Genomic DNA, 72,089 nt, shown 5'->3' with positions numbered 1-72,089 from the left:
CAACATGAGGGTGTATAATTACTGACAGAATATACATTTTTGGGTGAACTAACCCTTAAATATAAGTAGTGTGGGGGTGCCAAACTAGCACTGTGGTCCAGTCTCTTCATGCTGTGGTCCAGTCTCTTCATGCCCCGTCTATAAAGTGAACAGATTGACTGATGTTACTAATGGTGATTTATTGTTTCATAAACATTTAATAATAACATTGTGACTACTCAATAAATGTTAACCCTTAAGTTATTTAGGCTGTGCTTTGAGTCCTATAAATATTAAACCACACAAGATTAAAATGTAGCTTACAAATGTTATACAATGGAAAGGTTCAATAACACATTGTAAAGGATTAGCTACACCTGAAAATGAAAACTATCATTGAGGGGAAAATAAGATAACGTGCATCAAAATTCTGTACCTGCTAAACTTTTCTAATTTGTACTAATTTGCCATACTATATGGAAGTAGGAATATAATACTTTCATTGTATGACAATAGCAGCATTGAGAAAGGTCTTCTGAAGCTAACGTTATTATAATAAAATTATAAAAATGTATAAACCAGGGGTCAGTTGCATAAACATAACCACTATGTTAAGACTGTGTCTTAAGAACTAGTATGATCAACTAGAAGTTAATTAGGGGTAATAATCAGTCTTACTGTTCGGTGTCAAATTAGACCAATCTATTATGTTACTGACTTTAAAAAGTTATTAACAGTTTTAAAGAATAAAATTGGATGACTAACTTGTAAGACTAGTCTTAACAGTTTATGCAACTGGCCACAGGGCTTAGCATTAACCCTGGTCTTGTAAGTTACTTGTCCTTTGGACAAATAAATCGTTCATACACTTGTAAAAAAAAAAAAAGTAGCTTGTCCAGGAATATATCTTTTTTTTTTAAGTAAGGTTATTAATCTGTGTGTAACGTATGTGTGTGTGTGCGGCTGTATGCTTAAATTAAAAGAGCACATTAATAATATAAAACGGTGATTCAACTGACTTGAAACTTGACTTGAAACGGTTGCATGTTAATACTAGGGATAAATGGCATTATAAAACCCCAATTTGCCCTCCACAGGGTTCCTGCAGGTTTCAGTTAGTCAAATTTAAGACTTTTTTAAGACATTTTAAGACCATAAAGATTGAAATTTAAGACCTACACGACGCATTGCCAAAAAATATTCAAATCAAAGAATTCATTTTATTTCAATGAATTCAGTAATTGAAAAAGCATTAACTTAATTTACAGATAAAGCAATCACATTAGTAACCTTCCAGACCCAACAACGCGTGTCAGAGAAAAGAACAGAATCAGATATAATTTTTTTATAGAAAATTGTACTTTGCATATTATAGGCCTACTGTAAAAACACATAATTATTAGTTGATTTTAGTTGATCATAACTAGAGATGAAATGGCATGAACATTTCATTTAATTATTATAGTGCCAAAAATTATCACTGTTATCACAGAATCCTGTTCAAAAAGTACTAATACTACACAATGAAATCAATTCACCAAGTTTTATGTCGAAAAACAGCAAATAACAAATAAAATTAGCATCAATACGCACTAACATAAACATTAAAATAATACGATTAAAAATGATAGCCAGATTTTATGTGTCTTGCAACATGTTATATACTAACATGTACAAGTTCAAATAAAGTTGACAAAAAAAGGTTTTTATAAAAAGATAAACCTCACATATTTCAGACTTTAATTTATCTTGTTTGACTCATTCTTTTTATAAAAAATGATTTAGTGACATTTACAATACACTTTAGCTTATCTTTTATTATTAATAGTAAAATTCGGTCCGATTTTCCCGTGGCGTCTGTCGTTGCTATGCAACTCCACAATGACAAAAAAGTTTTAGTGGCTAATGGATTTCCACCGCCGAAAAACGCTTGCTGTAGCTCTGTTACAAGATTTATTTACGGAGAAGAGAAAAACACCCGTAGTGTTTGGGTGCACCCGCATCCTTCATGTCTTTTTTCCTGTTGCTGCGCCTGGAAAAAAGCGAGTGCGTCGCTTCAGTTATAAGCGCGCTTACCGCGCGCCTACATTTGAATGAACTTGAGCGCGAAAAAGACGCGATATGTGAACTGCCTCTTGGCGAGCGACTTCGATACTTTTTTGCTACTTTGTAATAACTTTCTGCGGCCAGCGTTTCTGGAAATGAACGAGGGTAAAAAAAATTTAAGACCTGACTAAATGAAATTTAAGACCGCGGATGAAAATCTGGCTGTTTTTAAGACGTTTTAAGGCCTTAAATTTAAAGTTCAGAATTTAAGACATTTTAAGACTTTTTAAGGACCCGCGGGAACCCTGCCTCCAGGTGGGCATTCCGTCACGTGAAAACTATGAATTAACGGTCCAGTGAATACTTTTAAGTTAATTACTTTTAAGATAATTTAGTTTAACGTTACTTCCATTCACATTGAAAAAATGCCAGCAAAACCTTTACAAAACCTCTGATTAAAAGCCTAAAGCCTAAACTTAGCAGCTAAAGTCTAATCAACCTAACCTTAACTTACCTTGACGTTAGCCTAAAAGTTGAGATTCTAACGGACTTTTCCCGAAGACACTAAAACCATTTCTATAAAGTAAATATTCAACGGAAGCGTATCATTTACATGAAAGAATGTGTCAGAAACATTTTTATGTACAATTTGTTTAATTTTGTCACTAAACTTACCTGAAATTAGCGAAGAGACAACAGTGAGAGACGGAGTTGCTGCTTGTCGTCAGCATAGACTGTGGTGTGGTCGTCAGTTGAGCTCCCCGCCCGTTTCCATGGTAACTCCAGTTCAAATCTGGTTCAAATCCAACTCGAGTGCGCGCGCTAATTAAAAGACGTAGAAGTCACGCTCACGCAGCATTTAATATAAAAGAAGAATTGATGGAGGGAATTATTTGATAATCATATAAAATATCCTGAAATGTGAGGTTAACATTATTAAGTGTATGGCTAGTGGCCATCACCAAACTGTAAACGGAATGAGTATATGAAGTATGAGTGTAAAACAATGTTTACAAAATCATTTATATAATAGGTTAATAAGCTATATATAGTTATATATTATAATATAATGTAATATATTATATAGCTTTATAAATGGTTAACGTGGTGTAGAAATAAAATTGCAAAAACATTTATTAAAAACTAAACATGATAAAAGGCATGAATATATTTTGTGAAATATACACAATATGTACACATATTTAAAGATGTAACATGAGGAACAATTTAAAAGGTTTATGTTCAATGTATTTTTGAAATAATATATTTTCAAAATGTATTTCAATATATTTAACAGTGCTTCACATATTTGAATAGCATATCTATCTATCTGTACATCTATCCAAATTATAGGAAGGTCTGTCTGTCTGTCTGTTAACAACATTTTCAAACTTGACAGGTTTTTTGCTACGGGCACAAGTAAGTGCAGTCAGTGTAAAGTTTGACGTTGTTTGGATTAGAAATGCAAAAGATATTGTTAAATATATCGGTAAAAGAAGGTAATTGTCTAAAAATTAACATTCTGGCATAAACACTCTGTCAGCTACACTGTTTACTTCTGAATATTGTATTTTATTCACAGCTTTTCTCAGAGTTCACTGTAGCCTGCTCCCTGAATCGTATATAGTCAAATTTTACTTGGTGCTTTCTTCCATGCATAAATAAAAATGTCACTGAACTTTTGCTGTGTAATTGTAACAATGAGCACTCAAACACACCAAAACAACAATTATTAAAAACACACACAAAAACTGATTTTGCACGGGCACTTTCCCATCATTTGTAGTAGCTATTCACACACTGTTTGCTCAAGGGTAGCGTTTCCTCTGAGTTCACTGTGTAGCCAGCTCCCTGAATCATCACGCTTACTCATTAGTGGATGTTAACTGAATCTGTAAGTCAGCTATGCTGTTAACTTCTGAATATTTTATTTCATTCTGGTGCTTAACATTATCACTACTGTGTAATAGTAGCATGCTATTAACCAACAAAACATATCCTATTCAATGCATTCACAATCTCTTTCATGGGCATCATTTGTAGTAGCCTATTCACAAACTGTTTTTACTCAAGCGTAGCGTTTTCTCTGAGTTCACTGTGTAGTCTGCTCCCTGCATCATGTAGTTCAATTTTTTACCTTTATTTATGTCATTATTTCAGGATCAGTACTTGCTTTCTACCATTCACAAATAAAAATGTCACTGAACTTTTGCTGTGTAATTGTAACATCAATGAGCACTCAAACACACCAAAACAACAATTACTAAAAACACTCAAAATATGATAGCCTATGATAGCCTAAATATAACATTCAGAAAATACTAATAACATTATAAGGACGTTCTGAGAATGTTGTTCTAAGAACGTTTTCTATCAACGTTATGAGAACTTTCATCAATCACAAATAACGTCATAAAGACGTTCCAAGAACCTTGTTCTAAGAACGTTTTCTATCAACGTTATGAGAACTTTCATCAATCACAAATAATGTCAAAAAGATGTTCCAAGAACTTTGTTCTAAGAACGTTTTCTATCAACATTATGAGAATGTTCATCCATCACAAATAACGTCATAAAGACGTTCCAAGAACCTTGTTCTAAGAGCGTTTTCTATCAACGTTATGAGAACTTTCATCAATCACAAATAATGTCAAAAAGACGTTCCAAGAACCTTGTTCTAAGAACGTTTTCTATCAACATTATGAGAATGTTCATCCATCACAATATAACGTCAAAAAGACGTTCCAAGAACCTTGTTCTAAGAACGTTTTCTATCAACGTTATGAGAACTTTCATCAATCACAAATAATGTCAAAAAAACGTTCCAAGAACCTTGTTCTAAGAACGTTTTCTATCAACATTATGAGAACGTTCATCCATCACAACATAACGTCAAAAAGACGTTCCAAGAACCTTGTTCTAAGAATGTTTTCTAACAACGTTATGAGAACGTTCATCAATCACAAATAACGTCAAAAAGACGTTCCAAGAACCTTGTTCTAAGAATGTTTTCTAACAACGTTATGAGAACGTTCATCAATCACAAATAACGTCAAAAAGACGTTCCAAGAACCTTGTTCTAAGAACGTTTTCTATCAACATTATGAGAACTTTCATCAATCACAAATAACGTCAAAAAGATGTTCCAAGAACCTTGTTCTAAGAACGTTTTCTATCAACATTATGAGAACGTTCATCCATCACAACATAACGTCATAAAGACGTTCCAAGAACCTTGTTCTAAGAACGTTTCCTATCAACATTATGAGAACTTTCATCAATCACAAATAACGTCAAAAAGACGTTCCAAGAACCTAGTTCTAAGAATGTTTTCTATCAACATTATGAGAACTTTCATCAATCACAAATAACGTCAAAAAGACGTTCCAAGAACCTTGTTCTAAGAACGTTTTCTATCAACATTATGAGAACTTTCATCAATCACAAATAACGTCAAAAAGATGTTCCAAGAACCTTGTTCTAAGAACGTTTTCTATCAACATTATGAGAACTTTCATCCATCACAACATAACGTCATAAAGACGTTCCAAGAACCTTGTTCTAAGAACGTTTCCTATCAACATTATGAGAACTTTCATCAATCACAAATAACGTCAAAAAGACGTTCCAAGAACCTTGTTCTAAGAACGTTTTCTATCAACATTATGAGAACTTTCATCAATCACAAATAACGTCAAAAAGACGTTCCAAGAACCTTGTTCTAAGAACGTTTTCTATCAACGTTATGAGAACTTTCATCCATCACAAATAACGTCAAAAAGACGTTCCAAGAACCTTGTTCTAAGAACGTTTTCTATCAACGTTATGAGAACTTTCATCAATCACAAATAACGTCATAAAGACGTTCCAAGAACCTTGTTCTAAGAACGTTTTCTATCAACGTTATGAGAACTTTCATCCATCACAAATAACGTCAAAAAGACGTTCCAAGAACCTTGTTCTAAGAATGTTTTCTATCAACATTATGATAATGTTCATCCATCACAACATAACGTCTTAAAGACGTTCCAAGAACCTTGTTCTAAGAACGTTTTCTATCAACGTTATGAGAACGTTCATCCATCACAACATAATGTCATAAAGACGTTCCAAAAACCTTGTTCTAAGAACGTTTTCTATCAACATTATGAGAACTTTCATCAATCATAAATAACGTCATAAAGACGTTCCAAGAACCTTGTTCTAAGAATGTTTTCTATCAACGTTATGAGAACGTTCATCCATCACAACATAATGTCATAAAGATGTTCCAAGAACCTTGTTCTAATAACGTTTTCTATCAACGTTATGAGAACGATCATCAATCATAAATAACGTCATAAAGACGTTCCAAGAACCTTGTTCTAAGAACGTTTTCTATCAACGTTATGAGAACGTTCATCAATCACAAATAACGTCAAAAAGACATTCCAAGAACCTTGTTCTAAGAACGTTTTCTATCAACGTTATGAGAACTTTCATCAATCATAAATAACGTCATAAAGACGTTCCAAGAACCTTGTTCTAAGAACGTTTTCTATCAACGTTATGAGAACGTTCATCAATCACAAATAACGTCAAAAAGACATTCCAAGAACCTTGTTCTAAGAACGTTTTCTATCAACGTTATGAGAACTTTCATCAATCATAAATAACGTCATAAAGACGTTCCAAGAACCTTGTTCTAAGAACGTTTTCTATCAACGTTATGAGAACTTTCATCAATCATAAATAACGTCATAAAGACGTTCCAAGAACCTTGTTCTAAGAACGTTTTCTATCAACATTATGAGAACGTTCATCCATCACAACATAACGTCATAAAGACGTTCCAAGAACCTTGTTCTAAGAACATTTTCTATCAACATTATGAGAACGTTCATCAATCACAAAAAACGTCAAAAAGACGTTCCAAGAACCTTGTTCTAAGAACGTTTTCTATCAACGTTATGAGAACGTTAATCAAATCAAAAATAACATCAAAAAGACGTTCCAAGAACCTTGTTCTAAGAACGTTTTCTATCAACGTTATGAGAACGTTCATCAATCACAAATAACGTCATAAAGACGTTCCAAGAACCTTGTTCTAAGAACGTTTTCTATCAACGTTATGAGAACGTTCATCAATCACAAATAACGTCAAAAAGACATTCCAAGAACCTTGTTCTAAGAACGTTTTCTATCAACATTATGAGAACGTTCATCAATCACAAATAACGTCAAAAAGACATTCCAAGAACCTTGTTCTAAGAACGTTTTCTATCAACGTTATGAGAACTTTCATCAATCATAAATAACGTCATAAAGACGTTCCAAGAACCTTGTTCTAAGAACGTTTTCTATCAACATTATGAGAACGTTCATCCATCACAACATAACGTCATAAAGACGTTCCAAGAACCTTGTTCTAAGAACGTTTTCTATCAACGTTATGAGAACGTTCATCAATCACAAATAACGTCAAAAAGACATTCCAAGAACCTTGTTCTAAGAACGTTTTCTATCAACATTATGAGAACGTTCATCAATCACAAATAACGTCAAAAAGACATTCCAAGAACCTTGTTCTAAGAACGTTTTCTATCAACGTTATGAGAACTTTCATCAATCATAAATAACGTCATAAAGACGTTCCAAGAACCTTGTTCTAAGAACGTTTTCTATCAACATTATGAGAACGTTCATCCATCACAACATAACGTCATAAAGACGTTCCAAGAACCTTGTTCTAAGAACATTTTCTATCAACATTATGAGAACGTTCATCAATCACAAATAACGTCAAAAAGACGTTCCAAGAACCTTGTTCTAAGAACGTTTTCTATCAACGTTATGAGAATGTTAATCAAGTCAAAAATAACGTCAAAAAGACGTTCCAAAAACCTTGTTCTAAGAACGTTTTCTATCAACGTTATGAGAACGTTCATCAATCACAAATAACGTCATAAAGACGTTCCAAGAACCTTGTTCTAAGAACGTTTTCTATCAACGTTATGAGAACGTTCATCAATCACAAATAACGTCATAAAGACGTTCCAAGAACATTGTTCTAAGAACGTTTTTTACTCAACGTTACAAGAACGTTAATAACGTTGTATGAACGTTCCGAAAACATTATTTTACTAACGTTTTGTGCTAACATTTACACAACTTTTAAAGAACGTTAGTGAAAGTTGTGGGAACGTTCCCTGTTAGCTGGGGTGTCAGCTCCTCAGCTGGGGTGAGGGAAGGTGGAGGCGGACCCCCACCTGTTTTACGGGCCTCAGCCTTCTTTCTATTGGCTACATAGAAAACTAAATTAGGCTACATTAAATACTAAATTGCATTGCTGGAGAATGTTTTTGTGTTTCATTTTGACTTAGCTCACACTTCTTCTGGCTCCAGAAGGATTACACCTGATAAAACAAGAAGCCAACATACTAGCCAATTATGTGCATTACTACTGTAATATTAAGAAATGTATGGAGGCCAATAAGTAAATACTTGTCTATTTTTACTACATGCCCCAAAGAATTTTTGCGTCACTATGAAAGGAGAAAATAGCCCATTTATAATTTTATAAACTCATGCATTTACTCAGTCCGTTATTTTTTGCCAAGCCAACTCTCTTTCTTTTGCTGATGCAGCAGTATTGCTTTTTTTTTCTTTTTTTTTTTATAATGGGCTTATAGTCTTCATAAGCAAGCATTAAAACCTCCAACTCAGTTTCACCGAAATATGTAGCTCGCTTTTTTTTCTCCCTGGGTTTCCATGGTGACTCCTGAAATCGGTGATCCATTGAAAATGTCTTTATGTACTCGCCGTGTGCACGCATTAACTCTGGGTTACCAATAGGAGGTTGATTAAACTAACTCTTCTCAGGTGTTTTGGAACCGACATACTCATGGTATGCGGGTTTGGGGTAAATCAACCCAGAGGTTATGATTTACCAAATGGTAAGTTAACCAAGCTTTCTGGAATACCCCCCTGGTGTTTATGGCCATGTAAATAAATATAGCATGTGTTATACATAAAGATTAATCAGTATTTTGGCAAATGATGTGGGTATGTTCGAATGTACTTTTACAACAATTGTTTAGAACACGTAAAACTGCGCCGTGTTATCACAACAATGAATTCGACAGATACAGTAACATCTATGATAACCAATTTAGTATTAAACCTTACTTTTCTTGTGGTTAATTCATTTTAATGAAATAAAAGTGTGATGAGGTTCAAGAGTCAGGAAGGAAGAAGACGGGGTCGGCGTGACTGGGACTCGTACTTTATTAAAATAAAGCAAAAAAACAAAAGTCGCAAACAACGCGCATTCACCGTGGCAACCGCGACGGCACAAAACAGTTCAAAAATGAGAGCTCGGATCCACCGGTTTTCTTTCTCTGCGTCCAATTTTCTCTCCAGTCTCTCTCTCGTTCCAGCGCGCGGCTTAAAAGCGGTCTCTCCACGCGGATCACAGCAATAAGACACAGGTGTTCGTCATTTGCACTTGACCTACTTGCGTCCCACGCTCGTCTCTTCTCTCTCCCATTACAGACCGCGCTGAACCACGTCCCCCTCGCCACAAAAAGCATGTCATTATAAAAAAAGAACTTAGCCTCATCCATGAACATGATTTTTCGATTCCCGTCTGACTGATTTACATCCACGGTGGAGTTTAAAACGACAGGTCCCATCATTCCACGCTCCTTCACATCGTCATCAAGCTACGCCGTTGTTGTTGTTTGGAATGTAGCGCCCTCTAGAGGCCAAAAATTCTTGCATATTGTAGCTTTAATAAAGGTAGCACATCCTCCCCCAGATCCTTTATTTCTATCTTGATGAACAGCCACATACCCCTGTATCACAAAATCCAGATTTGGTCTAAGTCAGGTCTCCTAAATACAAATAACATTTGGTTTCTGAACCATTTAATCAATAAAGCTTTTAAACTCTTGCCCGTTTGCTAACCGGCTTTGGGCATGGAGGGCCTCTCCCTCAAACTGTAACAAAACTGATTGACTATCCTCTTTAATTTTCTCTCTTGTGGTTTGAAGTCTCTGTGCACTCATCAAAGTCCCACCCCTTAAATCAGCCTTTTTCAGCAATTGCCTTTTTTAATGCCGATGTCAATCTAACCGGATTTACACCTTCCACTCCACCTTCCTCCCGAAACTTGATAACTATTTATATACTCTTCATCATCTTGGTCATCTAATGTATATCACTCTCCTCACCACTCAAATCTGAGTTACTACTTGTACCTAGTGTGCTAGCCTTCCTTTTCTTCTTCTCTTTTTTACGACTTTAAAAACAACTTTTTTACTTAGCATGCCTTGTAATACTTGGTACTGGCCGTGGTGGGGGGTTAGCGACAGTGTTTAAAAACAATCATCTTTGTCGCTGTCTATCAACTGGGACTCGCAGAAGTTTTGAAGCTCAGCTGTTTCAACTTTCTCTGGTAAATCCGGTGGTTTTTGTTATTATATATCGGCCACCCCATGCAATTAAGGATTTTATCAATGAATTTGCGGAATTTATGGGTGAAATTGTCACTAGTTATGATAGAATTTTAATTCTTGGGGGCTTTAATATCCATGTGTGCTGTGACTCCAAGCCTCTTTCAAAAGACTTTCTTAGCCTACTCGACTCTTTTGACTTTGTGCAATGGGTGTCTGGACCAACTCATGTTCAGGGACATACTTTGAACTTGATTTTATCTCGTGGTCTATCAGTGTTGAACATCAAAATTGGTGAGGCTGGCTTATTCAAGATTCAAGATTTTATTTGTCACATACACAGTTATATACAGAATATACAACCAGTAGTGAAATGTAAATAGGGTGAACTCCAAGATAGTGCAATGTTATAAAACACTAAAAATATTAACAATTTAAGCAATATAAGATAAAATTCTAATAATAATAATAATTAATAAAAAAAATAAAATAAAAAAATAATAATAATAATAAAAATAAAAATCTGTAAGCTAACTGAGAATATTTACAGAAATGTACAGACAATAGTAACGAGGTAGTTACATAGCAGCAGTGTAAAGTGCAGGGATGCAGATTTGTAGCTGCGTTACAATAAGAGCAGTCAGTGCTGAGTGCAGGTATTAATGTCCAGAGTGCGGGTATTGATGTCCAGGGTACAGATAATGCTAGGAGGCCGAGTTTAGGAGCCTGATGGCCTGAGGGAAGAAGCTTCTCCTAAGTCTCTCTGTTTTAGACCTCACACTGCGGTAGCGCTTACCTGATGGCAGCAAGTTGAAGAGACAGTTATGTGGGTGGTTGAAGTCCTTAATAATTTTGTTGGCTCTGCTCTTGCAGCGTTTGTGGTAAATGTCTTGCAGGGGGGGAAGAGAAGACCCAGAGATGCGCTCAGCTAAGCGCACAACTCTCTGAAGTGATTTGCAGTCGTGACTTGAGCTATTCCCATACCACACTGTGATACACTGAGTTAAAACACTTTCTATAGCCCCTGAATAGAAAGTTTTTAGGATCGTTGGTGATACCCTGAATTTTCTCAGCTGTCGCAGATGGTATAGTCTTTGCCTGGCTTTCTTCACCTGTGTGTGAATGTGAGAGGTCCAAGTAAGATCCTCAGAGATGTTCACACCGAGGTACTTGTAGCTGCTCACCTTCTCCACAGGTGTCCCACTGATCATAAGAGGAGTAAAGGCCTGCTGTCTCTTTCTGAAGTCCACAATCAGCTCTTTGGTTTTGGTCACATTCAGAGAGAGACAGTTGTCCTGGCACCAAGATGTTAATTTCTCAACCTCTTCCATATATGCGGTCTCGTTGTTGTTGGAGATAAGGCCCAGAACCACTGTATCGTCAGCGAATTTGACAATAGAAGTGGAGCTGTGAGAAGCCACGCAATCATGTGTGTAGAGAGAGTAAAGTAGGGGACTCAGAACGCAGCCCTGTGGCGCTCCTACGCTCAGGGTGATGGAGTCGGAGGTGGACCGGCCTACTTTCACTACCTGGGGTCTGTATGAAAGAAAGTCCTGAATCCCACTTGCAGAGTGAAGGATTCAGACCCAGATTTAGGAGTTTGGAAGTTAATTTGCTGGGAATTATAGTGTTAAAGGCTGAGCTGTAGTCGATGAAAAGCAGCCTTACATAGTTCCCATTTTTGCTGTCGATGTGGGTGAGGGAGGAATGTAGGACGTGAGAGATGGCGTCCTTCGTAGATCTGTTTGGCCGATAGGCAAACTGAAGAGGGTCCAGTGTATCAGGTATGAAGGAGCAGATGTTGTTTTTAACCAGTCTCTCAAATACCTTCATGACTGTGGATGTGAGGGCAACTGGACGATAGTCATTCAGGTCATATCTGACCATCTGCCCATATTGTTTTCTGTGCCATTTGATGGAAATACTGATGGACGTTCTCCACCGTATTTTCACAGATTGTTCACGTGATGAATTTTTCTTCAAGTATGTACAATAAAGTGCTGTTCTGGATACAAACCTTTCCACATGTCACTTAGATGCTGATGAACATCTAAGTATTTTCAATACTACTTGCCTACTAGAAAAAATTCTATCGCACCTCTAAAAGCGAAAAAACACAAGCATAATTCAATACATAATTGGCATAATGATATCACTCGTTCTCTCAGACAGACCTGTCGAAGGGCAGAACGTAAATGGAAAAAAGACAGATTACAAGATTCATATGAAACTTCAACGAGTTGCTAAGGTTGCAAAGAGTAGATACCTTTCAGAGATAATCTTACGGAATAGCCATAAGACAAATATTCTATTTTCCGCTATCGAGTCTGTTCTCCATCCAAGTGTTAATGTTTTCCCTGAAGCATCTGTTTCTCTATGTGAGGACTTTGCAACATATTTTAATGATAAGATCTCCAAAATTACATCTACAATGCATATTTCGGCGTATAAACTGTCTGATGTTCCATTCTCTTCTTCCACTTGGTCTGTCTTTGAGTCTGTTAACCTGAATACTCTGATCGAGACCATGTCTCGTCTGAAACCCACTATGTGTCCCAACCTTGTCATTCCATCACGTTTCTTTGGGCAAGTTATTGAGACTGTTGGTTCTGACCTGTTGTCTGTATATCGGGACTGTACCTTTTGTCTTTAAACTCGCCACAGTGCGGCCTCATTAAAAAAAAAAGGTTTGGACTCCACATTGTAGGCTAACTTTCGTCCAATTTCAAATTTACCTTTTCTCTCTAAAATTCTAGAGAAAGTTGTCGTAAATCAATTTCTGCCTTATCTGACTATCAATTCTGTTCACGAAAAATTTCAATCTTGTTTCAAATCCTGTCACAGAGGATCTTTTAAGAGGATTAAATTCTATCATGTTAACCACTGACTCTGGGCAGTCTATGGCACTGGTTCTGTTAGACCTCAGTTCTGCCTTTGATTTAGGCCCCGTTTACACGATGGGAAGTCACGAGTCAGCTCTTTTAAGAGGATTAAATTCTATCATGTTAACCACTGACTCTGGGCAGTCTATGGCACTGGTTCTGTTAGACCTCAGTTCTGCCTTTGATTTAGGCCCCGTTTACACGATGGGAAAACACAGATATTTCCCTGCGTTTTGGCCTGTCATTTACACGAAAACGCCGTTTTTATCCCAGAAAACGATTATTTCTAAAAACTCCGGCCAAAGTGGAGATTTCTGAAAACGCCGGTTATGTGTTGCCGTGTCAACTGGGAGAAACGGGGTTTTAGGTTCTCAAACGTCACATTATGCGCCAGAAAATGCTTACGTCATGTGAGCGCCCTATGTTTAGAGTTTGTTTGGCTACTATTTGATCATGGATGCTGTTAAGGTGATACTCATTTTTACTTTTGTGCAAACGGTTTTGGCCTGTTTGCATTTGCTTCGCTGTCTGTCCACACAAACGAATCTCGCGCCATGTCTGTTGTTTTGAAAGGAACTGGAAGTCGCTCGTGCTATTCGTTGTTGTCGATTTTGAGGATTCTGATTGGCTTGCATGGCTTTACCCTTCTCCCTACACTGCCGCCCATAGGTTTGGCATAATTATTAAGTTGCTCGACGGCGTATTTATGCGGGTTGATGTAAACGACAACTTTTTTGAAAACGATGTTGTGTGCACGATGTTATTTTTGAAAACGGAGGGGGAGAAATATTCGTTTCTCTAAATACCCGGCTATGTGTAAATGTGGCCTTAGTCAACCATGATACACTTACATCACGTCTTGAAATGTGTGTTGGTCTTTTTGGCACAGTATTACAGTGGTTTCGGTCATATCTGACAGGAGGTATATGTTGTCAATATTGGACACCATTTCTCCTCTGAAATAATCTTAAATTATGGTGTTCCCCAGGGTTCAATTCTTGGTCCTGTACTGTTTTCCCTTTATATGCTTCCACTAGGGTCTATTTTTAACAAGTACGGGGTCTCTTTTCATTTATATGCAGATGACACCCAAATGTATATCCCTTTGACTCGCCCGGACTCTTCATCCATTATCACATTCACCTGTGTCTCATTATCTAGTTTAGCTCACCCCATATAAGCCTGGTTTTCTCACTCATTATCTGCAAAGTCTTGTATGTGTCTCACTGCATTTCTGAGCGTGTTTGTATCCTGTTTCTCCCGTCTCCTGGTTTTCTTGATTCTCTGCCTGTTCCCTCGGATTTCTCTCTTTGCCTCAGCTAGTGATGGCCAGATCGAGGCCTCATGAAGCAATGAAACAGTTGAACCAAATGTGCCATATTGTTTCGAGGCTTCGAATCAATCCGACACCCGTCTCAACGGTGACACCTAGTGGTCACTTGCAGGTGTTGATCTGAAACAACCTTGACGAGCCATTAAAAAAATGTGTTGTTTTTTTATTATTATAATTTTCTAATAAGTGAACCTATAGGCTCCTCACTGTGCATACTGTTATTTTGGTCTTGCAAAATGAATATTAATAAAAGAAATCAAGCCACAATGTCTCACTTTTTTAGAGATTTTTATTCAAAAATATTAATTTCTCTGCTGTGGAAGGACTTAGACTACTTCTTTTTTTACAGATAATTTCTCCAGCCTTTGAAAAAATCCTCTCACAAGGGACACTTGTTGCTGGCATGCAAATATATATATATATATATATATATATATATATATATATATATATATATATATATATATTGTTTTGGTGATTTTCCTTTTATTGTGACAGGACAGTAGAGAGATGACAAAAAAAAACGAGGCGGGAAAGGTCCACGTGCCGGGAAAGGTCCACGTGCCGGGACTCGAACTCGGGACGCCCGAGTGCAAAGACGCTACATGTCGGCGCACTGACCATTGGCACCGACGGCAGAGATATTTTCTTTAGCTAGGACATACAAATGAGGAAAGATTACTGCTATCTCTTTCCAGTTTCATTTCAATTCCAGTTAAATTTAAATGCAAGCCTAAATAGCCTTTAACTAATCAAATCGCACTATGTCACTATATCACCAAAAATCCGCAATCTCAAAATCAAACTCCTCTCACAAAAACCCACGAGGTCAATATGCGTTGATTTCACTTTTATACAGATGTGCGACTGTGTGGTCTGTTCCCGACCGTGTCAATCAAACGCTGATTCGGCGGACCACACCTGATGAAACACTTAGTGAAACACTTCGAGGCTTCGTTTGGCTATAGTCACGTGACATAGGTGTTTTGAATCACGCTTCGGATCAGTGTTTCGAAACATCTGCGCTTCGGGATCTCGCAAAGCTTCGGAACGACTGTTTCGCGTCAGCCATCCTTAGCCTCAGCCCTAATCTGTTTTTGTTTATTTGTGTATGGCCCTTGCCTGGATTTGGATTACGATTGTGGATAACCCTTTAAATAAATACTGCCTTTGGATCCTCAACCTTCGTGTCTCAGAGCAGTTTGTGACATCTGGCTTGATAATAATCTTAAATTCGATAAGCAGATAAGTACTGTGGTTAAGTCGTGTTTTATCATCTTCGTCTTCTGTCAAAGGGGAAGCCCTTTCTTTCCCTAAAGAAAATCGAAACGGTTATGCATGCTTTCGTAACATCTTAACTGGATTACTGTAATTGTTTTTAAATCGTGCTTTATAAATAAACCGTGTATTGTACTGTTGTAAAATCATGCTTTTTTTCATCTTCCCCAAATATTGTATTGTAATGAACAACCAAGCGGTTTATTTTTTTGAGTGTAGATGAATTATTAGAAATTAGAAGTTAAAGATTAAAGTTAAAACTCAAATAGTTTAATTGTTTCTAAAACGAATATTTGAGCAAACATTTGCACCTGGATAATTGAGAGTGATTGTAAGTGTGATGATCATCTGCTAAATGAGCAACAGCGACCACAATTCACTCCTTCAGTCAGTGAAGCTCCCACAGCCGTTCATGAGAGTTTAAATGCTGGGAATATTCCCATCTTCCCACAGGAGAAGAAGAAGCAGCATCAGGAGGAATTACTCCAGGAGAACTGTTGTAGAAATGGAGTTTGAGGAAGAACCCTGCAGAGTAAAAGATGAAGAAACAGAGAAACAAATTGCTTGGTGCTTTCCTTCATTCTCTTTAATGACTGAAGAGGAACATTAAGATGAAAACTGACAGATGTAACAATACATCTAAAACTAGATACTAATATTTAACTACTATTTCTTTTTGTTTCCATTTGTCCTTCTTGTGCTGAATTATGGGAATTTAATATGTTGATATGAATATATAATATGAATGAAGACAAACACCAGAAAACTCATAATTTCTCAAATGAAGATGGAAACAGTCGTTTCACAGACTGAAAAGAGTTTCACACAGAAACGACCCAGAAAAACTGGAGTCAAAGGATCTTTCACCTGCTCTGAGTGTGGAAAGAGTTTCAGACATAAAAGAAACCTTAATGTGCACATGAGAGTTCACACGGGAGAATATCCGTTCACATGCACACAGTGTGGAAAGAGTTACACATCCAAAAGCGCTCTCAGAGATCATCTGCGCTCTCACACTGGAGTGAAGTCATTCAGCTGTGATCAGTGTGATAAAACAACAAGCTTAAGATCACATCTTGAAGTTCATGCTGGTGTGAAGCCTCACTTTTGTTCTTTTTGTGGAAAGAGTTTTTTACAACTACAACATTTAAAAAACCATGAGCGTGTACATACTGGTGAGAGTACACATACCTTATATGTGCTTTGACTGGGAAGACCTACACTAGATCTGGCGAATTAAAAATACACCAGAGAATTCATACTGGAGAGAATCCGTACAAGTGCTCACACTGTGGAAAGAGTTTCTCTTGGCCAGGAAACCTGACAAGGCATGAGAGGGTTCATACTGGAGAGAAGCCACAGCAGGTGGACAATATAAACTTAGAAATTTGTCAACCAGTAGAGATTTTAGACTATAATCTTTATTCCTGTTACGTGTGACATTGCAGTCACAAAAGCCTTGCTTTAAATAAAGGTTCTTTATTGGCATCTGTGGTTCCATGAAGAACCTTAAACATCCACGGAAACTTTTTGTTGCACAAAAGGTCATTTATAGTGGAAAGCATTCTTTAGATTATTAAAATGTTCTTCATACTAAGAAAAAAAAAAGAACAATGAAAATTATGGAAAATAATGATTCAATACAAATAGAGTTCAATGTTACTGTAAAGCAGCTCTAAAAAGACAATAGTGTCATTGATCAGCTGAAGTCAGTTCAGTGTTCAAAAGTGATTTAACATTGATCGAACAATATTCTTTTTGTTCATTTCAATGTTGATTCAACATCATAATGTAACGTTGATTTAGTGACATTGCTGTTGATTTTTCATTGAAATCTCATTGTTTCAACATTATTGCGGTTGCAAAATTTAAATGACATCACTTTGCAATGTTAATTCAATGCAATAGCATTGAGCAGTTAAATATAGCCTACTTGTTTTGCAGCCGCTATCTAGTTACATTTACATTTACATTTATTCATTTACATTTATTCATTTAGCTGACGCTTTTATCCAAAGCGACTTACAATTGCTATATATGTCAGAGGTCACACGCCTCTGGAGCAACTAGGGGTTAAGTGTCTTGCCCAGGGACACATTGGTGTCTCACAGTGGATTCGAATCCGGGTCTCTCACACCAAAGGCATGTGTCTCATCCATTGCGCCACACCACCCCCTTAAAATAGCCAATTAGGTTTAATTTAAGCTCTTAAATTAAATGCTAATTTTTATTTTATTTTATTTTATTTTTTTATCCCAAAAAAGTAATGAAGGTTAGTTAACTTGTCACATTTTAAGCAGATTTTGTGTACTAGTTGAATCCATGTTGATTTAATTCATTGTGTTTATCAGACTGTATGGGACATTAATTTTATTTTTATTGGGAGAAATCTAAATCTGACAATTAACTTTTACTTGCATTGCATTGAGCTGCTCGGACAGAACTGGAGTTTTTAAGGTAAATCTTCATATCTCTTAATAACTCTCACATTTTTTTTTAATCAAATAATACTTCTACCATCTAACTTTAAAATTAAGTCAACATTTATATTAAACAACTGTTGAAGGAGTCCAGAAGGTAAATACAAATGCAAACTCCTTAACAGGTATTTAAGGTTTGAATCTTTATCCCAAATCAAATACTTGGTGAGATGATTTTTTGGGGTATAATCTCAAAAAAAGAACAGATCTTATCTTGATTGTCTTGTATCTAATCTATGAAGGTGAGATAGTGTAATAGAGATTCGTTTCCGCCAGTAGAGGCGCTGGTGCAACCGAAGCACTGAAACACACCCGAGTGTATGAGAAGAAGAAGAGAAGTGAGTGAGGGAAGGGATTCAAGGGAACATAAACATGAGAAGTGGAACACAGCCGTTCATTCTGCTCTAAATCTGGTGTGTTTCAGACGGTGAGTATATTCGTTTTATCATTTATTAGGAGAAATCTAAATCTAGACGACAAAACGAGTCAGTTTATTTAGAGAATCACTCAGACATTAATCGAAATGAACCGACTGGTGTTGTAGATTACGCTCGTAAAACGTAAACTCGTCACTGACTGACTGACTGGTTTTTCACATTATTATTATTATATATATATTTTTTTAATATTATGAGTTGTTTTAATTTTATGCTATGAACAAATGCAACCTGTTTTTAATGATGAATCTAATGTCAACATAAACATTAGCTAGAGGAGTTAGAAGTTAAAGTTAGTAAAACAAATAATAAAAAAACTCAAATAATTGAATTCTTTCTAAACAGTTAAAGAAACTAAAGCTGAAACAAACAAAACCTGGATAATTGAGAGCGATTGTAAGTGTGACGAGCTACAGCGACCACAATAGACCTTATTCACGGCAGCGCCATCTTTGATTGTGAACGGGGATGAAAGCGGAGCTGTGAGGGATGGACATGCATCTCTTCAGTGGGTGTGTGGATTGCTCAGATGACGAAACACTGCACAAATATAAGACATTTCAGTGGAGAAAAAACTCCAGACAATATGAGCTGTGGAAATTGATCAATGATCTAGGAGCTTTATACCGCTTTTTACAGCGTATGCCATTGAAAACAGAGCAAGTCTCTCCCTCACCTGTCATGGCCCCGCTCTGAATAAGGTCTATTCACATAAACAGAACGTTAGTTTTTGGGTTGTAGAAACCAAACGTTCCCCTAACGTTATTCTAACATTTCCCTACCTCATGTTTATTCTTACATATATGTAGCTACTACATCTTTAATAATAAATAGAACCATATTATATGGACTCATTTATTGTTTAAATAATACAAAATAATCTGAGCACATATCAACCATCATAATGGAAGATAAAATAAAATAAAATTTGTCCATTAAAGATTGACTGACTAAATTTCACAGGGTACCCAGATTTTACATTTCTTCTGCACCAAATAACTACGGCTTCATCACAGGTTTGTAAAATATGACATTTATTCATAGACATTATTTGACTTAAACTTTATTTTTTATTTTAGTACATTTGTTTCTTACCACTGAATTGAGCGAGACATCTTTTGGACTTTAAAGGGGTGGTATAATGCCATTTTCAAAATGCAAGCAAACAGACAGACACAGAGAATACTGCCTTTATTAGAGAAGAATATGTTCAGCCCCCTCTCTCCGAAAAAAATGGTATTCGGACCAGACCTAAAGAAAACGTTGTGAATTCTTTGGGCTTGCTTGCTGGTTTCAGCACATTTTTACAGGAATAGAGCGCAACCACAACAGTAGTTACACGTTCTGACTTAGCACATAACTTTAATAATAATAATACGTTTATTTTATATAGCGCCTTTCATAAAACTCAAGGTCACTTTACAATAAAGTACAAATAAACATGACATAGAAAGGACAGAAATAAACTGAGATGGATAACACAATAGATAGAGGTACATAAAAATAAGTTCACTTATCCATTTGTGTCATTTTGTGCAGATATAAGTTCTAATATAATGTTTATGTTGTATAAATATCACTCATTTCATTATTGTCATTGTCAGAGCATAGGCTATTCCATTTTATTTGCCCATGGCACATGCATTTTGATTCTTTATACGCAAGTAATATTGTCTAATGACTTGCTTGCATTATTTAGGCATTGGTTTTAGTGGTCGACCGATATGGGATTTTTAATGGCCGATGCCGATGCCGATATTGAGAAAGCAATCTGGCCGATTGGCCGATATGAGGCCGATACAATACATGTGAATACAGTAAATGAGAGACAAAGAATATTGGTGAAACTAAATGAACATTTATTGTACATAATATTTATGCAATATTCTTTTTGCAATAAAAAATATTTACTAAGAAATTAAAATGTAAACAAAAAGGTAAGGTAACACTTCAATAAATAAAGTTTTAGTGCAGCTTCTTGTCTGCTTAAATATTTAGTCATTTTTTCAGTCACATAAATAATTACTGCTGCTTACTGCAGGTTACAAATAACATTTATCATTAATGAACCAATCTAAACAATATTCATAAATGAATGACAAAAAAGTATGTGCAATTACATACATTTTATGTACAATACATAGTTAAATATAAATCTCACATAGTTTATTTACAATATTTACTTTAAAGAGGTTGTTTTACTTCAAGTATATTTAAATAATAATGATTTATGTCTGTTTAGTTTTGCTTGTTTGTTTCTTTAAAACGTTGCAAGCCGTCACATGTATTTGCATGACATACATGGACATATGAAAATGTATACTACACACGATATTACGCCAATCATGGATAAATAAATACAGTAGATAGTGAATAACATTTTCAAGGATTTATTTTCAAACGTAATATTATTACATAGTGTTCTCCTCTCATCCACCTCACGCGACCACTAATCTGTAGTGCACGCGACGGTCGTGACCAAGCTTTTCCGTGCACGCGAGTCCGTTGGAAAACAGCATCTAGTTTAAACGTAACCCGAGAACAACGCGCGTATCTGAGGAACAGCCAGTCACAGGATTTTTGACTGTTTGTGAGGTGAAATGTTTTCAGTTTTGTTTGAATTCGTTTATATCACATCTGTGACCCCCACTGGAGCTACCGCTGGGAGATCTGACATATCACGGTAGGCTACTGTTTGAATAGACTCTGCTGCACGCCGGACGCCTGGTTCACACCGGATGCGGAAGCGGCGCGGAACGGAAAATCACGCGTGGTCCGGCGCCTGCCTGTTAACACTAGACGCGTATTCTCCGCGGCGGTCGACAAGCGCTTCTGCTCAGTTGTTGTTTATTCAGAGCTATTTACATCATGGGTAAGTAAATAACCTCATAAAATGAATACACCATGTTTCTGTAACCAAGAAGTTTGTACACTTCTTGTATTAATACTTTTTGTTAATACTCGCGGTATTTTAATTTGAAAATTGCTTATATTTTGACAATTGACCGGATGTCTCGTGTTTCTTGGTGTGACTTCCTGCCGGAATGGATGCGGATCACTCGCGGCTCGCGCAAAAAATAGACCAGACGCCGAAACTGGCGCTTCACGGCGCGGGCCGGCCGCGACGCGCCGCGCCGCACCGCGTCTGGTGTGAACGACACCATAGGTTAACATGCGCGCCGAAAGGAAGCGGCCTCCGTTCCGTGCCGCTTCCGCGTCGCTTCCGCGTCCTGTGTGAACCAGGGGGGAGTGTTTTTGTGTGTAACACAATGTAGCGTCAGGTTAGAAAGCGAATGCTGATTGGTCATTTACTGTGTCTGTCAGACGTCTGCTTCACTTCTGAGTGGCTTGTCTTATGATGCTGGGCGGAGCAGAGCGAGTGTATTCAGTTCATTCATGCTCGCTCTGTTCGCATCAGTGGAAAAAATGCGCTAATGCACAGTCACAAACTGTTTTGAAATATATCTGCCAAACGGAAAGATTTATCGGCACATGCCGATATCTAAAAAATTCCAAATATCACTAATTGTTTTATTTAGGTCACACTCTCACACCACATGGACTTTTGTTGTCAGTCAGTACCATTTCCCCATAGTCTGCTGTCATGGACACTGACTGTTTCATCTGTGCACCAATCAATCATCTCATTATCACCAATCAATCATCTCATTATCACCAATCAATCATCTCATTATCACCTCTACTACTGAAGTCCTGTTTTGTTTGAGTTTCACTGTTGGGTCTCGGTTGTGTTACCTGCCTATTCATGTTTAGATTTACGCTGCTCTGATTATTAAAGGAGAACTCTGCAACTCTAGCGAACTCTAGTCACTTCTTCGCTGATTTTCCCTTTTGTTGTCGCATGTTTTCCCCACGAGCTCCCCCTACAGCTGTGGGGGGGCGTATATTTCACAACACAGTCGTAAAAAAACTCACTTGCGGCGGCCTCCTCCCCCTCTCTACCGCTGCTCATGTGCGTTTGTTTTGATCGGAGCAAGCCAACTGTATCGTGTGGAGCTATGTCTACCGAGGTGGGTAATCTGGTAATACATCATACATGCGTGTGTGTTTATGTCGAATTGCCGTAAAGCAATTTGTGTTTCGCACTCGCTCTCGTTCTAGTTCTCGCTTCTCACGAGACTTCCAATTTCTATCTTGCCGGGACGGTAGTCCCCAAGTTGCAAGGTTGGTTTTCCGCCTGGGAACGCTGGGGGGAGCGGGAAAAGTCACCAATATCACCAGAACAGGTTGTTTAACCATCCAAATGATTTCTAGACAGTTTTATTAAGTTAAAAAAGTTACCAAGTTCTCCTTTAAAGACTGCCTTTTGAACTACATCCACGTCATCGTGTGTGTTGCACAACCCCAGCGTGAGTCTGACCAGGGGTGTGAGCCCGCGACACCAGCGGCCGAGGGAAACAGAGGACTGGCTAATAGACTTCAGTGAGGAGGTATCGACTCCCACCCAGTACCTGATTCATCATTGCTGTTTAAAGACAGCACGAAAACCTTATAGACTGCAATTTTTCTGTTAAACCTTCATCGCTGCTTCCAGACAGCATTAAGGACTAGCCTATATAGACGGCGATTTATTCATATCATTGATTTGCATTGACTGTGTCATACTTAACGTTTTTCTATCGAGTTGTGTGGCACCGCAAAGTTAAAGGTGCTCAGTGATTAAAGTGGGATTTGGCAGGTGGGGGAACCCTCAAATTTTGTGGAGGTGCAACAGGTTAAAATGACTCCCCGTGGGACAGCATATTGAGTATCGTGGTATAGCAATACTTTTTGGGAGACAAGAGTGTCACTGTGGCACCAAGTATCACAATACTTATTTACTTGATATTTTAATGGTTTTATTTTGGTTCATCTACATCTACACTGATATGATGACGATACCATGTTAAAACTGCTGAACACCACAATATGGAACACAACCTTGTTTCTCACAATGTAAATTGAAACATAAAAATGGGAAGTCCAAAACTGACTCGAATTTAACACACCAAAATGGCTGAAGACAACTATAACAGAAATAAATCACAACCTAGATAGGCCTATTGCAGAGTCAATGTCAAAGTCAAGTTTTGCTGTATCATAAAACATAAGAAACAATAACAACAACAAAACAACAATGTATGATGGTCCAAATATTGTTGCTATTCTCACATCCAGTCAAAATAGTGACTGGTACTGTGATTTGCACTGGTCTCCTTGTGGACAGGCTGTGTGATCAGCTGCTCTTTTTGAGCATACTGCATATTTCTGTGGATTCCACTGATTCACAGGAGGAGGCCCAACCAAAGAAATGAACATCAGTGCTGACACCCTTTGGATTTTTAGTTGAGCTCTTAGAGGTGTTATTGTGATGTTCATTTCAGAGAATCCCCTTTCACAGTCAGCACTGCTAACAGCAAGTGATTTGACTGCCTGTTGCAGTTTTAGGAATTACAGGAATTTCTGGATGCCCTTTGAAATCTCTGAATCTCTGTCTGACACCAGAAAAGCTGATGTCAAAAAGGTCACAGAGCTCTCTTATCTCATCCTCTCTGTAAAACACGGGCAACGGTGATGGCCAGGCTTCTGGCACAAGAACATTGATTTTGTCAAAAAGTGACATCTCACTTTCAGTCACCATTCTTGAGCGCACACTTTCAGCCAGCTTCATAACATTTGAGGATCACCTGGTTTCACCCTAGGGTCCTTTTGCCCATAAAATGTTCCAGTCTCCACTGCTTCAGCTGCCTGTCTGCAGTATGATCCAGGGTTGTGTTGTCTGGCTAAAAAAGTATCAACTTCTCTCTCTTAACCAGGTGCACAGCTCGAGATAACGATATGGCCCGTGACTGCAAACTTTCAGATAAATCTTTAAGCTCCTCCAAAGCATCAAGCATGAGACCCATGTTCTTTATAGAGTCCCCTGATGAGAGCTTTGTTGCAAGACCCTGAAACATGCATCTCTCATTTGCACTGTGTTCAGCATCATGACTGGCTTTGCAGAAGTGAGTGTAAAGCGCCTCATGCGTTGTCCACACTGCCTTCGCTGCTCTGTGTGATGAGGCCACCCATCTCACACTCAGGACTCTGCCAATCCTTTTAACCACAATTCCTAATTCTGAGACGGCAGAACCGAGCTCCCTTTGATTCTTGGGGGATTTGTCCATGAAACAAAAAAATTATCGCAGCCTTTGCAATTTCATTATCGCACTAAGCCAGTGGTTCCCAATTCCAGTCCTCGTGACCCACTGCTCTGCACATTTTGTAGGTCTCTCTTATCTGACACACTCAGTTCAGTTCATGGAGTCTCTCCTAATGAGCTGATGATCTGGTTCAGGTGTGTTAAATAAGGGAGACATACAAAATGTGCAGAGCAGTGGGTCACGAGGACTGGAATTGGGAACCACTGCACTAAGCCATGTGTTTTCCAATTAGGAAACAAGTATTCATGGACATTTTTGTCTCTTTCAATAGTGCCAAGCTGGAGTGCGAGCCAACTACCTTGCAGTTAACCTTACGTTCGTCACAAGGTTATGATAGTTTTGCATTTTTAAATTAGTTTTTATTTTAATATCGTTTTCAATTTTCAGTTTAGTTTTAGTTAGTTTCATCAATGGTCTTTTTAGTTTTAGTTTAATTTTTATTTTGCAAACACATTTCTATTTAGTTTTTATTTTATTTAGTTTCAGTTTTAGTTTTAGTAATTATAGTTTAGCAGAGCTAACAAAACACTTCCAGTGTAGACCAAAGTAACCAAGACCAAGTAGACCAAGTAGAACATTGGATGTTGTTGCACCTATTAGATTAAAAAAAGGTCAGAGAGAAAAAATTAAAGCACCGTGGTACAACAATACTACGCATGTTCTAAAGAGAGAAACCCGTATTTTAGAGCGTAAATGGAAACAAACTAATTTAGAGGTCTTTAGAATCGCGTGGAAAGACAGTATGTCACGTTATAAAAAGGCCCTAAAAGCAGCCAGGGCTGAGCATCTCCGCAAACTAATAGAAAATAACCAAAATAATCCAAGGTTTTTATTTAACACCGTGGCTAGACTAACAAATAAACAGACATCACCCGAACAAAATATCCCGTTACAGTTTAGTAGTAATGATTTTATGAAGTTCTTCACTGAGAAAATAGAAAACATCAGAACCACAATTGTAAACGTTCAATCTTCAGTTGCGCCTTATAATTCAGCCTTAATTATCACCCCGCAAGAACAATTACAGTGCTTTACAACTATAGAACAAATAGAGTTAAATAAACTTATCACTTCCTCTAAAACAACAACATGTTTATTAGATCCGATACCAACTAAACTACTGAAAGAAGTGTTACCTGTAGTGGAAGAGCCTCTCCTTAATATTATTAACTCGTCTTTATCTTTAGGTCATGTTCCAAGAACATTTAAACTGGCAGTTATAAAACCTCTCATTAAGAAACCACAATTAGATCATAATAACCTAGCAAATTATAGACCCATTTCAAATCTTCCATTTATGTCTAAAATATTAGAAAAAGTGGTGTCCGCTCAATTGTGTTCTTTCTTGCAAGAAAATGATATCTATGAAAAGTTTCAGTCAGGATTCAGGCCGCATCATAGCACTGAAACTGCGCTCGTTAAAATCACAAATGATTTACTTTTAGCTTCTGACCAAGGCTGTATCTCAATACTAGTTTTACTTGATCTTAGTGCTGCGTTCGATACTATAGATCACACAATACTCTTAGATCGACTACAAAATTATACTGGTGTTCAAGGACAAGCATTAAGCTGGTTTAGATCATACTTATCTGACCGCTACCATTTTGTCTATTTAAATGGAGAAAAATCGATCATAACTCCAGTAAACTATGGAGTGCCGCAGGGATCTGTGTTAGGCCCTCTATTATTCTCAGTATATATGATGCCACTTGGAAATATTATAAGGAAACATGGAATTAGTTTCCATTGTTATGCTGATGACACTCAAATATATATTTCATCACGGCCAGATGAAAACGCTAAATTATCCAAATTGACAGAGTGTGTTAAAGATATAAAAGATTGGATGACGCGTAATTTTCTTTTATTAAATCCAGACAAAACAGAGGTACTACTTATCGGTTCAAAAAACCGCCCACAAAACCTCTCACAATACAACTTTAATATAGTAGGATGTCCTGTTACTTTATCCTCTACAGTAAAAGACCTGGGTGTTATACTCGATTGCAACCTGTCTTTCAAAAATCATATTTCATATGTTACAAAAACCGCCTTTTTCCACCTTAGAAACATTGCTAAGCTACGTAATATGCTATCAGTTTCTGATGCAGAAAAGTTAGTTCATGCATTCATGACCTCGAGACTAGATTACTGTAATGCTTTATTAGCCGGTTGTCCTGCATCCTCAATTAACAAGCTACAGTTAGTCCAAAATGCCGCCGCTAGAGTTCTTACTAGATCAAGAAAATATGATCATATAACACCGATTTTATCATCACTGCATTGGTTACCTATAAAGTTCCGTATTAATTACAAGGTATTGCTACTGACTTATAAAGCCCTAAACGGCTTAGCTCCAGTATATTTAACGGATCTTCTATCGCCCTATAATCCATCGCGCTCTTTAAGATCACTAAATTCGAGGCGTTTGGTCATACCTAGGATATCCAGAACCACCAAAGGAGGGAGAGCATTTTCACATTTAGCTCCAAAACTCTGGAATAGCCTTCCTGATACTGTTCGTTGCTCAGACTCGCTCTCCCAGTTTAAAACTAGATTAAAGTCGCATCTCTTCAGCCAGGCATTCATATAATATTTTTAATCTTACAGTTCAAATTACAATCCGGCCTCTAGTTAATAAACGCCAGAGGAGAACTGGCCCCCGACTGAGCCTGGGTTCTCCCAAGGTTTTTTTTTCTCCATTGGGTCACCTGATGGAGTTTTAGGACACTATTAGGTCACTTGATGGAGTTTTTCGGTTTCTTGCCACTGTTGCCTTTGGCTTGCTCAGTTGGGGATATTCTGGGGATATCTAATTTGATTTTATCAATAAATTCCACTAGAAACAAACCTTGTTGTATTATTTTAATTTAATACTGTGAAGCTGCTTTGATACAATCTGTATTGTGAAAAGCGCTATACAAATATACTTGACTTGACTTGACTTGACCAAAGCGAGACGCTTAATTTCAGCAAAGTTTAATGTTTGCCGTGATTACAGGTAACTCTTGTGCAGACATCTTAATAATAAAAATACAATAATGGTTTGAGATTAATCCAATTAAATGGAACTTAAAAGTATACAAGAAAAAACTATGACAAATTCATACAAACTAATTCATATTAAAGATGAAATCATGTGTGCCTGGTATTCCCTACATTGTGGGGAAATGTCTCCACATGGATGATAATATTATTAGCTGTTAATGTTTTGTAAAAACAGATAATAACAGCACCTTTCAGCCTGTCAACCTTCATGAAAATATGACATCTCAAACATACAGTAGTAGGAGGCTACATTAAATTGTTTTTGTGCTTGACGGACTTGGTTTGCTGTTGCACCCGCACATGAAACGGCATTCTAAAAATGCTCCGCTCAAGTTTAAAGTTCAACTTCTGTCTCATAACCTTGTGTTATTCCCACTGCCACAGACGCATCCTTTATGAACAACCGCGTAGGACTTGCGATGTGTTCTAGGTTACGGTCCTTCATTGAGCGGTTAATCGCCTCAGCAACTTCACGCATTCACAGGCATTTCCCTAAACAGCCACAGGTCAGATTTTCCCGCCACAGTAAAGAGCTTATTAATAAAATAATAATTTGCAAAAATAAATAGTTTTTGTTATTTCGGTAACTGTTGTTAGTTTCGTTTAGTTTTTCATTTATTATGAATTTTTTAAAAATTTATTTCAGTTTACGAAAATGTTTAAGTGCAATAGTTTGTGTTATTTTAAATTTTTATTTACGAAAATATCCTATGTAAATTCGTCATTGACTAAAAGATGAACAGAGCCATACCGCCCTGCAAATAGTCTCTCCAGGGAGTTCCTTGTGACGTCAAGCCACAGATTGTGCATCCATCTGCAGTGCTATCCTGTGGATCCACCTCCGGCCTCTGATCTCTTCGCTCCATTCTGACCTGTTGGCTCCGCCTTGGCTCCTCCCACCTTCGGCTCCACCGGAGACCCTTGGCCTTGCGGCTTCACCGTTTCCACATCCCACTGGCTCCTCCTTTGTCAGTCGTCACTCTACTTCCACCACTGACTTACGGACCATCCGCTGCGCTCCGTCCCTCCACCCCTACGGCTGCAGCGGGTTCGGTATCGCCTCTGTCCTCCGTCACACTGGCTCCGTCTCAGCCCTTGGGCATTCTGGCTGCGCCTCAAACACTCGTCGCCACGGCATCGCATTTTTCCTGCCACTCCGTTGTTACCATGGTCACCAACATTGAGTTCATTTGTTTCAGCAAGACCTGTCACGATTGTGAAAATTAGCTGACGATTGTCTAAAAAATGATTGCGGTTATGCCGATTAATTGCCAGTTTTAGGGCTTTGACGATTAATTGTCTGTTTTAGGGCTTTGTCATATATATATATATATTTTTTGTGCTTCATTCATTAAATAATTTTGATGAATTTATTCCTTTGTAAGTTATCATTTTGCAGTGTAAGATTACAGTTAACACCTTTAAATATTAAATAAATGTATTCAATAGCTAGGATTTTTTTTAATTAAACCTAATGAGTGTATAAATCAGCAGCAAAAAGTAATTCTTGAAAAAATCTGCACAGTAAATGTATAAAATCTAAACATGTTGATAAAAACAAATTACTATTAGTACTCTTATAAAATTCATTCATGTATTCATAGATTTAACAATTGTATATTTATATATGAATGTAAAGAATTATATATATCAAAGATCAAATAATTGAATTGTGTCAGTATTTAAGTTCCTTCTTTTCCTCTGTTTGTTGTCCAGTCACTCTTACATTTAGTATGTGTTGCTTTACCTGTTTGCCTGTTATTTAGATTCTCATGATTAAACCAAGCGTGCCGCACAAGCCCTGAAAAGTGAAGCCAAAACGTCTCAATCGCCCCCCCGGTGACTGGTCCTAGTATAGGTCATAAGCCCCGCCTCCCCGTGTTATTCAACGGGACGTGAGACCAACTAAACAATTAAATTACACTTCAAATATCTTTTTTCCAAAGGTGGTTTCTTTAATTTGCTGTCGTTTTTATCACGCTGTTGTAAGTTCAAGTGTCTGTTTTAAAAATAAGTTGGTTTTAAGTTAGATACGTGATACGGTGGTGTAACGTCATGATTGACAGCTGTGATTGACAGGTTCTCTGAGCGAAGTAGTCACTGAAGCACCAACGGACATTTTTTTCGGGATCTTCGGAGGACTGAGGAGATTGTATTTACTTTATTTTAACAAGTCTCTTGTCGTACTGCAATCAATTTTTTAAAAAGTGTGCAGAAAGCACTCTCCCTGAGTGCATTCTGCGAGAGTGAGGGCGGGGCGTTGATTTCTCGGCTTTACTTCCTGCTCACGACTGCGCAGGTCTGGTCCCGAGATCGCTACTGCGCAGACTCAAGTTCCAATATGTCAGCGCCATATCGGGACTCTGGCGGCTTCAGTTCTCATCAATGGAAGAGAGCGAAGGGGCGTCGTCCATCTTTTTTTACAGTCTATGGATTAAAACTTCGGGTTGGAACTCTCAACTTCATCTTCATCTGTTTGCCTGCAACCACCCGTGACAATTTAACTGTAAGGCAATAGACTTTTTAAAAAAAAACATTTTATTTAAGAAAAGTTGGCCAGGAGTGTTAAATTAACTTTAAAACTTAAACTGGTTCAAACTAGGCTACTGTACTGTATGTTTGATTCATGTTGAATTGCTTGGGACATGGCTTTTATTTTTTGTTTTTGTGATCAGACTCACAAAAAGGATATACAAATTTGGATTTAGATTTAATGGCCAATATATCGATTATCGGCTTTCAAATATAAAGAATTATCGGTATCGGCCAAATTTTCTAATTGGTGCATCCCTAGTTGGCATTTTATTACATTTTTATATCTGAGAGTGTTAAAGAAGAAAAAGAAGAAACTTTTAGATTTCAATCCTCATATGCGATGGACATCGATGCAAGGACGTTGGGCCCCTGTCACAGAACCAAGGAGTAGTGGGCCCCTCACCAAACACCCAAGACTGCTTTGTTTTCACTACGATTTACAACCTTTATTTATAAGTTAATAATGCATTAAAACATTAGAATATAGCCTTTTCAATTAAGAAATCATTGCTTTAAAAAGATCAAGTGAAAATTTAGTATGACCAAAAAATGAACAAAATAACATTAGCCTACATATCATTTTTGTTGCTATGGTTATCACTATGTCAATCACTCTGTTTCAGAAGAGACTAAGTGAACGGTAATTCAGTGGATTCACACCCTTATTCATACACGGTTGTCACTCCTGAAACAGTGTGTAGTGTGTTAGCAGCATGAAAAACTTAAAATGCAATAGTGAATGGGATAGGCCTATTTACAGATAGCTTGCAAAGTGTGCTTCCTTTATAATCACTGAACCTGTCAATCACTTCAGTTCAGTTTTGCACTCTTTCGAAAACTCCTGTTATAATCAGATAAGCACAATGAATCTCTTATTTATATTGAGTCTTCACTGTTTGTTATAATGAAAGGATTAGTGTGCGTTCAGACCTCAGTGAGCTCACACTGAAAGAAAACTATGGCAATTTGGGTGGAGGGGATCCTGACTAAAATAATCATGTCTTATTGGCCACTGCATTCATGTGCTCAACAGACTTCTCTAAGATTGGCTAGAATGTTCAGCGCTAGAACATTCTAGCCAATTTACGTTGCAAATGTTATGTTTTACACTCTGTTCAGAGCACAAACAAGAATACGCACAGGACCGTTGAATGCAGGTAAAATCAGCGGGTATCTAATTAAGTGCCCCCCCCCCACTAAAACCCCTGTCAGATGCCCCTGGACATCGGTTATGTTCATCTTTGGTAGCTCCTTTGAAGGGATCTTGAGTAAAATAGCTTTATATTTAATAAAACACTACAAAGGATCGGAAGCAGTAACGATGCAACCTGTTCAACAGAACATGGAAGTTTGTTTTGCATAACCCCCATTTTCATCTTCCTACAGGTGAAGAAGGAATTACTCCAGGAGAAACAACTGACATAATATTTTAAAGATGGAGTTTGAGGAAGAACCCTGCAGAATGAGAGATGAAGATTCAGAGGAACAAACAGGTTGGTGCTCCCTCTTGAAGTGGAACACTGTGTCTTGGATTGACGCTATGGGGAAAGTCATCAGTGTAACCAGTGTCTGAAGCATGTGTGAACACACTCCAATTTCATTGGCTGACAAAAGTCATTAGCGGAAGTATAAGAGGTTGCCAGTAATACACGTCATCAACTCCTTTGTCTTCCACTTGTTTGTATGCACGTGTAAGACAAACACTCCGGTGGAGTGCATCCGACTCACGAGGAAGCTGGATATCCTCATCATGATGCATTTGTGGTAAGGAGCTTTGTTCTTCTTTGATTCCTCCCGAGGGATGGTAATCTAGCGTTTGCATAAGCATGTTCGGCGCTTGAGGAAGTTGGAGGCAGTAATAGCAATGCACTGATGATAGCAGACTCTGTTCTCACTTGACTCTCGATAGTGAGATAATCTAACGTTTGAATGGAGCACGTTCAGCTCTCAAGTTTAATGCATTCTTTGTAATGCAGTTGCTGTGAGAAGCTCCACCCATGGTTATTAGGGTTCCTAATCTCATTGATTTATGTGGAATGTCTAATTCTAAGGAATTAGATGCAGAGAGTGTTGAGGTGGATGTTATTAATAAATCTGCTCCCTCTGCTGTCCACACACAGGATTAGGTTGTACTATCTCCTGAGGTAGAATTAGCCATCAGTACCACAAAGCACATGGCCAATGAAATTGGGCGTTGGTTGCTATATTTTCCACGGAGATGCATTTGTGATGAGAACAACCATGGCCGATTTGACACAAGATTAAAGCAGCAAAACGGGAATCGGAAACCGCTCTTCTATCGTCTGTTTCAGATGCACGCTGAGCAGTGCTTGATTGCGACATCCCCCCATCATTTAATGGTAAGGTAAATAACATTATGCCAAAAGTTATAGGACGTAATGAGGTTACAGTGATGAGTGATTGACATTTCAGCACTTCAGCGTGTGCTCGCACGTTCGTGTTTAGTGCATGTTTGAGAAAATAAAATAATGGAGCAGCGGCCAAATCAGTTAGCAGGACACCAGGATTTTTCCTGACTGACTGTGGGGGCTGCAGGCTGTGCACACGTCAATGCCATTTACGTTCGGGTCCAGTCGGGTTTGAAAATAAATCCTGTCTGGTTAGGCTCGGGTCTAATTTTACCAGGTCAGTCTTGGGTCAGGTAAAAAAAAAAGAAAAAAAAAAAAAGATGTTTATGCACGTCTGGTTCGGGTAAGAAGAGATTCGGGTCGGGTACAGATTTTAGGAACTGAGAAAACCTCTACCCTGAAGTATGTTTTCCCAGGGCTGAGTTATATTTTCCCCTATGTTAGTGTTTAAAGTAAAATTGTACGCTGCCCTATGGACAGTCCTATTGCTTGGGAGGTCCTCCATTAGGGTTGATGCAGGGATAATGGAGTATTATGGCCAAGGTTGCTGTCAAAAATTTTCTCCCATTGGCAATCATTCCCTAAGAGCTGTGTCAAGTGGAAAGAGGCTCTCACAATAGCGATACCCACTATGCTTGAGCATATTCTCACCTAGTGAGGCAGGCATTCCGGCAGCAGGGCGGAGTGGGAATTTATTCCCCATAGCATCAATTCAAGATGCTATGTTGCAGTGTTGAGTTCCACTTCGAAAGGGAACGTCTCAGGTTACGAATTTAACCATGGTTCCCTGAGAAGGGGAATGAGAGCTTCTCATTGCCATGCCAGTGGGCCTGCCTGCATGTCTCCTTCAGACATAAAAAGTTGATTGTGAATTATGGGCACCCTCTTCTGGGTGCTTTGCTAATGATGTCATGGACTGTTGCCAGCCAATGATATTGGAGTGTGTTCACATGTGCTTCAGACACCGGTCAAGCTGATGACTTTCCCCACAGCGTCAATCCAAGTTACAGTGTCTCGTTCTGCTCAGGGAAACATGGTTAGAGTCATAACCTGAGACGGTTTCCTTAATTCTCTTTAATGACTGCTGAGGAACATTACATGAAAACTGACAATAAAAAAAAAACTTTTAAAAATGTAACTTCTTCAGCTACATTTCTTTTTTTCACGTTTGTCCTTCTTTATTTTGAATTGTGGGAATTTGATATGTTGATTTTTAGACTCGATGGAAGTGACTGGAGACAAACACCATCGGATTGAAAAACCTCGTCATTTAAAGAATGAAGATGGAAATCCAGTCGTTTCAAAGACTGAAGAGAATGTTGCACAAAAACAAGCTGGAAAATCTGGAAAGCCAGTCGTTTCAAAGACTGGAGAGAATGTTGCACAAAAACAAGCTGGAAAATCTGGAAATCCAGTCGTTTCAAAGACTGGAGAGGATGTCTCACAAAAACAAGCTGGAAAATCTGGAAATGCAGTCGTTTCAAAGACTGAAGAGGATGTCACACAAAAACAAGCTGGAAAATCTGGAAATCCAGTCGTTTCAAAGACTGGAGAGAATGTCACACAAAAACAAGCTGGAAAATCTGGAAATCCAGTCGTTTCAAAGACTGGAGAGAATGTCACACAAAAACAAGCTGGAAAATCTGGAAATCCAGTTGTTTCAAAGACTGGAGAGAATGTCACACAAAAACAAGCTGGAAAATCTGGAAATCCAGTCGTTTCAAAGACTGAAGAGGATGTCACACAAAAGCGAGCTGGAAAATCTGGACTCAAAGGATATTTTTCCTGCACAGAGTGTGGAAAATGTTACATGCATAAATCAGACCTTAAGCGACACATGAGAATTCACACGGGAGAGAATCTGTTCACATGCACTCAGTGTGGAAAGAGTTTCATACATAAAAGACACCTAAATGAGCACACAAGAGTTCACACTGGAGAAAGACCGTTCACATGCACTCAGTGTGGAAAGAGCTTCAAGCGCAAAAGCGTTCTCAGCAGTCATCTGCGCTCTCACACTGGAGTGAAGTCATTCAGCTGTGATCAGTGTGATAAAACATTTGTTTTGGCATCTAGCTTAAAAGCACACCTTAAAGTTCATGTAGATGTGAAGCCACACATTTGTTCTTTTTGTGGGAAGAGTTTTTTAGAAATGCACTCTTTAAAACAGCATGAGCGTGTACATACTGGTGAGAGACCTCATATGTGCTTTGAATGTGGGAAGACCTACACTACATCCAGTGCTTTAAAATCACACCAGAGAATTCATACTGGAGAGAAACCATATGAGTGCTCACACTGTGGAAAGAGTTTCTCTTACTCAAAGTCCTTGAAAGATCACGAGAGAGTTCATACCGGAGAGAAGCCGCACCAGTGCTCTTCATGTGGGAAGAGTTTCAACCAAATATCTCATCTACAGACTCATAAGAAAAAGCATTGCCCGAAGTTGCCTCAATGAGCAAATATCCATGTTCAGATCCATCACTCACAAATAATACACTCACAAGTAAATAATTTAACATTCAGATTAAATGTGCACTATGTAACCTTTTTTGTTCAAATTTAAATAACGAGTCAATATACATCAATCCTTCTTTCAAAATGTGTTTGTGTCTGACCCTAATTCACTGTGGTAAGCCCGTTGTAAGTGTTTCATCACATCCATAAATACAGAAAAGTTGCTCCGGCTACTTTGACCTGTGTGGGAGTGGCATAGGTTAGTTGTCACAACAAACCAGAAAGGTTGACATGGAGAAGCTCAATCTCAAACCTCTGGGGAATCACCCATTTCAAACAAACGCCGATCAGAGGAGAGTCGGCTGACAATAAGAGAACGCAAGCGCTTGTAATAAAACAAGAATCAACATTAGCTTTTTGGAGATGGCGAAAAACTGAGGGATTTAAAATGTTGTAAAAGTGACTCGGAACAGGTGAGTAAGGTATTTCATTGAACAGATAAATTGACACGTATCTCTCTAACAGAGTTGATTGTAAAGAACTATCTATTGTGAAGGCTCATTTCATTATGGTTAATGTAGCGCTGTGCTGGAATTTATTTTCAAGGAAGTACCGTGTCTGTTAATGGGTAAAGCTACGGTAACGTCTTCAGCTACTCAGCTTGAGATCCTTTCTTCTAAGCTGGTTATATCTCTTAAGGCTAGTAGTCAATGTTTTATGAGCAATTAGATAACCATATTCATTCGCACAGTCACGTTGAGCCAAAGCACCAAAACAATGGTATTTACAATCCCTCTTCTTGTATTATACTGTATAATTAAATGGAAATGTGTCTTGCGTGGATGTTCTGTTCCAGTGACGTCCTGTCAAAACTCAGCCTCAAAGGGAAAAGACATTGTCTATATTTTTTTGTAATTGTGTTTGCGGGGTTGTTTATTATTAGCGGCATGTGACCATACCAAAGGAATAGTCTCCAGAAGAATTCAGCAGCGGCCCAGATTACTTCAGAAAATGATGATTCACCTGTGACCCTTACTAAAGTTTCCATACCATTCAAGAAAGCTTTTTTTCTGGATAGTTTTATTTAAAATGATTTTCTAATTGTACTGCTGTAAATAATGCTAAAGTCTTAGGTGACACATAACTGGAGTCTTAAAGTTAGTTCTCTGAATTTCAAACTATTCCTTTGTCTCTATACTTTGTGCACATTCACACGCTTAATCAATCTCTGATCAACCTTCATCAATATTCTTTCGGCTTCTCTCTGAACTGCTGTGGGAATTGAGAAATTGATAGAATTGATTGATAGCATTTGGAACAAAGGTAGCATTTTTGTTTGGCCGAGCATCCAAAAACCTCTCCAAACAAGTGTTTTAGGTTTGCCATTTTATTGAACATAATAACACCTACGCATATGAACAGAAACCACAATAAATCACAAACTACTTCTAATTATACAAATGGAATTGATCATTTATTAAAAAAAGACAAATAGACATAACCATGCTGACTTTTACATTTTACTTGCCAAGTGTTCAATAAAACTCTCCAACTGATTCAATTCATGGTTTTTTGTTGTTGTTGTGAAACTATTTACACACACAAACAGCACAATGAAACAAACATTATTGCAAACCAGATATATAACATTATAATAACTATAAAAAACAACAATTATTTATGAAATGATGAAGAGTGAATCGTGAGGCAATATGAACCTTTATAGCTCTTTGTGTATACTAGCATCACAGAGTGTTACCACATTTTCTTTTGTCAAAAAGTCTATAAGCAACATCAAAAACAGTTAGGCTCAATATTTCTTTCCTCCCTAGATATTTGAGCTTGTGTGCCAGTCCTGAGCACAAAGCAAAGTGCCATGTTACACTTTGTGCAGGAAACGTATTGTTTTATTGTGGCACCTCACAAACCTTTTCCGTCCCAGAGTGCTGTCTTTTTGTACATATGCAGGCCTGTACATCTGTGAAGGCTGGTGTTGAGTTGTGTCTGGTTGGGCTGCTTCAAGACGCTCCTTTGTGAGCTTCTCCTGGAATGCTTTCTGCGTCAGTGGCAGCAAACGCTTGGCCTTCATTTGCTCTTCATGCAGGATGAATGCATTAACAATTTGCAATGTCCAAGAGATGTTGAAACAGCTTCTTGTAGCACTTCTGGGTCTTATGTAGCACATTATAGAACCCGATCAGTGCATCGGACAGATCGACTCCTCCCATGTACTTGTTGTACTGGAGCTCAGGAATGGGAATGGTCCTCCTCATCCACAGACCCTGGTCCACCATCACTCTCTTGTTGACAGTTTGTCCTCCATATGCCTTATGCATTGAGGAACACATGACCACCTCCCATGTGTTCATCCATTTAACAAAAAAAGGCCATCTTTCCTTATCCATATGATGGTTCTCCTTTCAGCTTTTCCCTTCCTTCTCGTTCTGATTGTGCCACATGCACCCGTCTGTAGCCAGGGGCGTAGCCAGGACATTATTTCTGGGGGGGCCAGCTTGGGCCAGTCTTTTATTTGGGGTGGCACTTGATTGTCAAAAACTACTATTTTAAAACTCATGCACAGCGTCACTCTGAGAGTAGCGGTTTTCCCGCGGCTCGTCAGTCCGTAATAAACAATGGATTGAACTTCCTTATGGACAATAATAATGTCTTATTGATAATCCATGTTATTGGTATGGGTGCTTAGATAATGTGCGAGTGCGATGTGTCATGATTATGTGAGGGGTTAGGGACATTAACATGAGACGGGGATGTTTTTAGTGCAAATGACAAAGACACAATATGAATTGTCATTTTAGGCGATAATTTATTTAGGTAAACGAAACCATAGCATTTTAAGTGCAATATTCAATTTATTTGTGATAACATTAACATAAAAAAAAAAAAAAAAAACATTACATCACAAATAAATAAGAGCATATAGTATGTCTAAATAGAACACACATTTAATAACATTGCAGGGCAGGCTCATGCCCCCATAATACACTCTAGGCAAGAAAACTCATAATACAGGTAGGCAAGAAAAACTAGAAGAAGAAAAAATATCAATAATATGTACAATGTAAAGTGAACAGTATCACTACAAACAGTAGTAGACTACAACAATATCACAAACAATGAACAATATCACTAGCTTACTGCATAGTGATATCGATTTTGCATACTGCATCAATGATAACAGCACTGGTGGTTTATGAGTTGCAGTACTGAAGACAGCTCTAACACACTGACAAACCAGATCTAGAAGGGGCACTCTTTTTGTGTGTGTGTGTGTGTGTGTGTGTGTGTGTGTGTGTGTGTGTGTGTGTGTGTGTGTGTGTGTGCGTGTGTGTGAGTGTGAGAGAGAGAGAGAGAGATCCATGCAAGTCATTTTATATAATTGTCTTTTTGTCTTTTTGTTTGCTTATTTGTTATTCTTGAGAAATATCTGAGAGTGTCAGTGTGAGAAGCTGAGAGCAGATATGTCTAAATGTCAATAAATAAGATGTCAAAATAGAACAGACATGTAATAACATTGCAATACTCATGTCCCATAATACACTCTACAGTAGGTAGGCCAGAAAAACTAGAAGATAAACAAAAGATGTAAGATGAACAACATCACTAGCTTGTCCTCTTCATTGTTAAGGCTGTTTATGCTCCAGAACTGGCAGGTATAACATAAACAGATGCTGGTTACTTAAAGGAATACTCCACTTTAAAATGAAAATTCTGTCATCATATACTCACCCTCATGTTGTTTCAATCCTTTATGAATTTCTTTCTTCTGCTGAACAGAAAGGAAGATATTTAGAAGAATGTCAGTAACCAGACAGTTTCTGGTCCCATTGACTTCCATAGCAGGAAAAAAAATATACTTTGGAAGTCAATGGGACCAGAAACTGTCTGGTTACTGACATTCTTCTAAATATCTTCCTTTCTGTTCAGCAGAAGAAAGAAATTCATAAAGGATTGAAACAACATGAGGGTGAGTATATGATGACAGAATTTTCATTTTAAAGTGGAGTATCCCTTTAACTGTTAGTTTACAGTAGCTGTATTCTCCGGTTGTGATGATTACTAGCAAATCGATCAACAAACTCATCTAAATTTAAAGACGCCGCCCTCCTATGTTCTATGCTCAACACCCCAAGATCACTCAGCCTATCCTCTCCCATTGTAGTTCTCAGGTGTTTTGACAAGCTTCAAGCAGGAAAAACTGCGTTCACAAGCAGCTGTGCTGACAGGTATTGCCAGTGCAATTTTGCAAAGCCTGAAGAAAACATCAAAGACCTCCTGATATGGTTCAATAAAAGCTGCCAGGTCTACAATTGTAGGTGGTTTCTGCATCCCTTGTTTTAACTTACGATCTAAAACTCTTTTAATTTGGTAGAGCTCATGCTCACGGTCGACAAGGTCACACCCATACAATTTGGCAAATGCAAAAAGGCTATCTTTGTCACAGAAGCTTTTGCTACTTGGATTTAAAGCTTGTATCCCATGCATTATGTCACAATTCTGATTGGAGAATCTGTTCCTGAGCTCACTGAGCATCCGGTCCAAAACCAGGTTAAAGATTCCTGTCCTGTAATAATCTTTACTGTTGCCTGTTTCTCGGCTGCCGACAGTTGACATAACATGGCATCCATGTAGCTGTGAACTTAGTGTTCTCTTACGTTTTGGAGCAGTGTCTATAGAGACATCACATTGCTTTGCAAGCTCCAAAACAGTGTCCCACAAATCACCAAACATCTGCTCACTCTTGTAAGATTCAAAAGTACTAATAAGCGCCTCCACAAGGTCCACTGCTTTGGCCAAATCAAGAGAGGAAGACTGGAGCATGTCTGATAGTAATTTTGCATCTCCCAAAAGTTTCTGAAATATGGCAAGAAATACAATGAATTGGAAATCAATTTGAGGCAAAAGACCTCTGGCACCTACTGACCTCTCACCACTGTTCTCATTACTCAGTTCCTCAAGCACTGTTACAACTGCTGGCAACCTATCCCACAAATTACGGCAGGCATAATATCTGGAAGCCCACCGTGTGTCACTCAATGCTGGCAACTCTCTCGGTGCACCTGAGTACATGTCCCGTTGCACCTGTAACCATTTGGGATGCACTGCCGATCCAGACATGTAGATGTACAGCTGTTTTAATAAGGAAAAGAAGCATTCAGCCTCTGGGATCCCTCTCACAGTGTCCACAAGCACCAGATTGAGGCAATGTGCGTTACAGTGAACGTAGAAAGCCTGCTTTGCTACCTCCTTAATTCGGGCCTGCACACCACTGTGCTTGCCACTCATGACTGCAGCCCCGTCATAAGACTGCCCAACAAGGTTACTCTTATATTCTAGACCATATCTTGACAAGAGGTGAATTATTTTTTCTGTCAAGCTCTCCGCATCTAGCTTCTCTGCTACATCAAACTCAAAAAAACTTTCGTGGATCGCACCATTGTAATAGTATCTCAAAACAAAAGACATTTGTTCCATTTTTTTTTTTGTCTTTAGTCTCATCCACAAGTATACTAAAAGCACCACTTTCCTTGACTTCTTTTATTATTGATGTGCGCACCATCTCTGCTAAGCATGACAAAACCTCATTTTGTATGTCAGGGCTTGTATATTTAGCATTTCTGGGACCATCCATCTTTTTCAAAATCTTTTCATCATGGTTTGCTATGATATTCAACAAACCCAAAAAGTTCCCTTTCCTACTTGAGTCCACGGATTCACGATGCCCTCTCAGAGCAATGTTCTCGGTTGCACAATGAAGAACCACTTCAGCAAGAGTTTTGATGTACCCCCTGTTCTCTTGTACAGTTCTGTTGTACTCTTTATTTAACTGTCCCATTAGAGAGCCCTGATTTTTCTCTGCAATTTGGTGTTCTTTCCATGCTAACATGGCATTCTTGTGATGCTCAGATCTACTATGTGCAGCTAACCCTCCGTCTGTATAGGTAGCTTTTTTCCAGTTTTTGAATCCTGAACCTGAAGTAAATGTAGACTCAACATGGCCAGGTAAACTGAAATGCCTGCAGGCATAGCAAAAGGTAGAGTCTTCACTTATGGAGTATTCTAACCAGGGGTGGACTGCATACCATTCACCCTTGAAGCTCCTGTTTTGGTTTTCTATGAAGTGTCTTGGGGAAATTGAGTTGAGGTTGTGCTGGAGCTTCACCCCTGGACATGGAAATGTCTGTAAAACACCATAGAATTCCATTAATTTTTGTTTGCCATAACCTGACCAACCCTGTCCCATTCTTCAGCTACTGATAACCACGTACCTGGAGGGCAGACTTGTTTATCATGCGTGCCTGCTGCTTCATTCAGTTTTATTTGTTCTCTTCTCCCAGAATCACTCTCCTTCTCCTGCTCTGTCTCTGACAACTCATCTCCTGAACATTCACTGGCTCCTTCCCTTTCTGCACCTGCTCTGCTTTCTCCACTAGCTCCTTCTGTTTCCCTGACACATCTTTCTAGCTCTGTCGTGCTTGTTGCTGCTTGCGGGTCTCTGGTGCGTGTGCTGGCAAAAAAAGCATGGATTTTCCTGTCTCCCTCTGAGGCACTAATCCTTTTCATTGTGTCATCTTTAAAGAAAAGTTTTACATAACATTAACTATAGACTGCTTTTATTTCAATTACCAACACATTCTAAACATGCATAGATCTCTAAAATTCTCTTTCTCATTCACTTTTTACATTTCTCCAAACCCGTGAATCAAGCAATCAGCAGTAAATATACTGATTTAAAAATTAAATACAAATGTACATACCACATACGCACTAACTAAATGTTCTGTGCCCTCGCGCCCTTATGTAGGCCTTGCGCTCAAAATGGAGCTCTGAGGTAACGTTAATGAGCTTTAAAACATTTAACTCGACATGCAATCGATATCAATACTCACATCCGCAATTGCTTAAACTATTTACAACATTAAATTAACACAACTGGCATTAATACCTGAATAGAGGGAGAGAAGATTAATCATAAAACTCGCTTGATGTTTCTCCACTTGAACTTTATGTGTAATGGAAAATCCCTGCGAGTTCTCCCCCTAGTGTTCAACAAGACAAGAGTAATCGATTGCACGTTGCATTGCGCCAAACTAATAGATCGCAGATGAACCCAAAATTACATACAAAATTATTATTTACAATTTTATAAACCTTTAAACACACATTCAAACTGACTAACGGCCCTAAGTGACACATTGGAATTGACTTAAGCTAACTGCAATCATACAAGATAATCATACAAGTTTGCAAAAATAACAGCAGCACGCAGCAGCTCAACTCAACTCACTCTGTCACCCTTCCCCTATGTCGACACATTCTTACACATTAAACTGAGTGAGAAGATAACTATGATCTTATCATTTCAATTATGCTTTCAAGTATCACAAACTTAGTCACCTGTTAGTTATAGTGGTATCCAGTGGTTAGCTGCTAGTCTCCATTAAGCGCTGTCAGAATGCAGGCACGTTATGTCTTGCACTGTTGATGGGGGCGTGACCCAACATGTTGCTAATATGGGTCTTGTAGCGTAAGTGACAAATGACTTGATTAAAAAATAATAATGCATACATTTCAGCTTCCTTTAGATGTTTCTGTGCAGGAGGGTTTTTTAATTAATTTTCCTCCTCAGACTGGGGGTGGGGCCGCGATGTTGGGGGGGCCGAGCCTTGACCAGTGGTGGCCGTGGCCCCCCCTGGCCACCACGTAGCTCCGCCCCTGTCTGTAGCCCTTCTTGGTCTTTGAAAAGGTCTTGAAAAGTGTCCACATACAGTTTGTATACAGTGCTTAGCAGAGCAAAGCCTAACAGGGACATGTGGCCCTTACTTGTGGCCCTTTTCCCCTCATACACATAGAAATTCCATGTGTATCTGGTAATTGATTTAGCCAGAACAAAAAGCTTAAAGCCCCACCTAGTGGGCTTGGCCTTCATATATTGCTTAAGGCCAATATGAACTTTGTTTGCCAAAATCCTCTCACCAATTGAAACGTTCATTTGGTTGGTAAAATGTCTTGCAGGCGGTGATGAGGTCTATGTAGAGAGGCTTTATTTGGTACAGAGGGTCGTATTAATCAGTGCATCATCAAATTGACCAAAAATGATCCCGGGACATCACTGAAGGTGGGAAACTAAAATCGTAACCCAGCTTTTTGACCAGTTATCACTCAGTTCACAAGGTCAATGATCAGAGACAAGGTGAGAGTTTGCCAGTTGTATTTTTGCTCAGAGTAAGACTATTTTTCTGCGTGTGCGTTTGTACTCGGTATGATCTCCAAGACCACACTTTTGCAGAAGAACAACTGAAATAACTGGATTGGAGAATACAGCTCATCAGTTCTGAGCTGTGGTCCAGGAGGCCGTATAGGTGCACAGCTGGGCATTGGTGGTGCCTCAGAAAGATTGTGCCACATGTCCATTTGTTCTTCTGAACTGACAGACATTGTTTGGGTGGCTTTTCTGGGTTTGGAGGTATGTGGTATGGTAGCACTGGAGGATTTCAAACCAACACGGCTCCTGGTTACCCTGGCATCTGAGGATAGTCTGTGTGAAGGAGGAGGAGACTTTGATGTTGGTCCTGCTGATGCCTTTGAAGTGCAGGTGGTTTGGGTCTTTATCTTTTTTCTGACACACTGAGGCTGCTGCTCTTCATCAGAGGACTCTCTAAAAAGTTATCAATAAAAAATATTAGGAATACTCTGTAAAAAGTTCTATATATATATAAAAATCAGCAAGGGTCTCTAAAAAATTAAATGTTGGATTTACTTTAAAAAAAAAAAAAACTTCGTCAAGTGGGTTCCACATAGCTTTAAGTAATCTCAACAAACAAAATGTAAGTTGTATTTACTGAAAAGGTTTGTGTAAAGTTGTCAAAAACCCATTAAATACAACAGTAATAACAACAAGAAAATGTAAGTTGCATTTACTAAATTGTTTGTGTAAAGTTGACAATTTAAATGTTGCATGGAGTAAAGAAATCCTAGTAAAGTCACTATTACATATATATAATGTTATGTTGTATGAACTAAATAAATCCTAGTAAGACACCATTACATATACTTATTGTTATGTTTAATGTATGAACATTTAGTGTGCAATATTATGGATTTCAGTTGCTTTGTAATTACAATACTTTGCCATACAAGTGTTCAAGAAAACCATTAAATAATGAGACTTTTATTTGCAATACAACCAAGTCTTGAACTTGTCTAACATGCACCCCAAAGTGCTACAGAACTTGCCCCTTATATAAAGGAATATTTATGACTGGTATGTTTTTTTTATACAAAAAATAAAAACAAAAACAATATAAACAGCAGCATTGTACTGGAATGAGAACTAAACATTGATTTTGTGTGAAAGTTTGCTTGCATCAAGTTCCATTAACACCTTCTGAAGAAACTCAAAGGTGTACCTGAGATCAGATGGATAGCTCTGATTCAAGCTATATATTACCGCCAGGATGAGAGCACAAGCCTTGGTGACGTCTCCTAGCTGCTGAAGCACTTTCACTCCTTCAACTCCCAACATCCAACGGTGGTTGTTCAGGTCCTGCACCTTCAGCTCGGACAATGAAAATTACAATGACTGTATTAGCCATGTCTCTCTCAGCTTTCTCCAAGTCATTGTCCTAAAACAAACAACAAAAGTTAAACAGTTTAAAACATGAAACTTACCTTGACAACAACACTTTCTATATTAATATCATAATGAATAAAATAGCTTTAAAATGTACAGTCACCTAAAGGGCATCTTACACAATATATGTGCCAAGCTTTTCTTGTGCCTCTCATGTGTTCAAGTACTTTTTATACAGTTTAATGGAGACACACAAGCTGTTGTCGTTGTAACGAACAATATTTCCTGCTTATGACACTTAATGAAAATACCCCGCATCTAAGACTAAATATTAAGAATAAAATGAGGGGAAAAAATTAGAGCGCGTATTTTTTTAATGTGTTTTAGATCACAAATATGCATTCTTCAAAATAACTTATTTTCAACAGAAGAAAGAAAATTATTCGGGTTTAAAACAATTTGAGAGAGTAAATGATGACAATTTTCATTTTGGGTGAAATATCCCTTTAATGTAAAAAAAACAACAACACAAGGACTAAATCACTCACTGCTCTTGACTGACTTTAAGGGGCTGTTTACACCTGGCCACTTCATGCGTTTTCTCAGATCGGATAGCTATCTGATACATCAAAACGATTCCATTTACACCTGGTCACATAAATGTGTTTTTGCAAAACGGATATAAATACATTCTTCAGTCCCCGCACTATATGCAGATTTAATGGAGTGCACGTCACCGAAAGCAACAGATATGAGCTGCATTTTATTGATCATCAGCAAAAATTTCGAAATCAAAGACCGCAATAAGAGAGAGCAGCAACAGCCCTGGTAAGATCATTTAGTTTCTTTACTTTTAATGATGATGCTTGTGTGTTAAGCGTCTGCGACTTACTTTCACTTTGATTTGCGATAGTTTGCACGTTGGCTTGATGAATAGATGCTCAGCTTCTCATCTGCAGTGATGCGTGTTGCAGTAGCGCCGTCATATCTGGCTATAACATTACATATAGCCTATAACACACTCTCACACTTTATTTTTTGGCATTTTTGGGAGGAGTCAAATTTACATATGTGGTTTCAACAACCAGATGCATTTACACTTGTCCAGTTTCGTCTGGAATGCGGCACAGATCTCCTCCTGAAGTGGTTTGAGCGATCGGATTAAAATCTGTCTCGAATGCGTTTCGGAGGGCATTTACACCTGGACATTTCACGATCGGATTGCTATCCGATCACAGAAAACGCATGAAGTGGCCAGGTGTAAACAGCCCCTAATAGTAGCTTTAATAAGAATCAATGTATAATTTATACAGTAAAGTCCATGTAGTGTTTTATTTTTATATTTGATCATTTAATTTCTTTTTTGAATGCCATCTTCACCACTTTGGCCTAAATGTCTCCCATTCTTTTTTATTTTGTATTTTGTTAAAGGAGCTGTATGTAAGAAATGTATTTCAATTAATCATAAAATGGCCCTGATATATGTCACTAGACATTAAGAAATAATGTTCATTTCGAATACTTATATCACTGACAACAGTAGTCCGGCCAGGATATTGTCATTTAAAAAGTGAAGTTGCAGCCCTCGACTGATGTTGATGTTGCCATCTTGTGTTTTGGCCTGAAGCGCCACCCTCCACCTATCTACCAATCACGAAGTCAGTAGTGTTTCGGCATCGGGGTTGCCAGCTCTGCTCTAGTTACCACAGCTACGTAGCAACCTACGTTCCTACTGGATCCTGCAGCCTATCTGGCAACCTCGAGTCAGGGGGGAGGGGGAGGGGGAGGGGATACACCGCTCTACAGTAATTTGAAAGTGATTGCAGTACCAGTTTTGGCCACAATCTTACATACGGCTCCTTTAACTTGTTAGTCTTTGCTTTTAAAATAGGGAAATTAGTTTGGCTGCAATGATATGATTTATGATCCTGAAAATTATGACACCATGCAAGGATATGATAAATCATCCTGAAAATTATGACATCATGGCAAGACTAATATCTAGTGGATAATGGACTATTCTGTTATTATGAATAATTCCTGGGAGGACTTACTATATATTCCTTCATGAGCTTCTTCATTAAGATACACAGAAAGTGCTTTGAGAATGCAAGCTCTCTGAGTTGAGGTAGTATCATCCTGTAGAAGATTTTGAAGAGAGAAAAATGTAGAATAGCCAAGGGTGTTTCAATTCTTTGTAACCCACAGCTTCTTCGATATATTGCTTTATTTAACAGCAAAAACTTTATTTGTCAACTGGATTCTTGCAAATTATTTTGATGAATTTTGGACCATCAAAAAACTGGAGGAAATGCATGTGCATTGTTTAAGTTGGAGGCCTGAAATGAAATCCTAAAAATTGTAAATTATTTTCTGATGAAGAAAGACACTCTTGGAAGACCTGAGGGTAAGTAAATTATCAGCAAATTTAAATTTTTGGCATAATTCCAATTTAACATAAATTATTTATGAAAATAATTCACAATCAATACATCACAAAACTCGTCAATGGTAGACATCAATTCACTGATCTTGCACCCTGCAGCTCCTCCTTTTTTCCTGAAGACTCTGGCCAGTTTGTTAGTGTAGCCATCCAGTTTTGACATGAATGTTTGAATCAGTGGTGATTCTGTCATGGTTCATGAATTCACTGACTCTTTCTGTGTGTGTGTGTGTGTGTGTGTGTGTGTGTGTGTGTGTGTGTGTGTGTGTGTGTGTGTTGCAGCTTTCAAAATCACATAATTCCCTACTATATAGTAGGGGAAAAGCAGTAGGCGAGCGAAAAAGTATGTATGAATCCTTCGTATTCATAAAAGAGTAGGCGAGAATTACCTGGGTGACGTACTAATTCTCGCGAGATTCGGACGTACGTATACTTAAAGTGCGTTCGAATACGTCTACTTGCCTACTATATAGTATGATAAAACAGTACGTGAAAGGAGTAGTATGTTCGAAACATCAGTATTCACAAAAGTGTAGGCGAGAAGTTCCCGGATGATCTACTGCTTCCGGACAAATTTTCGAGTGCTCAATGGATGGATACTTTTCAGTGCATGAGTCAGCCTGTAAGTATGGTCATGTTGCATATATTAATAATGAAATAGTTGAGTCATTACTATGCTTAATTAACAAGCAGTGAGAAACTACTCGTCTTGAATGGACTACGACTTTGTGCAGTGCGATGGTTGGTGCGAGGGGAAAAGTAAATACTCACTAGGAGTGGACATTTCACTGCCCCAGGGACTGTCCGCACACTCCACTTGGCCAGACATGTCTCCATCTTCATGGGCTAAAACACACAAATGAGCCTGTGACTCATGTTGTACACAACACATTATCATGCTTCTAATGTCATCAGTACTCACAAGTATTGTGCAACATGTTGGTGTCCTCAATGGACTGCAGCTTCCTTGGTGCAGTAGGGAAGGGGGGTAGCTGGATAGCATATCCATCTCCAAAAATATATAATCTTAAAGAATCTGATTCATTTTGAAACTGGAATTATAAATTCATCAAGAAAAAACCATTACCCCTGACACTCTCATGCGAATCCGTTAATTCTGCCAAAAAAAAAAAAAAATCATGAACATTGATGGTCCAATTTGAATCAACCGATTTTATATTTCAAATGTATAAAGTATTTGAGAATGAGAAATATGCCATTTCTAACTAAACCCTCCGGAATTCCTTTTTTAGTGCGCTTCCTCGTCGATCTAATCACCTCATCATCCTCCTCCTCTGCCTGGCTGGTCAGGTTGTTGGTGTCACACTCACAACGCTTATCTAGAAATTAGACAATTCCCCTTCAAAAATAAATAAAAAAATTCAACAATATTTTGACATGGTACTGTATTTAATTTTCTATTCATCTAGGCAAACCTTGCCTGAAGTAATTTTTCATCTTGATTAATGAGAATGTCATCCAGTCATCCTGGGGTCCTTTATAGCTTTTTCTGTTTTTGTAACGCTCATTTTACTTGGCCAACTGTCAGGAACTACACCCTCCTCCTTTTGGGTACCCTCCCTCCAAACAGCCCTCGTGTACATGACCTGGAAAGGAGAGGTTTTTAACATTTTAGTTCAAAGTTCAGAGGTTGAGAGGGTTTGGACATGAATGGAAGCGGGAAAAACTGCATTTTTCCATCTTAAAAATATATCTAAATTACGTCATATGCTCTCATTGACAAATGCGGAACAATTAGTTCATGCGTTCATGACCTCAAGGCTAGATTATTGTAATGCTCTACTAGGTGGTTGCCCTGCACGCTTAATAAACAAACTACAGCTGGTTCAAAACGCAGCAGCTCGAGTTCTTACCAGACCCAGGAAGTATGACCATATTAGCCCAGTTCTGTCAAAACTGCATTTGCTCCCTATTAAACATCGCATAAATTTTAAAATATTGCTGATTACTTACAAAGCACTGAATGGTTTAGCTCCGCAGTACTTGAGCGAGCTCTTAACGCATTATAGTCCGTCACGTCTATTACGATCTCAAAATTCCGGCTAGTTGATAATACCTAGAATATCAAAATCCACTGCCGGCGGTAGATCCTTTTCCTATTTAGCACCAAAACTCTGGAACAGTCTTCCTACCATTGTCCGGGAAGCAGACACACTCTGTCAGTTCAAAGCCAGATTAAAGACACATCTCTTTGACCTAGCTTTCACATAATACATTATAGACTTCTATAATTTAATGTTATGCTGCATAGATTAGGTCAGCCGGAACCGGGAACACTTCCCAAAAATCCTGATGTACTCGTTACATCATGAGAAGAATGGCATCTACGCTAATTTTAGTGTCTGTGTTTATCCCAAGGTTTTTCCTGCAGCCTGCCGGATCCGGGCCGTATCCAGATCTGACGAAGGACCTTCGCCTGGACCGATGACAACGCAGTGCTGAAGTGCCAACTAGTCTCTCCCTATGGAGGATCCCACTACCACTCTACAGATAAGGCGTTGTCGGGAAAATTTGTCTTGCGGTCCTACCCCAAAGCAACAAATAAAATAAAATTCCTTATCAAAATTTATAAGGAAAGACAAGTATTTTGTTTAGGCTTGGCTTGTAGGGAATTCCAAACCTGCGTATATTCTAACGCACATAACTATAGAACCCATTCTAAATGCGCATGTGACCGCCATCAGCGTTTCTCACAGGTTCGCGTTTAAAGTCTGTGTAGAGGGAATGGTGTCGTCTTAGCGGCCCCTAATTTAATAACAAATGATCATTGCGACGGAACCAAATCAATTAAAACTAACTTTAGATGGAAATAACTTAACTCTGCTGTAAAGCCGAAACAATCTCTGTTACCTTAAATTATACGCTTATCTCTGTAAAGCTGCTTTGAGACAATCTACATTGTTAAAAGCGCTATATAAATGAAGATGACTTGACTTGACTTGGAAGAGCAATGAGGGATACATTGGTAGTAGGATATTGTGGCAAGAGGACAGAGAAAGGCCCGGGGAGGTTTATGGATGCAGTGAGAAAGGACACGCAGGAGTCACAGAGGAAGATACAGAAAACAAACGGATGGAAACAGGTGATCAGCTATGATGATCCCTGATGGAATCTAGCTAAAAGAAAAAGAAAAATGAACCTTAATATGTGTGTTCCAGACCATGGCGAAGGGGTATGAGGACAAAACCACCAGCTTCTTATGGGAGGCAGGCCACCTTCCGGAACAGATCCCTTTCTTGCAGTAGTGCATTTTTAATCCTGACACGACCATTTCCTATGCACACCATGTTCAGAAGTCCAGAGCTACACAGTTGGTGAAATAATGGTGAAGTGTTACGCTGACGCAGAATTTTTGCGCATTTAGCACATTTTTCTGTCGATCAAAAGCAAAGCTGCTGTCCCTCAAAAGAAAACAACTGTCCTTTTCTTTAACAGAGGCAAACACTTTAGAGTGTCTTTGGCTATTGTCCACTTCCGATTGCTCGATTTCAGACAAACGCCTAGTCACTTGTTCCAAGGGACTTCTCCCGCTCCTCACGTGTTTCTTGACTTGTTGCAGGTAGTTTTCAAATGGAAAACAGGAAATGTCATTTAAGGAACAGTTGAAGTGGCTGGCATCATCTTGGAGATGAATTAGTCCATGTACATTGTATACAGGAAAGGTCTTGCCATACAGGTCAGCACAGCACATGACAAAATGTTTGATTAGTTCATGCGAATATTGGAGATAGGCATTTCGAATCCGCTCATCTGACTCCAGCATTATCGACATGGATACTGTCAAGGACAAGAAATGCTTGTATTTTTCGGGGGACAACACAGTTTTCAAAACCACAGGACCGGTGTACAGCAAAAACTGCCTTAGTTCAGTGGCTTTCCACCTATCAATTTCATGCAAACCCCGCGGATGTCGAGGAAATTCACTTGGCATCTTCCCTCTCAGTGCAATTAGGTTTTGAGAAATTGCATCCTTTTTCCTTACAGATAAACGACAGACTTTTGGGCCACGAGTCAAGTAAATTAACAGGCGCCTAACTACTCCCAAACAGACGACATGCATATAATCTAGGACAAAGGAGCTGACGCAAGGAATTCCTGCAGCAATGAAGGGGCTGATACCAGTTTGGTGGTTACTGTACTCCACTCTGGAGAAACCGTCATCTGTTCGAGAAGTGAAAACTATTCTTCTCTCAACACGAGTACCTCTGATTAAACATCTTTCACAACTCTCATAGGCAACATGACCCTTAATACATTTCAGATATGCCCCTGCTGGTGCATCACATATCAGAGAATCAATATTGACAGTGTAAGTCTGGCCTTTAAAAACTATTCCATTGTCCTTAAGATGTTTGTATTCAGTCACAAAGTCTTTTAAATACTCCTCAAGAGGACTTGGCTTACTTTGTCCACTAAACATTGCTACAATGAATGGATCAAATTGGCCACACTTCACCAGTATTGGCCAGAATTGGACACCACTATTTCTGAAAAGTGGGATGCCATCACTTACGCTGAGGTGCACATCATTACTCTCCATCTGACTTAAATAACGACAGATACCTTTTTCTAAGTACTGTACTTGTACTGGCCACCACATTTAGGCTCCGTTGTGTTATGCCGTGGTGTAGCAAGGAGTGTCCAGCAATCCACAGGCAATAGGTGCCCTTGCTTTCTTAATATGGACAATAGACCATTAAGCGCTCTGTGTGTCAATCTGTACTCTTAAGACCCACTGTCTCAGTTCGTCCTCAAAGCTGGTCACTTCAGCTTAATTTGGTTCCTGTTCCGAGTCAGTAGAGCAATAGTCCACATCAGTGTCAAAGTCAAAATCATCTGATGTCCCAAGAACACTGTCACTCATTAAACTATCTGGGGTCCCAGGCACACTGTTGCAATTATTTTCAATGCCCTCTTCATCACTGTCAGAATAACGTAGCAGTTGATCCAGTTCTCTTTGGCATTTTCGCCACTGTCTTAATCTCAAAGCCATCTGTAAACACAGTTGTTAATCCAAATTAGTTTAGTGTTACTGTTTATTTGATTGGGGCCTGTACAAAAGGAAAGAGGATGAGATCACAGCACATACCTTGTTTAGGTGGTTTATCTCCTAACAGGGAAGGACACCTCACTCCTTTACAGCAACTGAGAGACAAAAAAAAGGGTTAAACACCTTCAAGTTTTTATTCTCCATCACACAACAGTTAAGTGTTGCAGTGTTACAAACTAAGATAGCCTAGAGCATACAAGCACATTACGTGCTTTGAGTTTGTATGACCCTGACCGTGGTACTTTTTTTTTTTATAATTTCTGACGATAATCAGAGTGAATGCGTTGGGAAAAGCCCCTAGAACACCCAAAACTAGTTAGCTTGATTTTAGCAAAGAATGGTAGCTAGCTAGCAGCCAGATAACAACGTGCAACCTACGTAGTGTTCGCTTCTTGTACCAGTGGAGTGGTATCAGAGACAAAACACCTCTAATGGTTTACAATAAAATGTACCATGTTCCTTTCATGAACGATAAAAGTGATTGACTATATGTGACTATAAGGTGACTATACGGACGCTAGCTAGTTAGCAACGAGCTAGTCAATCAGAACTCCATGCCATGCTGCTAGCGGTATACGTGCAGTTTAGTGTCCCAAATTGTTCAAATTGACATGTTCTCTTGTGGACAGCTAAAATAACATTGAAACTGAACATGAACCAAGAGCAGCAAGCTAACGCAAAACAAAAAATGTGTGCCGTTAAGGCTAACGCCGTTGACCATTCGCAACTGTAACCACAGCAGGTTTGTGAAGTTTAAGACAATAACGCTAAACTACCTAACACTATACATACTCATGGACATAGAATTCACTAGGCTGACCGAACTTACCTTCAATTTAGAGAAAACGTTGTGTTCACCAGCGATGCGGGCTGAAAAGCTGTGCCGTCATTTTGCAATGCTTGAACACGCCGAATAATTGCGCCAAATGCCTGGCGTGTTGCCTCGGCCACTCAGAGTGGCGTTTACTGGTTGGGTTATGATGATATGCTGCCTCGGCCAATCAGAGTGACGTTGACTGGTTTTTGACTCTTTGGTTGAAATCCAAAGCCCTTGATAGAGAGCTGTCCTTGGCTGTCCTTGACTTTTCTGCTGCCGTTGGTTCTTTTTAGTGTTAATTTTGTCACCTATTTTTTATTTAGTCTTAGTCTTGTGTCAAATGTCCTTGTTAGTTTTAGTCATATTTAGTCATTCACATATCTTTTTTTGTTAGTCAAGTTTTGGTCGACTAAAAGTCTCGTCATTTTAGTCTAGTTTTAGTCAAAAGAAAACTCAATATATCTTAGTCAAAATTTAGTTAAAACAGTTCTTTTTTTAAATAACAAATTATTTCTGAGATTATTTCTGATAACCATTTCAGTCAAATAGTGTTTCACACATCTCTAATATTGGTTAAATGTCATAATTACCTGACAAAATACACTTGGTGAATGATTTTTGTTACACGTGTCTGGTTTTCTGATTTAAGAGACACATTCACAAATGATGACCTTGTTGTGATGAGTATTTTATTTTGAACCAACACAATTCAAAGGCTGGGGCCCAACAGACTCCGACTGACAAGTTACAAAGGTTTTTAAAACAGTTTTTGGTTGCCTTGTCAGTCCTTCCAGAAAATAATGGAATTCATAATTCCTTCCATAATTCAATGCATAATTCAGCCAAAGTCTGCATATTTATGCAGGGGCCGCATTTTTTCAAATACGCCGCACTTTTGCCACATAAATTGCAGATTTCCAAGCGCAAAATATGCGGTGCTTGCATGATTTCATAATCCCCGCATTTACATTGCAAAAAAGTCACATATATCTTAGCAGAAAGTTGAAAAATGTTGCGTTTACTTCACACAAGAGAAGCCATTTTCCCCTGTTGCCATGGGAACGTTATGAAGTGACGTTATTACAGTTGTAAGTATATTAGTAGTAGGCTATGTAAATTTACGTTACAGTAAGAGATTGCACTTCGTACATTGGAAGCACTTATTTTAACAGAAGATGTCTGTTTTGTATAGCTACCTCTGTAAAACAGGAAGCACACATTTTATATTCCTTTTGTAAAGCTACAGAACTTGTTTGACTCATCAATGTTTTGTAAGTTTGAGCCATGTGTTTATTAAAGCAGAACTTGGTAACTTTTTTAACTTAATAAAACTGTCTAGAAATCATTTGGATGGTTAAACAACCTGTTCTGGTGATATTGGTGACTTCCCCCGCTCCCCCCAGCGTTCCCAGGTGGAAAACCAACCTTGCAACTTGGGGACTACCGTCCCGGCAAGATAGAAATTGGAAGTCTCGTGAGAAGCGAGAACGAGAACGAGCGCGAAACACGAATTGCTTTACGGCAATTCGACATAAACACACACGCATGTATGATGTATTACCCACCTCGGTAGACATAGCTCCACACGATACAGTTGGCTTGCTCCGATCAAAACAAACGTACATGAGCAGCGGTAGAGAGGGGGAGGAGGCTGCCGCAAGTGAGTTTTTTACGACAGTGTTGTGAAATATATGCCCCCCCACAGCTGTAGGGGGAGCTCGTGGGGAAAACATGCGACAACAAGAGGGAAAATCAGCGAAGAAGTGACTAGAGTTCGCTAGAGTTGCCGAGTTCTGCTTTAAGGTCTGAAATAAAACAAGATGAGAACTTAAATATTCCCAGCACTTTCTGTGATGAAGTATGCTTGCTTATCATAGGAAGAAATAAGAAATTACTCTTTACATTAAGGTAGTAGCCTATTGAGAACAGGGTGTTGGGGGAATCACTTTGTTTTCTCTTTTTAATCAAACTGCAGTTTTTGCAAGTTCCCGCACATTCCATCGCATTTTTTAAGAAAAGGTGCCGCATAATCAAGCATTTTTGCCCGTAACAATCACAAAAAAACTCCACATTGTTCTGGAAGGACTGCCTTGTGTCTCATTTTTCTGTTCAGATTAGAAATAAAATAAGTATACCCAGAAAAACTGAAAAGAATTGGTCTCCTGTATTGTAGGCCTAAAATACAACATATTTACATTCTAAGTTGGTCTTCAGAAAAAACAAATGAGATTTAACAAGGCTTAACAATTAATATCTCTGCTTTTACTACAGCTGCTGATACTACAGCTTACTACAGCTGCTGAAACTTCCACAGTTCCACTTTAGGTTTAACACTCAATTAAACAATCAAGTTCACTGGCAAGATTTGCAACAGTAAGCAAAATCCATTACAAAGTAGAGTGCTAGAAAAAATGTGTGTGTCTTTGAATTGAGGGTTTTTTAAAGTGAAAAAAAACAAACAAAAAAACGAACTAAACTATAACCAAAACAGTATGCAGTTATCACTCTAGACTTTGTTAAGCTTTAGAAAAGCACTTCTTGCTAATGTAACTCTCGCTCTGTTGCGGCAGCCACTTGAAAGATCTCCAGTTAAACTAAAGATCTGCTCTCCAAAGGCTTCGGAAACTGGCATGGCAAGGTCTAATGCCAGAGGTTTCAGCAGTGGAAACATGGTGGAGCTCTGAGAAGACCAGAAATCCATGCCCGATTCTTCTGGGTTTGCATGGGACAGGGCTTCTTTGAATTTTTGGACCTCTTGTCTGATGGAGGTCTTGGAGGTCTTTGGCCTTGATGATGGCCGATGGGCACTAAAAACCCTGAATCTAGGCCGCTTTTGCAGAGGCGCCTCTGAGACCTCTGCATTTCCAATGTCCTCATCATCTGTCACCTCTTCCTGGTATGGTACACTGCGAGTGATGTACTCTTCAGCTTTACTGAGGAGATTCTGTATGTCATCATTATCATTGTCAATCAGGGTCTCTGCTGACACACTAGCGTCAACAAAACAAGCAGCTACAGCAAGAGGAGAAAACTTGCTTGCCGACACATCCAGAAAACAGCTGAAGCGTAAATCCATGTTTGCAGACATGTTCTGTGCCAGTGTAGCTACATCCCTGTAGCTCCTGGCATGAGCAAGGGAGAAGTCTGAAAGGTGGCTCTTCAAGTCTAGTAGTGCAGGCACAACCAGGGAGAAACAACTCGTGTCACTTTCAAGCACCTTTGTGTGTTCTGCAAACGGAAGGAGCAAATCTTCGAGGATGGCCACCTTCTGCCATTCACTGGGCAGTAGGCAGTCCCAGCCCATGGTGTCAGCCACCGATGTCACGTGGTCCTTTACTTCGAGTAAACGAGACAACATCAAAAAAGAACTGGACTATCTGATTTGACAGTCTTTGATGAGAATGAGTCCACATTGTTCCAGCAACCGTTCTGTGGCAACAGATGATTTGCGAAACCAGATGCCGGACCTTGTCCAGTCCTTGTCTGATTGCTTGTTCCTTCTTGATCATGTCGACGACAAGCTGAAGGGTATGGACCACACATGGGGTCCTCTCCAAGGTTCCATATCTGATAGAAAGTTTAATACAAAACAACAATTCTTTTCATTAATCCTTCAATAACAATCAATCTATACAATAGCACATTATTACTACATGAAATTAATTAATTAATTAAACATATTTCAGATTTTTTTTTGGTTGATTATCAAATATTACAGTGAATAAGCTCTCTATAATAACAAACAGCATTCACAGACTGATCTCTTCCTGACCTCGTATGCCTCTTCCTCTTCATCACTGTTCTGGGAATTGTTCTCATCAGAACTGGTGTCCTTTTCTTCGTGGTGAAATTCAGAATCATGTCATGTTCACAAAGCATGTTGCTTCCATTATCTGTTATAATCATGATAATTTTTTTTCCTTTTGGATCCCCCATTCTTCTGTGCACTCCTCCACAAGAGTAACAATAGGATGAGCAGTGTGTGGGTGAACCATTTGCTTTAAGTTTAGGAGTATGTGTTCAGCTTTACTGTCCTGAACATTGAAATAGCAAGCACTGACAGCAAGAAAGGAGGCTGTGAGCCCCTTTTTAGTCCATATGTCCATGCCAATGGTTACTTTGCGGGCCATAGCCAGTGTGTTTTTGAATTTGACCTTTTCTGCTAGGTACATTTGGCCAATTATTTTTTAATATAAAATAAGTTAAACACATTTTATCCACTGAAAGAAATGACAAAACAGTATTTTTTTTTTAAATATATATATAATTAAGTTACACACATTTTATGCACTGAAAGAAAAAAGAAATCCAGTAGGGGTTCAGCGGAAAAATCGGCAGCTGGCAGCAGGAAGTAGCTGCCGTTGACAGCCGGAAGCCCTGCTATATTAGGAGGGACCTGCCACTATGTGGCAGCCAATCAGTATTGCCCAACGTAGCAGCAACCAATCACATGTAACTGGAAGTCAAGCGACAGCAGCCAATGGTCAATGGTGGCGCCTGCGAATCTTCAATAATGGCGCGGTTTTTGGCACGGTAAGTTTGTAAATTAATTATCAGATGAATAAATTATTGTTGCTCTGTAAATTGGATTTTCTAAAATGTTCTAACTTTATATGTGAATGAATTTGTGTTGCTATTTTGAGGCTTGTTATTTTCTCGTATACACTGCATGTGTAGAAATACCTTTTGCTTTTGGAAAAGATGGCGTCTTTTCTGGGACAGGCAGTTGTCCCTACTGTACAACTGGGGTGATTTCAAGTCCTGAGCACTTTCAGGCAAAGCATGTAAAGCATGCCATATATTTTGCATATATTTTATAAGACAATGGTGTAACAGTTACCCTGTTATAAGGATGAAAGTGTTCATCCTGGCATCAAGAGGTCAACAAAAGGTGGAAATGGTTTAAAGTTTGGGGTAGCATAGAGGGAGAGAGATGGAAGCATGGTGATGGTTTGGGGTTTGATGAGGGTGAAAAGAGGTGGAAACACATTGTGTTAAGGATGTTTGCAGAGAAGCTCACAGAGGACTCTGTAATGGGGCTTTAGAAGAGAAACGAGAGTTGTGATGAGATATACTTTTTTCCTGTGTTGGATTACACCAGTGGAATTATTTGAACTTATTGCCTATCTTCATTGCCTGCTGGGACATTGCAAAGACTGGGACTTTCTACCAACATTTAGATAAGAAGATTTGCATTACAGACTGTATTTCTTTTCTCATACTGCAGTTACACCTTCCATACCTCATTTAGCCTGTTTTGTTTATTTGTGTTTTGGGGTTGAGTTTGATATGTTTATTTGTTTGTTTCCAGTATTGAGCTTGGTTATGTGAAATGTTGTTTTGGGTTTCATCAGTATGTCTATTGTTATTGGTATCATTCAGTTTCAATATATACTATTCGTTTTCACTCCCTTATTGAGACTCGTACTTAATTTGAACACAACTATAAGCAAAAGTGAATTCCCCTTTTATGTAACTTATAGTCTATGAAACGAAAAGGCGAGATAGTTACAATGGCATCCGTAGGCATTGTACAAAGCACACATGCATTTTACATGTTCGTTGTAAGTTAAAATGTATTAACTTTCTCTTGTCTTTCTAGAAAAATATTGTGTTCCTTGCTTTTGTTTGAATGCATGACAACAAAAGAGGTGCCATTGGCATTGCCCTAAGTGTCAACACATCTTGTGTCGTGCCCCTGACTTTAAAAAGCACCTACATAATCATGGTATGTGCAATGTAATTAGTTACATTTTAAAGTCTTGTTTCATTTTGATTTCATTCATGTTATGATTAACTCACCTCATCTTTTGTCCTGTTTGCAGATCTTTCAGTTACATGCAAAATTACCAACAAGCCAGACATTATGTACCTTTGATACTGGTATTTAAGAATGTTTAATATGTATTGATCTTTGTCTACTTTAACATGTTTATATATTGTCCCTTAGAAGGGCCAGCATCAGAAAAACCAAAGGCAGGGCAGCAGGTCAAGGCAGCCACCTGTCATTTGTATTGATGAACGAAATGGGATTTTTGTCACTCCAAAAGATGCCCATGGACCTAGAGTCCCTGTTCACGTAAAGAAACAAATCATCTCGGGGTCTATTGCCTGTGAGTCCCCTCTGTGTAAAGATTTTATGAGGATTGGAGTATAAAGTGGCAATCCAGGCATTGCATGCGATCACCTTCAGATGACAAATAGAGCTGTGTGCTATTCTGCACCACCAGCACTTAGGGAGGACTCTTTGCAGTCAATGGTTGACAGTGGCCTGCTGTCCAAAACCTGACAAGATGAATGTGTGCAGCTAAGAAACCAAAGTATTGCTGGTGGTGTGGATTGTGTTTTTCCCATTTTTTGGCACGAGCAAACCTCTGTCAGGTTTGTTTATTTTTCATTGTTTACTGGGGTAAGAGACAACTGGTGTCAGTTCGAAAGGACCAGTCTCTCTTTTGATAGCCATCTGGGCAAGTGGCACTGCCAGTGCCGCAATAAAATGAGAAGCATGCACAGATACCTGTGCATCTGCGTGACCAGATACCTGTGCATGTGGTGGCTGTTTCAAGAGAAACCCCACCTCCTTTCTTGTCAGACTGACACAAATGCTGAAGACAGTGATGTGGATGAAAGGGTTAGAGATGTTGCAGAGACAGAATTGGCAACACTGGCTTCTACTGAAATACAGGAGTTGACAGATTATTTGTGGAGGCAAAAGAGGGTGCCAGAAAACCTTCCACAGGATTTGTCAACAAAAGAGAGCCAAATCCTAGACTTCTTTGAACCCCATGAGTCCAAATGTCCTTATTGCCCTGGTCCCACTCCACCAGCTTTGGGGGAGAGGGTACTAATTACACGGCATGGGACAGTGCATGGAATATCTTCAGTGACTCGAGGTTAATTTCAGAAATGTATAGATCTCTTTTTCATGTATTTTCCACATTGTGTTTAACATTTAAATCTTTTATACAATTTCTGTGTTCTCCAGATGTGCCAGTGTATGTGAAGAACTGCCTTGTTTGTAGATGTCCAGTGAGGTTTCAAGAATATCAGTCTGGTTTCCACAATTATGAAAACAGGACCTTTTTGACCATTCCCCTCTGTTCTCTTCTGACATCTGGACTGGCAGTGAGAGACATTACTGACATGTAAAAGTATTTGTGAAATTCAAGTCAGTTAGTGTGTGTGTTTATAGAATCATATTGCCCTTGGACGTTTTTTGCAAACAATGGAGGATCATGCCAACATGACTCTTCCACACAATTTGATACGAAAGGTATTTTCTAATTTCCCTGCTCTGAGGGAGTACTCCTATAACTATTAATGTGTCAGATGTGGCCACAGCCCTCCGGTTTTGGTTGCAGATGGAAACTGGAAAATTGCTTTTGATTTACCAGGTAAAACAGAGTGAAGGGTGTATTCTGTGAATTGTTAATTGTGAGTGCATATAATGACTGGTCTTGATATATATTTGCTTCTTTGCTCATTGTCTTGGTTGTGTATTAGCAGATCTGTTTAGACGACCAAATTTGGACAAAATCAGCCAAGAGGATACTCAAGTTAATGTGAGGACAATATGGGAGACACTTGAGAAGGAAATGACTGCTTCTGGGTTCTGTGATGGTAAGTGCTATTTGGGGGGTGGAGTGGTGATATCCATAGCTTAAATCCTGAGATGAAAGTTTTATTTTCCTTTTTGCATTTTAGGCAACACATTTGCCAATCCTTATTCACGTACCTTGACATACACTGCCTTTACTCCATGGCTGGGTAACTGCTCTAGGGTAAGCGATAATGTTCCAAAAACAGAAGTGTACAAAGGTCTGTCTCAGAAAGATTGTGCTTTCACCTCTACCTGTGACTTGGAGATGGATGAAGAAGCCATTTTGCAATTGCTGGAGTCCAAAATGTATGTAGTGTACTTTATTCTGCTAATGATGTTTTCTTCTACCATTTTTTTTTCTTTATTAACCATGACTTTCATATTTAGCCAAAGAAAGAAGCCTTGGTGAAAGCGTGCAATGCTCTTGGAGTATCACACGTGGGTAGTACTACTGACTTAATAAACAGACTTGAGGAGCTACTCCTTTACAAGGACTTGTACCCCAAAATGTTTGTTAACCCTCTGGGGTCTGAGCTGTTTTCTGGCCCTGGAGGTGTTCTGACATGCTCTGACATTTGTGCTTATTTCTGTTACTTGTGACATTTTCATGGCTAAAGTCTGATTACACTGTATTTAGCACAAACTCTGCTACAATAATATATCATCAGCATGTATGTAAAAGTTTGTAGTTTTGAGATAATGACATTTATGCGTGGTTTGTGAAAATACAAAAAAAAATTGTCACTGAAATAAGGCCATGAAACCCATACTGATTATTTCTTCACAAGACTTTTGGAAATTGTATCACGTAGCCTAGAATATTCGCTTCAAAACTATGTGAAAAACATCCTGACTGCTCATTCAGATAAGACAATATATTGATTTCAAGTTTGTAAGACGTGTTTTGTGTAAGAAATCTTTATGCGAAGAGGCGTGATCACATTATTAATATGTATGGCTTTCACACCTGAGAAAGACAAAGACCCTCCCCTAATGGCCCTATTAGGAGCTATCAGGCCCTATCATTCTGAGCAACCTTGCACAAAGAATGAGGAGATTTAAAAAAGAATGGCTTTTAGATTGTTTGGATTTATTTACAACACAACATAATCCAAAGATACACAACAAATGACAAAAAAAGCACATTATTAAAAACAATGATCCAAAGACAGAAACCTTTGTACCATTCCTTAAAACATTGTACATACCTTTCATTTCCAAGGTGTTTGATTTTCACTTTACCATGTTCATGTACAGAGACTCATGTGAATGTTGAAGTCAGCAGGACCAGGCATCTGGTCCCTGTATTAAAAAAAAAAAAAAAAAAAACCTGTGAACATACTGATATCAAGAGAAACTATAGGGCTGCACGATTTTGGGAATAGATTTTAGATTTTTCTGGTTAAAATTGCTTTTTAAAATTCACAGAATACACACACAAATGTTTCCAACAATGTATAATGATGCTGCATAAAATAATAATAACAATAGCCTATAGCAGCCTATAAATCTTCCAAAAGATTTCAGTAACAACTACGTTAGAGAAAAATATATTGATTATCATATATGATTATCAAAACATGAAGCCTTTGTTTGGTGCGTTTTCCTTTTCAAACCCACAGCGCGCTCCAAAATATGATACATTCAAATGCAGAGCACGCTCCAAAATATGATACATTCAAACGGAGAGCGCGCTCCAAAATATGAAACATTGGTTACCATATTATACAGTGGGTACGGAAAGTATTCAGACCCCCTTAAATTTTTCACTCTTTGTTATATTGCAGCCATTTGCTAAAATCATTTAAGGTCTTTTTTTTTTTTCTCATTATTGTACACACAGCACCCCATATTGACAGAAAAACACAGAATTGTTGACATTTTTGCACATTTATTAAAAAAGAAAAACTGAAATATCACATGGTCCTAAGTATTCAGACCCTTTGCTGTGACACTCATATATTTAACTCAGGTGCTGTCCATTTCTTCTGATCATCCCTGAGATGGTTCTACCCCTTCATTTGAGTCCAGCTGTGTTTGATTATACTGATTGGACTTGATTAGGAAAGCCACACACCTGTCTATATAAGACCTTACAGCTCACAGTGCATGTCAGAGCAAATGAGAATCATGAGGTCAAAGGAACTGCCTGAAAAGCTCAGAGACAGAATTGTGGCAAGGCACAGATCTGGCCAAGGTTACAAAAAAAATTCTGCTGCACTTAACCCTCTGGGGATTAAGAGGGTTTTGCTTTTTGACAAATAAAGAAAAATGAACATGATGCGATTTCTGCCTTCTCTCTGTCAGTAAACTCCCATTTGAATCCCAAATGATCTATAACTCCGCGGAAATTCAGTCAAACAGGCAAACAGACCCACGGGCATAAAGCTTGAGATCGCATCTTTTAAATTAAGTAATTTATATAAGAAACAAATATTCTCAGCTTCTGTAATCTGTATAAAAAGAGAGCGACTCCAGTCGAGCTCATTACGAGCCATTCAAAAGTAATGTGACCACTCCCCGGAGAGCGCTTGCTATTCAAAAGCAAATTCTGAGAACCATTTCAGTCTGTGAAACGCCCCCACATCAGCTGTAAACAAAGCGCCGCGAGTGAGACATAATAGCCTACCTTATGGAGAAAAGATTCCTCAGAACAGTGCTGATATGAGGAGCAATATCTCCTGATATGAGGAGCAGATCCCGCTGAGGAGTGAGGTAGGCTGTTTTCTTTTCTCAAGTGTTGATGTGGAATAACGTTATGGAATAACGTTAGTGTAGGCCTATGTAAACCGCAAAAAGATGAATCGCATTTCTATAATATGACTCGCCTTTCTGTGAGATGAATGAAGGGTACATATTTGTAAAGACTGTTTAGCCTAAATATGAATCGCGCGTCTGTGTGTGAAAGAATAAACTGCTTCGCTATAGCCTACTGAGATGAGTAAAAATCGACTGAAATATGTTGAAATAAAATATATTTGTATAAGCAACGTATTAAACAGTTTTTAGGCTACTGTAGAATATACTGCCACATCAAATTAGCTTTTGTTTAGCAATTTCTGCTCATATCTGACGTTAGGAAAATAAGTATTTGAACACCCTGCTATTTTGCAAGTTCTCCCACTTGGAAATCATGGAGGGGTCTGAAATTGTCATCGTAGGTGCATGTCCACTGTGAGAGACATAATCAAAAAAAAAAAAATCCAGAAATCACAATGTATGATTTTTTAACTATTTATTTGTATGATACCGCTGCAAATAAGTATTTGAACACCTGTCTATCAGCTAGAATTCTGACCCTCAAAGACCTGTTAGTCTGCCTTTAAAATGTCCACCTCCACTCCATTTATTATCCTAAATTAGATGCACCTGTTTGAGGTCGTTAGCTGCATAAAGACACCTGTCCACCCCATACAATCAGTAAGAATCCAACTACTAACATGGCCAAGACCAAAGAGCTGTCCAAAGACACCAGAGACAAAATTGTACACCTCCACAAGGCTGGAAAGGGCTACGGGGAAATTGCCAAGCAGCTTGGTGAAAAAAGGTCCACTGTTGGAGCAATCATTAGAAAATGGAAGAAGCTAAACATGACTGTCAATCTCCCTCGGACTGGGGCTCCATGCAAGATCTCACCTCGTGGGGTCTCAATGATCCTAAGAAAGGTGAGAAATCAGCCCAGAACTACACGGGAGGAGCTGGTCAATGACCTGAAAAGAGCTGGGACCACCGTTTCCAAGGTTACTGTTGGTAATACACTAAGACGTCATGGCTTGAAATCATGCATGACACGGAAGGTTCCCCTGCTTAAACCAGCACATGTCAAGGCCCGTCTTAAGTTTGCCAATGACCATTTGGATGATCCAGAGGAGTCATGGGAGAAAGTCATGTGGTCAGATGAGACCAAAATAGAACTTTTTGGTCATAATTCCACTAAAAGTGTTTGGAGGAAGAAGAATGATGAGTACCATCCCAAGAACACCATCCCTACTGTGAAGCATGGGGGTGGTAGCATCATGCTTTGGGGGTGTTTTTCTGCACATGGGACAGGGCGACTGCACTGTATTAAGGAGAGGATGACCGGGGCCATGTATTGCGAGATTTTGGGGAACAACTTCCTTCCCTCAGTAAGAGCATTGAAGATGGGTCGAGGCTGGGTCTTCCAACATGACAATGACCCAAAGCACACAGCCAGGATAACCAAGGAGTGGCTCTGTAAGAAGCATATCAAGGTTCTGGCGTGGCCTAGCCAGTCTCCAGACCTAAACCCAATAGAGAATCTTTGGAGGGAGCTCAAACTCCGTGTTTCTCAGCGACAGCCCAGAAACCTGACTGATCTAGAGAAGATCTGTGTGGAGGAGTGGGCCAAAATCCCTCCTGCAGTGTGTGCAAACCTGGTGAAAAACTACAGGAAACGTTTGACCTCTGTAATTGCAAACAAAGGCTACTGTACCAAATATTAACATTGATTTTCTCAGGTGTTCAAATACTTATTCGCAGCTGTATCATACAAATAAATAGTAAAAAAATCATACATTGTGATTTCTGGATTTTTTATTTTAGATTATGTCTCTCACAGTAGACATGCACCTACAATGACAATTTCAGACCCCTCCATGATTTCCAAGTGGGAGAACTTGCAAAATATAGCAGGGTGTTCAAATACTTATTTTCCTAACTGTATATATATATATATATATATATATATATATATAAATATAAAAATACTATTTTTGTCAAAAATAAAGTCATAGACTAAGATGTTAGATGTTCCAATGTTGGCTATATTCAAACTAATGAATACATATGATAAAATGTAGGCCTATAATCTTTTTTTTTTTTTTACAAAGAAAGAGTACACTTGAAATATTGTTGAAATTGTAATTATTGTTGTAATTGTAAAATTTTTTATAAAATAGCAAAACATATTTACAAGAGAGATGTAAGCGAAATCTTAAATGGTCAATATAAGTCTAAATACATCTTTTGTCCTTGCATTGTGGCTCAGTCAGTGTCACACCTGAATGAATGACTCATTAGGCAGAGTCATTATGCAGAGTGGGTGGGACATTGTAATCTAAGGTGTAAACTACTCGTACGTTTGGGACGACCAGAACCCTTCCTAGAGCTGGCCGTCCGGCCAAACTGAGCTATCGGGGGAGAAGAGCCTTGGGTGAGAGAGGTAAAAAAGAACCCAAAGATCACTGTGGCTGAGCTCCAGAGATGCAGTCAGGAGATGGGAGAAAGTTGTAGTAAGTCAACCATCACTGCAGCCCTCCACCAGTCGGGGCTTTATGGCAGAGTGCCCCGACGGAAGCCTCTCCTCAGTGCAAGACACATGAAAGCACACCTGAAGGACTCCAAGATGGTGATAAATAAGATTCTCTGGTCTGATGAGACCAAGATAGAACTTTTTGGCCTTAATTCTAAGCGGTATGTGTGGAGAAAACCAGGTACTGCTCATCACCTGTCCAATACAGTCTCAACAGTGAAGCATGGTGGTGGCAGCATCATGCTGTGGGGGTGTTTTTCAGCTGCAGGGACAGGACGACTGGTTGCAATCGAGGGAAAGATGAATGCGGCCAAGTACAGGGATATCCTGGACGAAAACCTTCTCCAGAGTGCTCTGGACCTCAGACTGGGCCGAAGGTTCACCTTCCAACAAGACAATGACCCTAAGCACACAGCTAAAATAACGAAGGAGTGGCTTCACAACAACTCTGTGACTGTTCTTGAATGGCCCAGCCAGAGCCCTGACTTAAACCCAATTGAGCATCTCTGGAGAGACCTGAAAATGGCTGTCCACCAAAGTTTACCATCCAACCTGACAGAACTGGAGAGGATCTGCAAGGAGGAATGGCAGAGGATACCCAAATCCAGGTGTGAAAAACTTGTTGCATCTTTCCCAAAAAGACTCATGGCTATATTAGATAAAAAGGGTGCTTCTACTAAATACTGAGCAAAGGGTCTGAATACTTAGGATCATGTGTTATTTCAGTTTTTCTTTTTTAATAAATGTGCAAAAATGTCAACAATTCTGTGTTTTTCTGTCAATATGGGGTGCTGTGTGTACAATAATGAGGAAAAAAAGAAAGAACTTAAATGATTTTAGCAAATGACTGCAATATAACAAAGAGTGACAAATTTAAGGGGGTCTGAATACTTTCCGTACCCACTGTACATATCTATGTTTGAGCAGATATCCACAAGCACAGTATAGTAAACACGGATCTAAATATTATAATATTCACCTTATATCTAGCAACAGTTCAACTGCAATGTGAAGTTTATGCAACAATAAAATAAACTAATAATTAAGAATTTCTTACCTTACATCTTTCTTGTCTTCAAATCGCGTTCTTCTTCTTCTGAGGTAAAGCACAAATGTCAAGGCATGTCAGAACATCTCAAGGACCCCAAAAACAGCTTGGTCCCCAGAGGGTTAAGGTTCCCAATGTAAGCTCACGGCGTGTCTTCCCAACTCGACGAAAAGCAGAGACTTGTGATGTTTTTTGGTCCTTTGTTTTTGAGGTAACGAGCGCGTTCGCGTTCCATGTGGAGATTTGCATGTGAATCTCTTTTGCACGCGTGGGCGTGGTCGAATTAAAAATAATGAGCAAGGGTTTGAGATACTGGACATCTTGTTGGTTTTATACATATTACTTAAACAGAGAATATTTGTTTTCAGTTTGAATCCGATCATTTAAAAGTACACACTTAAATGTTTATAAAGGTATATGGCTCATAAATGTGTGACAAGTATTTGCTGAGTTTTGTTTCAGTTTATAGACGTGCTCAAGAAAAAAAGGTTCACCGCGACGGAGAGGCAGAAAGCACACCCTGTTTATTTTCTTTATTTTACAAAAGCACAATGTTTTGATTTGATTGTAAAGTGGACACATACAAAAGTAGAAATATCACAGATTCTTTTTTCATATTTCTTTTTTCTGTATGACCATAAATGACGGAATAATTTAAGTTTATTCTGCTACTATGTGAAGAAAATCCAGCAAAATGCTGGGGCGCGTTTGCCGACCTCAGAGGGTTAAGCTTCAGAAGGCTAGTGGTAAGACATTGTCATATGTTAAAGGGTTAGTTCACCCATTTAGGAAAATGTTGTCATTAATTACTCACCCTCATGTCGTTCCAAACCCATAAGACCTTCGTTCATCTTTGGAACACAAATTAAGATATTTTTGATGAAACCCGTGAGGTTTCTGACCCCTCCATAGAATGGAATGCAACAACCACTTTCAAGGCCCAGAAAGGTAGTAAAAAGTCTGTGTCTCCAATAGTTCAACCTTAATGTTATGAAGCGACGAGAATACTTTTTGTGCGCAAACCCCCCCAAAAGAATGACTTTATTCAACTATATCTACTCTTCTGTGTCAGCTATTTGCGTAGTGTGAACAGTGCAGCGCTTCCGGGTTTACTTAAGAATGCCGCTTCACTATTGGCCGTCTCCTGCGTCAGCATCACACGCATGTGTCGTGGTGATCACGTGAACGTGTAAATTTTTTTGCGTACAAAATGTATTCTTGTCTCTTCATAATATTGAGGTTGAACCATTACCGTAAAGGTTAAACTATTTTAATGATGTCTTTTTTACTACCATTTTGGACCTTGAAAGTTGCAATGATGTTGCTGTCTATGGATGGTACAGAAACCTCTCAGATTTCATCAAAAATATCTTAATTTGTTACGGGTTTGGAACGACACAAGAGTGAGTAAATGATGACAGAAATTTTAGATTTTGGGGGAACTAACGAACCCTTTAAAAAGTATTTACATTTCTTTCTTTCTTTCTTTTTTTTTTTTTGCCATGCAAATGAAATGTTTTGAGGATGTTTACTTTTTAAAGTAACAAATTGTCACAATTGTTCTTTTTTTTTTTGCCAAATGGAGGTGGTGTTTTACACACGACCTGCCCACACTCTGTGGTGTACTACCAGTCAGCACTGTGGTGGCAAGAGTTACCCCCAATTTCCACCGGCTGCGTTACGGCTCCGGCACGGCGCCGGAGTCAATAGGTTTCCATTAAAGTCAATGAGTGTATTTCCACTGAATGCGGTACAGCTGCGTTCCGACTCCGGCGATCCGCAGCCCTCCGGAGCAGATACGCAGAGCTTCTATTTTTGCCGGATGCCGGAGCGCTCCGCAGCACTACAGGGCAGAGTACGCAGGACAGGAAGTCGAGTGACAAAACAGAACAGCCAGAAACAAAATAAAAGATCCGTTTAATTTTCAAAATAAAATACACCGCGCTCATATTTCCCTACACCACACCTGGAAAACGTCATACTGGGCGGAGACAGGCTTGTTGAAGTTTTAACCCCGTTGACACGATGGATGAAGAAATGCTGATTATTGAGGTACAGAATCAACCCATCATCTATGACCCCTCACATCCTTTTTATAAGGACAACATTAAAAAGGATGCGGCGTGGAAAACTATAGCAGAAGTGATTGGTGTGGATGGTAAGTTTTAATTAAGTAGCCATTGCAGGATTGTTTGATTAGCATTAAGAACTTTATTTACAGATATTATGTGATGTAACGTTAATGAAATATTTAAAGTTATAAATAGAATAAGGATTTTAGACATTAATTTATTTATATATTGTGTGTGTATGTTTGTAATATATATGTAATTTAGCCATTTTTTTATATTGTGCTTGACATAAGAGTGGAAAAAGGTGGTTTACTGTATAAGTTTATTTTATTGTATGTGGATGGTTCACACTGCTAAATGATTGGGTTGACACATAGTTAGCAAACCGATGATGATTCAATAAAAAAAAAAAAAACTCAATTCACAAAACTTGAACTTTATTACAATAAAATACTTAAAAGTAAATGCATACACACAATCCAAATATACCAGTTTCAGTCATTAAAGATGTTTTATTAGATCATTCTGTCCTGCCATGACACACTGCCCTCGGGCGAGTTGAAGAAAGTTGCAAAGCTCTCCCTGATAGCACAGGCTTCTCTTGAAGCCCTGTTTCCTCCCATGTTCCTCACTGGTGCCATGCGTCTCCCCAGTTCTGATGCCTCTTCCAGCAGTTGAACATTTTCTGTTGGGGCAAGGAGGAAATTGTGCAGAATGCAAGCTGCCACAACAAGAGTGTCCACATTTTTGGGGTGAAGGTTAATCCTTCGATGGAAAATCCTCCAACGTGACGCCAGAATGCCAAAGGCATTTTCAACTACCATCCTTGCCCTTGAGAGTCTGTAATTGAAAATCCTCTTCCTGTGGATGAGGTTCTGTCCTGGGTAAGGTCGCATTAGGTAGGGCTTCAGAGGGAATGCTGCGTCACCCACCATGACATGTGGTACGTTCCCAAGGTGAGCAGCACCAGGCAGAGCGGTACTAGGAGGAACGTGTAGTGTGTTTCCCTCCATTTCCATCCCCAAATCTGACCCTGCATACACTCCACCATCAGATGTTTGGCCAAAGTCCCCGACCTGTATGCACCTGAACCGGTAGTCTGCATCCACAAGTGCCAAAAGCACGATGGAGAATGTCTTTTTGTAGTTGAAATACTGACTACCTGAAAGGGTTGGTGCTTGAATAACAATGTGCTTTCCATCCAGTGCTCCTAGGCAATTTGGGAAGTTCCATTTTTCCCAGAACCGTTGTGCAACCTCCTTCCATGAATCTGCAGTCGGCCGGGGCAAAAATGACTGCATCATGTGTTTTTCAATGGCAGCACACACCATATGTACGGAGTTCATTACAGTTGTGTGGCCAAGGCGGTAGCTAAATGCAAGGCTGATCAATGAGTCACCCGAAGCCAAGTATCTGTAAATGGAAAAAACAAAACAAAGATTAGTTATATGTGTGAATATTATTTTAATCTGTCTGTCTCTTTTTTTTTTTTTTGTTGATCTTTGCAAGGCAAAATGGAGAACTCTAAGGGACAGTTTTGTGAGGCACCGAAAAAAAGTGCTTGCAAGCGGTTCAGCAGGAGGAACACAAAAGGAATGGAAATATAGAAATGATGAATGATGTCCTTTATTTTGCCCCACCTGCTACCAAGAAGGTCTGTATTTAATTAAATATCAGTATTGTTGACAACATCATCGTTAAATTCAATATCCACATTTAAAAAAAGTGATATATATTTTTTGTGTGTATGACATAATTGTGTCAGAAGGTCAACCAATTATTTAATTTTTTTTTTAAGTTCCAAAAGCAATTTGAGCAGTGGTTTGTCCGAAGAAAGATCTTCAACACCACTCTCTATGTGTGGATCTGATGAAACGGGTCCTATTAGTTCATCAGTGCCTCAGGGCAGCCAGGGACCAGAGACAACCACACCATCGGCCAACACTACATCTGGGGTTACAGACAGGCACCACAGGTCAAGGAGCCCAATGGATAGGGTGCCTCAAGTCCCAACTGCCACTGAAGCAAGGAGGAGCCACAGACCACAAACATCAGATGTGGAAGAACGGCTTCTCTCTATCTTACAGGAGCCGCTTCCCAAACCAGAATCAGAGCTTGATGAAAGTTATCATTTTGCCTTGAGCCTGGTTCCACTGCTCCATAAACTGGATCACAACAGGAGGCAGCAGGCCAAGATTGGCATTTTAAACTTACTGCAACAATTAGAAAGCAGCCCAGCTTTAAGGCAGGAACCAGCAGCACATTCAAGTGCATTTCATTCACACCCTCCCCCAATGTTCCACACCCCCACTGCAACCTTGTCTAGGCCAGGTACTTTCAGGCCATTAACCCAACCCCCATCAATAAACCCATCCGGATCATTCACACAGATGCTTTCCTCTGATTAAGATACACAGTGGGGGTAGGGCAGCACTCCTAAACAAATTTTGTATATTACCATTTTATGCTGTAAATAGTTATTTTGCTGTGTTTTTTGCTATTTATAGATATGTATATGTTTTAGATAAGATTATTAGTAACAATTTGTAAATTCTGTTTGTAAATGTTCCTATCTTGTTTAATTTATTTTTGTTATTTTGGAAATAAAAGTTCAAACCTATTGTGATATATTGTGTATGTAATCTGAAGCTCACCTCAATCCAACAGCCAGTCTCTGCTTTGGTTCTAT

At 38.8% G+C, this 72,089-nt stretch overlaps 1 protein-coding gene across 1 annotated transcript; it reads left to right on the top strand.

Moving 5' to 3' along the window:
* Positions 1 to 18,747: 18,747 nt before the first annotated feature.
* LOC311292778 (uncharacterized protein) lies at positions 18,748 to 37,044 on the top strand. The gene is made up of 3 exons (XM_084412597.1): positions 18,748 to 18,860; positions 32,046 to 32,152; positions 34,246 to 37,044. Exons 2-3 carry the CDS (start codon positions 32,095 to 32,097, stop codon positions 35,484 to 35,486), a joined length of 1,299 nt encoding a protein of 432 aa, XP_084268723.1. The 5' UTR covers positions 18,748 to 18,860; positions 32,046 to 32,094; the 3' UTR covers positions 35,487 to 37,044.
* The last annotated feature ends 35,045 nt before the right edge of the window (positions 37,045 to 72,089 follow it).

This window comes from Rutilus rutilus (genome assembly GCF_951802725.1).
Source record: "Rutilus rutilus genome assembly, chromosome: 6".
Lineage (NCBI taxonomy): Eukaryota > Metazoa > Chordata > Actinopteri > Cypriniformes > Leuciscidae > Rutilus > Rutilus rutilus.
Note: the sequence above shows the minus strand (reverse complement) of the source record. Positions and strands in the feature narration are given on the sequence as shown.

Bases quoted from the DNA above. Each gene is read 5' to 3' on its own strand.
- LOC311292778 (XM_084412597.1), top strand. From the start codon at position 32,095: ATGGAGTTTGAGGAAGAACCCTGCAGAATGAGAGATGAAGATTCAGAG. The intron at 32,153-34,245 runs GTTGGTGCTCCC...GTTGATTTTTAG, and splicing joins AGATTCAGAGGAACAAACAG to ACTCGATGGAAGTGACTGGA.